This window comes from Beta vulgaris, chromosome 2 (assembly GCF_026745355.1).
Source record: "Beta vulgaris subsp. vulgaris cultivar EL10 chromosome 2, EL10.2, whole genome shotgun sequence".
NCBI lineage: Eukaryota > Viridiplantae > Streptophyta > Magnoliopsida > Caryophyllales > Amaranthaceae > Beta > Beta vulgaris.
In genome coordinates, this window is record NC_079203.1 from 10,636,150 (window position 1) to 10,708,238 (window position 72,089).

Consider the following 72,089-nt stretch of genomic DNA (forward strand, 5'->3'; position numbering starts at 1 on the left):
CTAATTAAAGATGCAAATTCCTCTCTATGTTTTTTTCTTCTGTAACAATACTTTCGCTTTGGTGAAAACTTCAAATATTTTAGCTAAAATTGTCAACAACTACCTAATATATATCACTTTTCATAAACAACTACCTAATATAAAACTTTTTTAATTCAACTACCTAATACAGCTATTCCGTCAACATAACACTACCAAAACCGTTAACTTTTGAATTTTCCGTTAAATTTTCGAAAATCCCCAATTACATGAACCCTAACTTTAACTATTTCAAACCCCGTTTTAATAAATCTTAATTTCATCAATTTTCCCCCAAATCCCAATTTATAAACCCATATTTCATTAATTTTCCAAAACCCCCAATTTCTAAACCCTTATTTGTTAAGTAATTGGGGATTTCATTAATTTTCCTTAAGTAGAAATTAATGAAATCTGGGTTTATAAATTGGGGTTTTGGGGAATTGATTTATAAATTGGAATTTGTGGAAAAATTGATGAAATTAAGGTTCATCAAAATGGGGTTTCTTGAAATGATCGAAATTAGTGTTCATATAATTGGGGATTTTCGAAAAATTGACGGAAAATTCAAAAGTTAACGGTTTTGGTAGTGTTATGTTGACGGAATAGCTATATTAGGTAGTTGAATTAAAAAAGTTTTATATTAGGTAGTTGTTTATGAAAAGTGATATTTATTAGGTAGTTGTTGACAATTTTAATATAACGACCATAATAATCAGATAAGAAGTCCTATCGTATAATGCTAAATAGTAGTAGTTTATATGCAGTAGAAAGAGGAACATTTAGGACGGTTGCTTGCCATAAAAAAACTATGTATTATTGATTTTCTAGATTTACTGAAAATCAACTCTATCTTTTCTTAATAATTCTCAAACCCCTATTCTTATTATACTTCATGTAGTAAATCTTGTTATATTAAATTAATACTCTTATTATACCTATATAGGTTCATAAGTTGTTACAATCATATTCTGAAAATATGAGATCAAATGACAGTGATTAAAATTTATGGCTTGCTTACAGTAATTAGTTTTTGAACACAAGTGCCAATTTTTCCATGATATAGCCTGATGCACCATTATGGCTCCGTTTGGTAGGGCGTAAAACATTTTCAGTGTGAAATGATTTTCATGGAAAACAATTTACAATGGAAAACACAATTCCAAAATTAGTTTTCCGTTGTTTGGTTCGATGTAAGAAAAATGATGAAATGAAAGGAAAATGAAAGGGAAAGTAAGGAGGTAGTGAGAGGAGTGTACAAGAGAGATAAGGAATATAGTTTTCCCTTCATTTTGAAAGGAAAATGGTTTTCCATTATTAGGAGAGTAATTTTATCCCAAGGGAAAATGATTTTACACTCTTTTGCCAACCAAACAATGTAAAACTGAAAATAAAGGAAAACAGTTTTCCAGAAAAACATTTTACACCCTACCAAACGAAACCTATATGTAATCAAATATGCGGAAACCTACTCTTAACTATCTCCCAGTCTTTCTCAATTCTTTGTAGCATTCTTTCAGCCTCATTTTTCCTCATCCGCCATGATTTCTCCTTGCTTTCCATCTCCTTAAACCCCTTGCTCTTCTTCTCTATTCTCGATATGAGCTCTTCAACAATAGCCATATTACCACTCCGAGCTTTCTCAACATCCTTGATGGCACTTTCAGTCTTTTCTAGTTGCTTCAACAACTCCTCTTTCTTGGCTTTTGCTTCTAGAATTGTGTTACTAAGATTGATTTCAACAGTCTCTAGCTCACGAGCTTGAGCAGCATCCTTTTTAAGCTTATCCCTGATCTCTGATCTTCTTGTAGAGAATTTAGAATACTCGACAGAATTCTTAGAGGCTGATTCATGATTTTTCTTCATTGACTTGAGTTTCTCTTGAACTTCAACAAGTTTACTAGGGACTTTACCTCGGCCTTTGGATTTTGCATCAATGATAAGCACGTTCACTGCCTTCTCTAGCTCATTATCTCTCCCCAAGGATAAGATGGTATGGAAGTCTTTGATTTTCAGTTGATCAAATGTTTGCTTATTAGCTCTCTGGACAGAGTATTCTGACACTCTATCTGTGTGTGTACCATTCACTTTGTTGATATTAAGTGTGTCATCAAGGTTAGACTTGAGTTTGATGGCGGAATCAGATTTCTGGGTTTAACAATAATCAAAATTGGATAGCAGTATCAGTATTTCTAATTTAAATATTTCATTATAGAAGGCTATCCTACTGACATCTGAATCAAAAAAAGGAAGAGGTTGATAGTGATATACTTAGTTCTGGCTATTTGCAAATCCATAAGGGGTGTCTCGAACAAGAATTTCACAAAATTACCAAAAATGCACTACTATATATGCAAAATTTGCATACATTAGATATTAGAGAAATACACATGCCTAAAAAATAAAAAAAGAATCATAACTAAAGGAAAATATTCCAACTCTTATATCAAAATTTCACAGTAGTATGAAAATGTATGTGTATGGGGGCTGACTAAGTTCCATACCGGTTCAATTGATACCGGTCTAATAGCTTTTGGGCTTACGAGTCTGGGCTAAGATCCATTTTATATCTACAGCGCCTACGGGCCTAAAAAGATATATTTTCAGTTAAAGATAAGAATATATCCTAAGGGAATATTTCTGGGAATCTCTCCCGTGATTACCGGGCCCAACAATGAGATGGGCTTAATCAAGTCCCTATAAATACTCCGTTGATCTGAGTCATAAGGTACGTACACGAATCCCAATACATTATACTTGAGAGCTACCGGCTTTAAACCTAATACTGACTTAGGCATCGGAGGGGCGTTCCTCGGATCAACCCCCGAGGCTAGTTCACTTATTCTATTTTGCAGGAATCCAACCCGGCTTGAATACAAGGACTTACCGGTTCAGAACCCTGTGATTTGTCCATACCGGAACAATTGGCGCTAGAAGGAGGGGAGACAATACCTTGTAGTCTAAGCCATCCCTTGCATCCAAACAACCCTTATGGATCCTAAGCAGCCATTAGGGATGCCGGAAACCGATGAGAACAATGTCCCCATTGACCAAGCACCCCGGGGTATTCAACTCCGCTGCCGGCCGCTAGGCACACTCGACCGCCTGTGAACACTAGGAAAACTCCTGAAACTCCCCAGGAAGATATCTTCCACACCTTGCAGAATATGTTCACCCCAGAGCAACTCAGAAGCGCAGCGGAAGTGTTTCAGGCAATGGCAAGCGGAACTCCACCGACCGGTCCCCGGCCAAAGCGACCCTTGAGCAGAGCCCACAGTCCGGTGAGAAAACTTCGTACTCCATGGACGGGCCGCCAAGGTGAGCGAGACCGGCATGACCAGGATCAGGTGGCGCATTCGAAGACCCCCACAGAGCAGGTGGGGAATGAGGAGGAAGAAGAGGAGGAGGCGCAGGATACTGAGGTTCAGCAGCATTCCTCCCAGCCGAGAAGCCGAAGTGAATACCGGGTAGAGCGCAGGTGTCATTACGGAATTCCCCCTTTTCCACTGCAATTCTACAGGAGCCCATGGAAAAACTGAAAATGCCGACATGTAAGTATGACGGTAAGACGGACCCAGAGGATCACCTCTCGGCTTATGAGGGCCATATGATGTTGTACACTGATACTGACTCAGTATGGTGTAAGGTGTTCCCATCCACCTTAACCGGGTTGGGCAGACCTGGTTTAAAAGCATTCCGCCGGCAACTGTGTTCGATTTCCGACAACTGACATCCATGTTCGTAACACACTTTGTCAGCAATAAGCGTCGCGAACGAACAACCGGCGAGTTAATGTCTATTAAACAAGGGGAGACTGAAAGCTTGAGGGATTATGTCGGGCGTTTCAATGCCGAAGCCGTCACCATCCCAACACTGCAGCAGGAAGTAGCAGTACTGGCCCTAATGACGGGTTGAAAGAAGGACCCCATTTCGCAGTTATCTCGGCAGAAAAAAGATGACATGCCTAACAGAAGTCCTGGGAAAGGCTAATGACTTCATTAGGGGGAAGAGTTTGACAAGGCAGCTAACGCAAAAAGGCCAGTGGCCATAGAAAAAGACAAAGAGAAAGACAAAGATAAGGATCGCCGGGATGACAAATACCGGAAGGATAAAAAATCGGAGTCAACTGGCAGAAAAGAGGAAAGCAACTCGTGAAAAAGGGGTTCGAAGGGAGGCCAGACAAATACAACAATTATACTCCTCTAACAATATCCCGGGCCCGGATTTTTGAACTTCATAGTAAGGACGATAAGTGGCAAAGGCCGCGAAAAATGTACTACAAGGGTAGGGATAAGTCCAAGTGGTGCGAATTTCATGATGATTACGGCCACAAAACAGACATTGTAAGGACCTTAAGGACGGGATCGAAGACCTCGTTATGCGAGGCTACTTTACCCAGTACCTATCAAGGAACGATCGCAAGACTCCTCCCAGGGAGGACGACAATGGCAATAGAAGGCCGGTTAAAGGACAGGATCACTGAGATCCACATCATCAGCGGAGGACCAACTAGAGGCGGTAGATTCACGGGTGAAAGCCAGCCTCAAAGAAGTCCGTCACCAGGTGAACTATAACAACGCCAGAAAATGGCCGGCACCCCCATCTATGCCGTCTGTAGCTTTTACCTCAGAGGACGCTAAGGGAATCGTCTATCCTCACGACGACCCTTTGGTAGTATCTCTGCAAATTTCCAATGCGATGGTTCACCGTGTCTAGTGACGGAGGAAGCTCCGCCAATATCCTCTACAAAGAGACATTTGAAAAGATGGGATTTGACGAAACATGTCTGAAACCAGTCTCTTACCCGGTTATCGGCTTCACAGGAGCATCTGTTGTCCCAGAAGGGACGGTAAAGTTGGCGGTCAAAATAGGAGAAGGGTCCCGATCGAAAGACCTCATGGTGGAATTTCTGGTTGTAGACGTCCCGGCGGCGTATAATGCCATCATTGGGAGGCCGCTAATTCATGACGCCCAGGCTGTGGTCTCAACATATCACCTTACCATGATCTACACCTCTAACGACGGTAACCCGGAGAAAATCAGAGGCAATCAAGAGTCGGCAAGGGCATGCTACCTTACCGCACTAAAACACTCTGATCATAAAAGACCGGCCGACACGCCGCCGTTGGAAAGAAAACGGAGAAGGCTGGAAAATAAGGTCAGGAAGGACCTGTCCATGGAGAATTTCGAGGGAAGGCCGGCAGATCAGCCGAGGCCTAGCCCTGCGGGAGAAACGGAAGAAATAAGTTTGGAAGAAGACAGACCTGACAGAACAGTGAAAATCGGATCTGATTTGGGTGAAGAAGTGAAGGTCAACTTAATTTCCCTGTTAAGAGGGCATGCCGACATTTTCGCCTTCTCGGCAGACGAAATGCCGGGCATTGATCCGGATTTCATGGTACATCGCCTGAACGTGAACGAGGGTAAGGCCGGTAAAGCAAAAGAAGCGAAACTTCTCAGCAGAAAAGAACGCGGCTATTAAGGTGGAAGTAGACAAGCTGCTGGCGGCAGACTTTATTGAACCCTGCGACTACCCGGAGTGGTTGGCAAATGTAGTAATGGTGAAAAAATCCAATGGGACATGGCGCATGTGTGTAGACTTTACCGACCTCAACAAAGCCTGCCCAAAGGACTGCTACCCCTTGCCGAGAATTCACCAGCTAGTAGACTCAACTAGCGGCCATGCATTGTTAAGTTTCATGGATGCTTTCTCAGGGTACCACCAGATAAGCTTGCTCAAGTCCGACAGGAATAAAGCGGCCTTCATCACAGACGCGGAGTTTACGCCATAAAAGCAATGCCGTTTGGACTCAAAAATGCCGGTGCTACCTATCAAAAGCTGGTAGACAAGATCTTCGAACACCAAAAAGGCAGAAATGTAGAAGTATATATGGAGACAGTATAGTTAAGAGCTTAACTGAAGAGGACCATATAGTTGACCTAGAAGAAACATTCGAAACACTCCGGCAACACCAAATGAAGTTAAACCCGAAGAAATGCGTGTTTGGAGTACGATCCGGCAAGTTCCTCGGCTTCATGGTGAGCGAAAGGGGGATAGATGCCAACCCGGACAAAATTAAAGCCATCAGTGACCTCCCGGAGCCAAAGAGCATCCGGGACATTCAAAAGCTGACAGGGAGGATGGCGGCCCTAACAAGGTTCGTTTCCAAATCAGCAGAGAAGGCCTTGCCATTCTTCAAAATACTCCGAGGAAATAAGAAGTTTGAATGGGGAGAAGAGCAGAAGCAAGCCTTCGAAAAGGTAAAGGAGCACTTCCAACGACTGCCCACCATAACCGGCCAGAGTTGGGGGAAAAACTACAGCTATATGTGTCGGTAACCGAGAAGACGGTCGCGGCGGTGTTACTGGTGAACGGGAGGGCAGCAAAGCCCCATATACTTTGTCAGTCACGTACTTGCCGGAGCAGAGCAGAGGTATGAACTGCTGGAAAAAATGGCCTATGCCGTCTTGATTGCAGCAAGAAAGCTGAGACCATACTTTGACTCCCACACTGTCCAAGTCCTCACAAATCAGCCTTTGGAAAAAGCCCTCCACAAACTAGACACCACAGGGAGACTATTGAAGTGGGCAATGAGCTGTCGGAGTTCGACATAGAATACCGGCCGCGTACCGCGATCAAAGCCCAAGCTTTAGCAGACTTCATAGTGGAGACAACTTACTCTGAACCCGCAGAATCCGCCGGCAGGTGGAAAATCGAGGTGGATGGATCAGCAGCCCAGAGTGGAGCCGGAGCCGGAGTGGTCATGACATCTCCGGAAGGGGAAATCTTTGAACATGCCATCCGCTTCGGGTTTAAGGCCTCCAACAATGAAGCTGAGTACGAAGCAGCCCTGGCCGGACTAAGTCTGAGCATTGCGGCTGGAGCAAGAAACGTCATTATGATAACGGACTCACAATTAATCTCAAGCCAAATTGAGGGAACGTATGAGGCCCGAGAACCGGTAATGCAGAAATACCTACATCTGGTAAAGAACATGGTAAAGGGACTACAAGCTTCGAAGTGCAATTGGTCCCGAGAGCAGAAAACATGGCGGCAGCGCCTTATCAAAACTGGCGAGTTCCAGTCTAACGACAAGAAAAGGAACGTCAGGGTGGAGACCTTGGTAGCAGAAGTATGAAGTTGTCCCAGCATCCGTTAATACAATCGCTACCGAACCAGAATGGTATGAGGGTATACTGGCATATAAGCTCAAAGGTGAGCTCCCGGAAGATAAGATGACGGCACAAAAACTGAGAAGGGATATCTGTCTGGTATTGCATCTTTCAAGGGCAGTTGTACAAAAAGGGTTCTCACTACCTTTACTAAGGTGCGTCACGGCCAACGAAGCGACAAAATAATAGAGGAAATTCATGAAGGAATATGCGGGAACCATATCGGGGGTAAAGCGTTAGCACTGAAAGCACTGCGAGCAGGGTTTTACTGGCCTACAATGCTGACGGATGCCCAAACCTACGTGAAAAAATGCGATAAGTGTCAAAGGTTCGCACCAGTGATCAACCAGCCGGCCAATGATCTCCAGCCGATATTAAATCCAATCCCTTTCGCACAGTGGGGGATGGACATTATAGGGCCCTTTACGCCGGCATCCGGGGGAAGAAAATTCTTAATAGTGGGTATTGACTACTTCACGAAATGGATAGAGGCAGAGCCAACGGCAAAAATAACGGCTAATCAGGTAAAGAAGTTTATCTGGCAGAACATCATCACTAGGTTCGGCATCCCGATGGGAATAGTGATGGATCATGGCGTCCAGTTCGATTGCGGTCCGATACGCGACTTTTTGCGTCCTTACAGCATCAAGTTCGCCTACTCTTCAGTCTGCCATCCGCAAAGCAACGGCCAAGCTGAAGCCGCTAACAAACAAATCCTCAATGCCCTTAAGAAAAGGTTAGATGAGCTGAAGGGAGCATGGGCCGACATGGTACCAGCAGTGCTGTGGTCCAACAGGACCACCGAAAAGGAGGCCACCGGAGAAACCCCGTTCAGGTTAGCTTTCGGGGCAGAGGCGGTACTCCCGGTGGAAGTAGGATTACCCAACTGGCGGATTCTGAACTATGAGCCCGTTTTGAATGAACAGGAGGACTTAGACCTCTTGCAAGAGGTCAGATTGGCTGCAGAGCTGAGGTCGGCAGCATACAAAGACCGGATAAGCAAAGCCTACAATAAAAGAGTGCAAAGCCGTCCAATCTCCAAAGGAGACCTCGTCCTCAGGTGGACGGCAGCGACGGGAAAAGCCCACGTGGACGGAAAGCTTACGGCCAATTGGGAAGGACCTTACTTGGTCAAAGAAGAGATAGTACCAGGGTCATATCGGCTCGAAGACATGGCAGGCAAGCTGTTGAAAAATAGTTGGAACGCCAGTGTCCTTAAGAAATACTATGTTTAGTTATCAGATTGGCAATGTTGCCAGTAGGAGTGAATAATCAGGCGCCTGTGCCAGAGATTTATTAGTTAAATTGTAGGCAATAATTCCGGCATAGCCGGGGAGAGCCGTTTTATCTTAATAAAATGAGCATCTTCCACACACATCAGTCAATGCTGCCCCACCCCATCAGTGTGAAACCCGTCAATGACCTTCGTGGATCTGCCGGTATAAAATAAATTAAACATTATTGATTAATCAGTCAATGACCTTAGTGGATCTGCTGAATTAATCAATAGTGTGAAACCGGTCAATGACCTTCGTGGATCTGCCGGTATAAAATAAATTAAACATTATTGATTAATCAGTCAATGACCTTAGTGGATCTGCTGAATTAATCAATAGTGTGAAACCGGTCAATGACCTTCGTGGATCTGCCGGTATAAAAAATTAAACATTATTGATTAATCAGTCGATGACCTTAGTGGATCTGCTGAATTAATCAATAGTGTAAACCGGTCAATGACCTTCGTGGATCTGCCGGTATAAAATAAATTAAACATTATTGATTAATCAGTCAATGACCTTAGTGGATCTGCTGAATTAATCAATAGTGTGAAACCGGTCAATGACCTTCGTGGATCTGCCGGTATAAAATAAATTAAGCATTATTGATTAATCAGTCAATGACCTTAGTGGATCTGCTGAAGTAATCAATAGTGTGAAACCGGTCAATGACCTTCGTGGATCTGCCGCTATAAAATAAATTAAGCATTAAACCGTCAATGACAACATGGAAATCGGTCAATAACCACAAACATAACAAACAATAAAAGACGATACAAAAGTCCATCAAAAAACTGTACTTCATTAATCAATGAAAAATTACAATCCTAGAGCTAAGCAGTCAACCACATACGGTATGACCGCCAAAAGAAAAGCAAAAAGCCGATCACAGGCGAACGGATTTACAGATTGGTAAAGATAGTTTGGCAGCCCAAGAAGAAAGACGGCATGGGGGCATAAAGCACACCACCCACAAAGTGACCCAATACAAGAAGGGCAAGGAGGAAGGCTGAGAGTCTACTTGGCTTGCTCTTCTCTCAGAGCCGTCAACAACAACCACTGGCTCCTCCAGAGTAGGATCGCATCAGGGTTGAAGTATCGCGGCGTCGTTGACAGCCTCTTGCTCCTCTCAAATTCAACTCTGGGGTCAGCATTGGCGATGTCAGCTTCAGTAACACCGGGATCCAGGTCCTCACCTTCAACAGGTAGCCCATGGACGAGGTTGGTATGCGCCTCTCGATCTTGGACCAGTCGAGCTCCGGGAAGGTGTGACGAACACATCTCATGGCCGCAGACCAGCCACCGTTGTACCGGTTGAGTAAACGGCTTACGAAGTCCATACCCTTTTGGTACTCCCTAACGGTGGCGCGCTCCAGCTCTTTGGCTTCAGAAATTTGTCCCCGGAGAAGCCTAATCTCCTCATCCTTATTGAACAGGACCACAGAGTGATCTTCCACCGCCTTTGTCAGGGTGGCATCAGCCTTGCTCTCCGCAGCCAGCGCGTCGTTCTTCTCGGTAATTGCCGCAAGCAGCTCTTGCTCCTTAACGGCCATTCTACCTTTCAGCTCCTTATTCTCCTTAACTTCGTTGAAGTAAGAAGTCTGAAAGTACCGGTAGAAGTCGCAGAGCTCTTTACCGGACTGGGCAGACTGCAAAAGGCAAAGAGAAACAGAAAGGTCAAGACAACGAATAGACCGATAGCAAACTTGCAAAAGAAAAGGTAAAGGTTGTTGATCTTACCAGGGCCAAATTATGCGCATGCGTGGCGGCAAGCGTATAAACCTCGTCCACCGGAATGTCGTATTTAAGCTGTGTAGCTTTTAAAATACGGTATCCCAGATTCCCGCCCTCAAGAGGACGGTCCAAGAGCAGCGATTCGTCGTCCAAAACAGTCATCTTTGGATCGAACTTCTCGCCATTCTTCACCGGAGAGCGAGCCCAGCGCCTCTTCAAAACATCCAGCATCTCCATCCGGTCTCGCTCCAGATAGCCCTGCTTTCTGGGCTTGGCGAAGGGCTCCAGGCCGGGAACCATATCCGGCAGAGTAAGTTGCTTATAGATCTAGGGCCGCAGGGAGGAGGTGCCTACCTCGGCAACCCGGCCGGAAAGCAAGGGGGGAGCAGTGGAAACATTAGTTTCCTTGTCCTTGCCAACCCTAGAGGCAATCTTTTTGGCCGCCGGCTCGGCCACCGTCTGCTCCGGTTTCCTTTTCCGGGCCTGAACCTCCGCCTGACGGCGTTGCAGGAGAATAGTATCCCTAACATCGTCGTCAGTACCGGATCTCCGGACGGACCCCCGACCACCTCGGCCTCCTCGGCCGCCACCAGCCGGCAGTTGGATAGGGACGTACTTGCTTGCAGGCTTAGGAGGCATGTTACTCAAAGGCCGGTAAGATCTGTCGACGTGAAGGGCTTCACGGATCAGAAATCCTTGCCTACAAAGAGGACGAGATCGCAGTCAGAAAACAGCAATTAAAGCAGAAATATAGCAAACAAAAGCAAAAACAAAACACACCGTATGGGTCAGACCGGCAGAAGCCTAAGGCCGACAAAGCCGGGTTAGTAAAAACATAGCTGGTGTGAGGAAGCCAGTACTTGGGAACTGGTATTCTCTTCTTGCCTCTCAGCGCCGGGATAGAGTCCGACGCAAAGTAATCAAAGGCCACACGTTCCCGGCGGGTTAAACCCCTATCCCTGATATGTTCCATGCGAGAACGGGGTTTAGTCCATTGACGTCTCAAAGGGAAATCATCAGGAACACGCACCCAGAAGAATCGGCCTCTCCAGAGCTTGAGGGAGCTAGGTTTGGGGTAAACCGTTAACTTACCCGCTTTCGTGTATATCGACATCCACCCGCCACGGCCCTCAAGCTCGTTATCCCGGGACTTACTTTTCTTCCCGGCCCCTTTACCCTTGGCAGAGCCGTCTTCCTTAATCCAGTGGAGTTTGCAGAAGAGGTTCAAGGTTTCCGGAAAACCCTTATAACGGACAACCCAAGCATAGGCCATCAAATTCCGCCATCCTAAGGGGGTCAGTTGAGCCAAACATATGTTCCAGGCTTTAAAGACCTTGACGAAAAATGGATCCAAGGGAAATCGCAGTCCAAAATCAAGCATGTGGGCATAAATAGCCACATGACCGGAAGGGCAATCTGTTACACGGCTTCCTTCAGCCGGAAGGACTAATTTGTAATCGTCCGGAAAAGCAAAATATTGGGGACCCTTAATCAGAAATTTGCTTTGCCGGCAGGTCCTCGCCCAGCCGCTATCTAATTGGACACTACCAGCACAGCCCTCATCACTGGGCGGCATGAACAGTTCCGCTAGGGTATCCTTATCAGAATCCTCAGGGATTATCTCGGGAGGGTCCTCTCGGTCAGAATCCGACTCAGCTTCTAAGGTGGTGGACTCCTCATCCGTCCCCGCTACATATTTTTCTACACTCTCTACAGCATCTGAGTGGACAGGAGAGGCCGGAATCTCCCTAGGTACCGGTCTATAGGATGTCTCACCCACCTCAAAGGTAGAGCACCTGACAGGAGACGAGCCGGAAGGAAACAATTCAGGGGAATGTTCAGCTAGACCTCTCATGGTTCCATACTGACCTAAAGCCCCGGCTTGTCCCAGTACCATCTTTAAAGGGGAGGCATGAATGGCCGGCTCCACATCTGGTCTACCGGAAGTACTACAATCATTCTGGCTATTTACCCTATGTTCTGAAGTAGGAGTAACCAGGGGATGTGGTAACCTCTACTGACCTAATGGAGGTGTTATCAGACTCGGCATCACTCTCACTCATAATAGAAGGAGACTTAGATATGTCTTGGGAATCAGAATTTTCAGAATTGGACGACATTATAAATAAGACGGTATGAAAGATCGGAAAAAGTTTTGATAAAATACCTGGAAGTAAAGACGCGAAGGGAAAATACACCGGAATCAACTGGTAGCGTGAGGCCGGAATGAGAGATCAAGCAAATGCCGCCAAGGAAACGAAAGGATTTTGGAGAGAGAAAGTCCGATATGAGCACGATCACAAGAGAGAGATTGCAAGAAGTGAGAAGTAGAGGTTGCACAAGAGGTATTTATAGAAAAAGTCGCGGTCGAGATTAAGTGACGCTTCGTCTTCCCGACATGATCATGCCACGTGTTTTAGTAGCACCCAGCTGTGAAGCAATCACTCTTCGAAGAGCTTTCAATGTAGGTACGCAGCTCGAGGTGACCGTTGGAATTCCCTGACAACGATTCACATTCTCTCGCTAAAAGTAACTCAGCATCTCCCATAACGGTTTGCAACCTATTAAATCGGATACGCCTATAATAGGCATACCGGCTTGGGGGCTAGTTGTATGGGGGCTGACTAAGTTCCATACCGGTTCAATTGATACCGGTCTAATAGCTTTTGGGCTTACGAGTCTGGGCTAAGATCCATTTTATATCTACAACGCCTACGGGCCTAAAAAGATATATTTTCAGTTAAAGATAAGAATATATCCTAACGGAATATTCCTGGGAATCTCTCCCGTGATTACCGGGCCCAACAATGAGATGGGCTTAATCAAGTCCCTATAAATACTCCGTTGATCTGAGTCATAAGGTACGTACACGAATCCCAATACATTATACTTGAGAGCTACCGGCTTTAAACCTAATACTGACTTAGGCATCGGAGGGGCGTTCCTCGGATCAACCCCCGAGGCTAGTTCACTTATTCTATTTTGCAGGAATCCAACCCGGCTTGAATACAAGGACTTACCGGTTCAGAACCCTGTGACTTGTCCCATACCGGAACAGTATGAAAAGCAATATTATGTGATTAAGTATGACCATTACATTTGCAATTAGTTACTTTTATAATAAAAGTTTTGGACATAATACAAAGTGTAAAAACAAGAATAAAGGAACTCACATCTTTAGCAGACATCTTAACCTCTTGATCGGCTACATTGCAAGACACGGAAACAACATTGATCCTCTTAATTTCCTCCGTTGATATAGAATCAGTATCACCCTTCTTTGATGATTGATAATCGATCTCAACTAAATCAACGATCCACAATGTCATATATTCAGTGCTTGTCCAATGACCTGGTTCATCATGGGTGACAGAATTTCTCCAAGGAGGAGGCCCCCGGTTGGCCTTTAATGTACTTCCTGTGTGACTCTTAAGTTTGATATAGAGGCCTTCTTTGATAGGCTCCCACTCTGTAGTTGGACCCTGGTTGATTGTCTGTATAACCTTCTTCCCTGTCATTCCTAACAGGAATGGATCTTCAGTGGTGGTTAAGTAACGCCAGCTGGAGCAGCTCCTGAGGCGGATGACATTGGGTTTCCCCTCGACAAGCTCGTAGCACCAACGAGCCTTGTCAGAGGAGTTGTCGCGGCTTTGCTTGATTGTTTCCTCGTCTTTGTGGGCTATTAGGTACTTGCTTTTGCTGCTGCGTTTTAGCCGGAAGACTTTTGCTCTCTTGAAGAACTCCATTTCATAGAGAGGGTGAGTTATTTTTTGGAGTTAGATGGGAAAGCAAGGTGTGGAAAAACATAGGATAAATTTGGTCAAGTTGACTTTATGGACTTTGTCAACTGCCAGACTAAGATGCTAGTTAGATACATGATGGGGAAGGGAAGAAAAAAAAGGAAGAATCATGGATAGTTTGTGTTTGCAACCTGCACCAGCAATAAAATATAGGTCATATTTTTTTGGTTTTTTCTTTTGGCTTATGTGGAGTTTTATACTAAAAAAAGATTTATACAGAAATTTGGTTTTCTATTTCAATATACTTCTATAACAATTCAGAATTTTTATCAACTGTATCAGTTGCAATAGGACGCTAAGGGTCCGTTTGGTTGGAAATATTTTAGGCTTGAAAATGGATTGAGGTAACACACTCCCTTATTTTATGTTTGGTTGGGTTATCCATTTTTTTCACTCCCTTACTAACCCAATTTTGATTCCCCCATCTTGAAACCCTCCTAACACCATAGGAAACAAAAAGTAAGGGAGTCATTAGGCCAATGATTCCATTCCTACATCAAAACAAACAAGTGTCTAAAGTAACACATTCCATTTCCATTCCATCCTTTCATCCCATTCCATTCCCTTTCCATTCCTTATTTTGAACCAAACGACCCCTAAATGTATGTCCTAAAATTTTCAGTACCAATTTTTCTTCAAGATTGAGACCTCAAGTTGCAAGTAGTGATTCATAGTTGGCGGCGTTAAGACATGTCATAGTTGCAAACTCTGCAATAATATTGATATTTGATTCATAGTAGTAACTTGCAATAATGTTGATATGACATTGTGTTAATTCATTTCAAGTTGGCAATATACTACAACTTCTTTGAGCTGTATGAGTGTATAAGTCTTCAAGGAAAACCGTAATATTTTATCATAACATGTTCAGACATTTCATCTTCCATGTCCATTTTTGGAAGAAAGTGATTCAGGAGGTTATATATAGAATTAGAACTATAGAAGTATATTTACTACTAATAATGAAAAAAATCTTTGGTGTATAGGTTATCATATGTTGAAAATAATTAGAAGATTATCTTCAATCTCTATTATATAAGCCAAGGGAGGAGGTGTGGTGTCCTTTTTTGAAGTGACTAAAAGTACCCTTAATGATCTAATTAATGGAATGAAAAAAATTACAAAAGCAAATCATTTAAAAATTCTCATTCCAACTTGCCATTTAAAACAAGTTTAAAATGGTATATGCATCAAATACTTCAATCAAAAATTAAATGGACAAATAGTTATACCTTATAAAAAAGATGGCATAGATAACGTGCGCATGAAAAGTCTGAACATTCACTACCTTTGATACTCTTTAATTCTGTTAAACCAACTCATTATTTTTGTTCTCTCTGTTCAATATTCATTTACAAAAAATTAATGTTAACAATCACTCACAACCTTTTTTTATTTTTTTACATTAGCGAATTAATATATCTAAATTCATCTAACTGTTGAATTTTTCACATTTAAGTTTAATCATAAATCAAGTACGAATGGAGTATCTAATAGAATAACAAGTTTTAAAATTAACGCACGCATCGCGTGCATATAAAGGCTAATTGTGAATAGTGTCAAGAATCTAAATAGGTAGAACAAAAGAAAACGGATGGAATAATTAAGAATTTGGTGTATTAACTTAGAAGAGTCACACGGTGAAATAAGTTTACCAAATGCATATTGTATTTATATTTTTTCATCAGTCACTTGAGCAAGGCAATGGGAAAAGTGAAGATTTTTTCAATCTAAGTATTTTTTTTCTAAAAGAAAAGATTGGTCACGTGTTCCAACATAATATTAACACCCTATTCTCTTTCAAAAAAAAAATATATTAACACCCTATTCTTTTGGACTTATTTTCAGTTCAAATCAAACACTCTCTCATGTTCAACTTTCTCCCTATTCAGTTCAGTTATGTTCAGTTTCTCACAGTTCAGTTCACTTAAGTTCAGTTTCTCTCAATCCAAAAGAATGGAGCCTGACTACATCGGTCATTGAACAAACGGTCTTAAGCCAGTTTGAAATATTCCTAAGACACGACATAATTATGAAAACTTTATACGAGCTAATATTTACACAATGATTTTAGAAGAAACATCCTAAAATCCTAACTTTAAAGAACAAAATATTCCCGTGCAAAAATAATTGGTCACGTTTTCCACCATAACATTAAATATATGACTATAATAACTTTAGATCACAAGTTAATATTCACACCATGATTTAGGAGAAACATCCTAGAATTTTAAATTTATAAATCATAAAAATTCGAATGCTATTTGTAAGGGTCTAAAAGCTACATTGTTTGTAAAGAAGTATTCCAAAATGTATAATTTTAAACACATATTGTAATTGATAGTATTTATGGCTTATTTTTTTCATACCATGTAAACATAACACGGACAGTTTAGTTACTTCTTATTTCTTTCGTTGTAGCCAGAGTCTTATTGAGCAAATCTCTTCCCGTGCATTTTTGCACGGGTCCAAAAACTAGTTTAGAATACTAAAAGAATTGCAATATCATAAATCACAAATGACATGCTTTATGTGCCGACTCCTCTCAAGTGTTTACTTGTCGATATGTCATGACATGTCTTTAGAAGTTGTTACTCACAAACATGTAGATAAAAAGTATTATAAGAGGTCTAAAACTCATGACTATTCATTTTAAAAGTCATTATCCAATCGGAAAGATACAACTTTTATTCATGACAATATATCAACGTCAAAGTGAGAAGTATGTCATTATCCAACCACAAATATTTCCAACTCTCCTTATTTATTCATATATACATAAAGACTTTTTTGAATAAAAAATTCTAACTTTAGGGCATTCAAGTATTACCTAATCAAAGTTTAGTGGCCTAAACTTTTCATATTTTTATTTAAGTGCACTGAAGTTACTAAAACAAATCCAACTTTAGTGGCTTGAGGGTTGACGTTTTTAGAATTTGGTTATGGACTTATGGTCATGATGTTCACTATTCAATATTTAATAGTTAAATCATGTTAGGATTGTTAAGTTATTGGAACCCAATACACAAAGTTACCGACAAGAGTTTGAACTTAAAATTATTCGTGTTTAATGATAATATACAATGAGTATCTATCTTTAACACATTATGTTAATTATATGGCCCTGACAAAAACTTAACACAGTTAGCCCTTGAACGTAAAATGTTGACAGTTTTATGACCTCGGGGTGTTGGAAGTAAAGATGGAAAATGAGAAAATTATGGAGCGCCCGATGGGATTAGGAAGTCGTTGTTTGTGCCCGATCGAGAAAATGCTTCAAAAAATCAGAGGGAAATTTGTCAAAAAAATCAGATGCGGTCGATTAAAAACCGCATCAGATTACAAAATCTGATGCGATTGATTTTCGTAATTTTGTGAAGCTCAAAATATTAGTGCGCAGCCCACTCGTGCGTGGCCCATGTTAACTTAACAAACCCGGCACCCCTAACCTCTCAAAAACCCTAAAACTCCTCAACTCCCTCCCATGTATCCTCTCCTCAAACCCTAATCCCTCTCTCTCTCTCCTCACTCAACCCTAACCTCTCCTCCCACGGTGCCATTTTTCTCTCTCCTCATGCAATACTCAACTCTAATCCTTCCTCTCTCTCCTCTTCAGATATGCTCTTCCCTCCTCCCTCTCAAACCCACGAAAATCGTCGTTTCTTCTCGTCGTTCATGATTAATTGCTGTCACATTCACCGGCGTTCTTTGTCGTGCATCGTCGTTCATCAATTTATCACGAAGCCATCAAATCGTTTTTATCGCTAGATACTTTCGTTCCTCTTTGTCGTTTGATTTTTTATCACGAAGCCTCTTACTTTATCGTTTTTTATTTTGTTCCTCTTTGTAATTCGTGTAATTCGTATATAGAATAATGAAATTCGTTTTTAATTTGTATAATCTAATTTAATTTTTGTTTGTATAAATTCGTTCCTCTTCGTCCTTTTCTTTTATTAATTTCGTAATTTTTTTTCGTCCTTTGTATAATATTCGTCCAATTATTTTTGGTTTTTGATATACAGCTCTTGTTGGGTTATTGCTTGGCTGTTGATATCTCAAATTTTCGCAGCTATTGTTTTTTTTTTTTTTGAAAACCTTCCCTTATTTTCTGATGTGGTCCTGTTTAAAACCGCATCAGATCTAACGAATCTGATGCGGTTGTGGACCGCATCAGATTCTTTCTCATACCTGCTGCGATCCCATCTGATGCGGCCCAAATCACATCCATAAGCTCGATTTTGACCGCGTCAGGTGGGCTTTTTTCCACTAGTGAAAAGTCTAATTTGCATCGCACTCCTTGACCCATCCGACGCATATCACTTTTACCCACTTACTTTTTCGCCCCAACGGCATGATCGAGTCTTAAATTAACACTGATGATGGGCAAATTGATTTCAGCCGGATGAAGTCGGTTCAAAAGAGAAATGGAATTCAGTATGTACCACGTCCTATATTGAGTGATGATACAATAAGTGGTGGAAGTAGCGGTACTGATGTACCAAAGAAGGTTGCGCCCAAGAGGAAGGTGAAGGGCAAGCTTCATATTCAGTTTTAGCTTCCACCAGGAAGTCTCGCTGATGAAGAAAATACTGCTCAAGCTAGAGATGTAAGTTCAAATTTTTGATATAGTAGAGTTTTGAGTGATATAGTCTGGTTATATGTGATATAGTGTGGTTTTAGGTGATTGTGTGGTTATGTGATACTGATATGTGATATTATGTTTTTATTTGATATAGTGGTGTTGTATTTGATATAGTGTATTTTCTACTGATATAGTGTTGGTCTATATGATATAGTGTATGTATGTGGTATAGTGTGTGGTTTTAATATTTGATAGTTGTAAAAATTGAATAATGTGTTGTTTCGATATAGTGTAGTTTTGAATGATATAGTGTATGTGATAATGTATGTGCTTCTGTTCTAATATAGTTGGTGTTATTTTCATATAGTGTAGTTTTGAATGATATAGTGTATGTGATAGTATATGTGTTTCTGTTATTTTCATATAGTTGGTGTTATTTTCATATAGTTGGTGTTATTTTCATATAGTTGGTGTTATTTTCATATAGTGTAGTTTTGAATGATATAGTGTATGTTATAGTGTATGTGTTTCTGTTCTAATATAGTTGGTGTTATTTTCATATAGTTGGTGTTATTTTCATATAGTGTAGTTTTGAATTATATATTGTAGTTTTGAATGATATAGTGTATGTGATAGCGTATGTGTTTCTGTTCTAATATAGTTGGTGTTATTTTCATAAAGTTGGTGTTATTTTCATATAGTTGGTGTTTACATATAGAGTATTACAAATTAGTAATTTGTTTTGATTTTTGTAGGAGCTTCATGCTATGTGGTTGCTGTGGAAGAGGGATTTGGAAGCTGTCTCTCATTGACACATAGATTCGTTAAAGAGTTTGAAGGACTCTTATGTGGCTGGCAATCCTCCGTCTGATAATCCTTCCCAAGATGATCTTGAAAAAATTTTATCAAGTTCAATTTATCAGAAGTACTTTGATGAAATGGTATCAATTGCATATGATGTGAAGGATTTGCCAGCTGGTTGGGAAGAAGTGTCTAATCCTTCTTACTACGTTGGGAAGAAGTGTCTAATCCTTTAACTACTGCATTCCCTAGCTTTATAGTGACTCAAATGAGTTAGAAGACCAATGATATCATCAACAATGTTGTCAATAACGTTTTTTATGATGCAAGTGACAACATGTCTGTAGAGGAAAATACATGGACTGTTTTCCAATATGCTTTGTCTAGGGGTCCAGCCAAGTCAACTCTAAGGCTGGATGAATATGCAGTTGAGGGTCCTTTCAGTCATCTTTCTAAGATGATGAAAGATTTTGAAGATGTGATGCAAGATCTCCCAATATTTTAAGGGAGGCCGTTGATTATGTTCTGAAAATCACATCCTTTAGATGGGAGGTAAATTTTTGACTGAAATTTGTTTAATGTATTGTTTTTATTGAAAATATTCTTACAATTTGTGTTGCTTGTTGCAGTGAAGAGATCTTTCAGCTGGATGAAGCCTTCTTCTCTATACCTCGGAGTGAGATTTGGACGATTGCTACTGAGACTGAGATGTTTGAATCAGTTTTAGATAATTGGGTAAGAATGTTGAATATCAACGAACTCAATCTCTCTTCTCCTCGAAAAAAGTTTTACTTTACTTCTTCTCAAGGTGTAAGAACTTTTTTTGTAATATATTTTTATGTTGTTGAATTCTTTATCTTTGCATGCATTATTCATCATAATATGAGTTCTTATGTTGCAGGCTGCATTATTCCATGTGCTTGAAGATAAAACTGATGCTAAACGCATTGATGGTTTGATCACATGTTGGAAGTTTCATAATGAAGACTTGAGTAACATTTCAAAACTGGATGCTGGTGTTGAATTGGTGAGACAAATTCTGTTTTTCAAATTATGATGAAAGCATTTCTTAGTACAAATTGACAAATATATAGTGTGTTTATATATGATATAGTGCTTTTAATATCATATAGTGGATTTGTTTATGATATAGTGTGTTTCTTTTTTATAGTGTATTTTTATGTGCTAGTGTAGATATAGTATTAGACAAACATATAGTGGATTTATATGTGATATGGTGTGTTTGTATATCATATAGTGTATTCTTTTATGATATAGTCTACAAACATATAGTGCATTTGTGTGTGATATAGTGTCTTTGTATATGATATATATAGTGTAGTTTATACTTCTTTTCATTTTGTAGGTTTTTTTCCCTATTTTGCTTAAAGGAGGTAATCATTTTGTCCTGTTTGTGCTGGAAACAAAGAAAAGGGTTGTTTTCTATATTGATAATAAGATTTGGGATGATGATGAGGAATATAAGAAAATGATGGAGACTCTCAGTTCAATCAATGCTGATGGAGTTTCAAGTCTTTTCCAACATTATGAAATCCCATAATCTCAAGGTGATGATGTGGGTTTATGAAGAATGACAGAAGTCAAAGGAAGCTGGAAAAAAGGTGCATATGATTTGGACTGTGGTGTGTACATACTTGTCCATATGCTACTTTTTGAATGCTCGAAAGAGTTTGAATGCCCATATTTGAATGATGTAAGTTTAATATAATTATTCTAACTGAGTTATCTATTTAATTTTTTTATATATATAGTTTCTTACTTATTTGATTTATTTTTAGGAGAAAATTAGGAATGCAGCAAGAATCTCCTTGTGTAGTTGCATGATTTTGTCTGATCTAAATAAGAATAGAAGTGAGCTTGTGAAGAAGGTGATATCATTCCGATCAAAGAGATCAGAGATTGTTGCTTTTATTGAAGAAAATAAAAGGAAGAAAGCTGAAGAGAGTAAGAGGATTGAAGAGGAGTTGAGACAGAAAATGCACCACGAGAAGAAGGAGAAACAAGTTGAGGATGGAAAGGAGAAGAAGACATGAAAGAAAAAGTTAATTGTCAAATTTGGAAAGTAAAACTACACTAATGTATTTAATTCATTTTACAAACAATGTTACTGATCTAGTACTAGGTTTGTGTTGATATAATAGGTTTACAAATAATGTTTCTTTATGTAATTATGTAGTCTTAAATGATTTTACAAACAGTGTTAGTATTCTAATAGTAGTTTTCAATGATATAGTGTAGTTTTCAATAATATAGTGTTATTCTATATGATATAATGTACTTTTACTTGTTGACATATAGAGTATAACAAATTAGTAATTTGTGTAAATATAATGGGGAACACAGCGGGTTTGTGTAAATATAATGGGTTTATAAACAGTTTTTCATAAGAATTTATTTATATAATGTACTTCATAACTATATCAAATGATTAAAAACATTGCACAGTTCTCTTGGTAAAGTATTTTAGAACAGATGTTCTTTTGGAGTTATACTTCCAAACTCCTTGTGTCTTTTTTTCCCTTTTTTTATGCCTTCTTGTATAAATCATAGTGTCCTTTTATTCGCTTGTTGTCTCTTCCTTTTGTGACTGCTCTACCTGGATCCAAGACTATTGGTCTTGGTGCTGATTCTTGTACATTGTTTTCTTGACTCTCATTAGCTTGTAATGTTGCAGCTGTTTCTTGTAATGCTTTCTTATGAGCTTTAGCTTTTTCTAGCTGATGCTTTTGCTTCTTCAATCTTTATTAATTCTTCAACTTTTGAATTTGTTTTCTTGAAACTTTTCTCTATCACTACTCTAGCTAGTTCTATTATGTGGCTCTATAATATGAGGTTGTAGTACCTTATGGCATTAATGTGTTAGTATATAGACAAACATATAGTGGATTTCTATGTGATATAGTGTTTTTATGGATCATATAGTGTATTTGTGTGTGATATACTATAGATATAGTATATAGAGTGGATTTCTATGTGATATAGTGTGTTTATAGATCATAGTGTATTTCTGTGTGATATAGTGTATATATAGTATTAGACAAACATGAGTGTATTTCTATGTCATATAGTGTGTTTATAGATCATATAGTGTATTTGTGTGTGATATAGTGTAGATATAGTATTAGACAAACATAGAGTGGATTTCTATGTGATATAGTGTGCTTACAAATCATATAGTGTATTTTTATGTGATATAGTGTGTTTATAGATCATATAGTGTATTTTTGTATGATATAGTGTAGATATAGTATTAGACAAACATATAGTGAACTTCTATGTGATATAGTGTGTTTATAGATCATATAGTGTATTTGTGTGTGATATAGCGCAGATATAGTATTAGACAAACATATAGTGGATTTCTATGTGATATAGTGTGTTTTAAGATCATATAGTGTATTTCCGTTTGATATAGTGTATTGTTGTTCTGGTGTATAGTGTATTTACATAACTCCTTATCATGTGAAGCCTCCATGGTGTGAAGTTGTTTATTTCTCCTTTTCTCTCTTTTCATTATCAAATTTCTCCCAAACTTCTTTTTTTGCAAATCTTGTCCACCTTGATGATATGTATTTCTCTGGAATTTTTTGGACAGAATGTAAGTGTAGAACTCTTATGGCATGAAAGCATAACCAATCTGATTCTTCAAAATTTTTGCATCCATACTCAATTGTCTTCTCTGGGTAATTGAAGGAGACTTGTTGAAAAGAACCATCAATGCCATTGAGGAAAACTTTGTATGTCATAATGTTCCCTTGTGTACCAACTAATTCAATTGCACTTGCCATTGCATGTTTGAATTCGTCCTTGAAATCTCGGAAAAGAGTATGTGTGTACTATGAAGCAGCATGTTTTAATGGTGGACTCATGCAGAAATCAAAATCATCCCTTTCTTCCTGTCTTATCCACCTTATTACTATTTGTTGGAATATTGAAAAGAAGTCAATTAAGCTAGTGGTTTTGGTTGCCTTAAACCTAACAACATGATTTGTGCTTTCACTTCTCTGTGAAGATAGTATTCCGTCAGAGAAGAAGTCTTTGCTAAATGTTGTACATCATTTTTCTTTCAAACTATACAATCTCTTGAACCAACGATCATCTTCTAGTTTGTATTTTTTGGTCATTGTGCTCCAAGTTTGTTCAAATTCTGTTGTAGTAATACAACCACTCAGACACTTGTGAAAAATATTTTTGAATTCCTTATCTGCTTTCATCAATCCAAATTATTGATTTGTATTTTGACTCAAATGCCATAAACATAGCCTGGGTCTTGAGGTTGAGAAAGCCTGTCAATGAGTTCATTTAATTAGTTTTTCAAGTAATATATATTGCTCTTTCAATAGTACATAACAGAAGTTGTGCAAATGTCACATAAACATGAGTACCTTTTTAATTGCTCCTGCAATTGCAGCATCTTGGTCGCTGAATATAGTTATTGGACATTTACCTTTCATTGACTTTTTGAATGTTTCAAAATAAAACACATTCAAATGATGGTATTGTCTCATCCGCAAGAAATGCACATGCAAACATTGTGTTTTTCCAATGGTTATTAATTCCTACAAATGGTGCACAAATAATATTATACTTGTTTATCATATATGTAGTATCAAAAACCATAACATCTCCAAAGATTGTATAGTCCTCAAGCATCATAGAGTCTTTCCTTCATCATTCAATCTTACTCTAAAGAAGAAGTTACTATCTGTTTGCATCTGCTCATAAAGGTTATCAACAACATTTTGTGAATCCTTTCCCTCATTTGGTTTTATTTTGAATTTATAACAGCAGTTGAAGTGGTCCTTCATGGAATGACCCAATATATCTTCACCACCTTCTTCTGTACTCATGTATTTGAATGAATATATCGGTCTCAGTCCACACTCTTGCATAGCTTGTATGGTTTATTTCTTTGGAACACTCATCTGACGCTCAGATCTATGAAGGTAATATAGTGGTTCTCTTGTAAGTGGATGATTGTGTTTTATAACATGTTGCACAATTTCATAGTGTCCTTCAGGGTTCATCCTTGCTCTAATCAGAGCAGGACATTCAGTTCTTGTGATCATAACTCTTCTTGTCCTTTGTTTCTTTAAATTGTTGTCTTGTATCATTATATCTGTATTATTCTCTCCCTGTTTTTCTTTGATTTTGGTATTTCTTTTCCCTTGAGCAGAGCAGACATAGTACTTTTGATGCACAACTGTGTTCCTTCTTTTTTTTTTTCTTTTTTTTAACACTGAACCCTACTATAGCAGCATGCTGATAATATAGCTCATTTATATCATCCAATGTTGATCTTACTTGACCAAGTAAAACTCCTCCAATTTCATGTTTATTCAGTGATTATTCAGTTGAACCTGTTATAAAAGAATGAAAACATTTTTGTCACTTTTATTATAGTGTATGTATATATTATATAGTGTATCAATTTATGATATAGTGTATGGGTTTGTGATATAGTGTATTTGTGAATTTTAGTCCATTTTTGAGTTCCATAGTACGCAATATTTTTTGTTATATTCTATAGTGTATTTGTGTGTGGTATAGTGTATATATTTATGATATAGTGTATTTATGTATGATATAGTGTATGTTTCTGTATTGCATTTACGTATATATTTTCTATATCTGCTAGTGTGTTCCTATTTATGATATAGTGTACCTATGTATTAATATAATGTATGAACCTCACAGTGTATATGATATAGCGTAATAATCTATAGTGTATTTCTATGTAATATAGTGTGTTTATAGATCATATAGTGTATTTATGTATGATATAGTGTATGTGAGTTAAGCATAAATAAAGAACTTAACATTTGGTATTTTTCACCTTTACGGACGTAACGTTTACTATGGCCATAATTAAATAAAACTAACCCAATTGTAGTTAAGCCATGGTTAAATGACATAAAGTAATAATTACGTGTAATGGGTAGCGCGCATAATCTTGTGATGATCTTCTGAACTGCAGTCACTTCACTTAAAAAAATGGCGCCCTTTAATGATGCGTTATTGGCTAAACAAGTTTGGCAGTTATTACATAATAAAGAGTCCCTTTTGAGTAGGGTAATGAGTGCCAAGTATTATCCTCATGGTGATGTTTGTCAAGCGCGGTTAGGATACTCGCATAGCTACTCGTGGCAGAGTATTTGGGGTGCGAAGAGTTTGGTATTGGAGGGTTTGATTTGGAGGGTTGGAGATGGTACGAAAATTGACATATGGAGTGCACCATGGGTGGGGGATGAAGAAGGTAGATTCATCAAGAGTGCTCGAGTGGAGGGACTAGAAGTGGTGAGAGATTTAATGGATGTTGAAAGGAAGGAGTGGAATGTGGAACTTATTGAGAGCCATTTCAATGAACGTGACCAACAATGTATACTGGCCATTCTTTTAAGCACTATATGTCTACAGGACGATTTAACTTGGGCGTACTCTAAGGACGGCACTTATTCGGTGAAAACTGCTTATATGTTGGGAAAAGAGGGGAACCTGGATGATTTTCATAGGGTGTTGAATATTTTATGGAGCTTAAATGTGTCGCCTAAGGTACATCATTTCCTGTGGCGTGCATCATTTCCTGTGGCGTGCCTGCACAAGTTCACTCCCAGTAAGGAAAGTACTTTAGAGACGCCACCTCATCGATGAAGCAGGGTGCCCCTGTTGTGCTAGAGAGGATGAAACGCAATTACATTTATTCTATCGCTGCCCTATGTCGCTGAAGTTGTGGGAAGAGCTGGGTAGTCATATATTATTGCCAGAGGTGGAAGATGAAGCCATGTGTGATACCCTCGTTAGATGGAGTGAGATGGATGCAAATGTGGTTCAAAAGGGTTGTTATATCCTATGGAACGTTTGGGTTGAAAGAAACAGGAGAGTCTTTGAGCATACAAGTCACCCTGCCACTGTTGTGGGCTAGAGAATTATGAGACAAGTTGATGATTTTAATAACTATGCTATGAGGATTTATGGAGGAGTGCACTCCCCCCCGACTCTGAGCCCAAGTCGATGCTATGCTCCCCCGGTTGGTGCTATTAAATTGAACACGGATGCAAGTTTGGCCGAGGAAGGATGGGTGGGACTTGGAGTGATAGCCCGCGACTCGGAAGGTAAGGTGTGCTTTGCTGCAACTAGACGTGTGCGTGCCTACTGGCCTCCCGAGGTAGCTGAATGCAAGGCCATTTACATGGCAACCCGCTTGGCCAAAGCTCATGGGTATGCTGATGTGATTTTTGAATCCGACTCTCTGGTAGCAACGAAAAGGTTATCGAAAGCAGCAATTTTCTTTTTAGATTTGGATGCAATACTTGGGGACATTCTTTCTATGTGTAATGCATTTTCTTCTGTTTCTTTTTCTCATGTTAAAATGGATGGGAATACTGTTGCCCATAACCTTGCTAGAGTTGTGCCTTTTGGTGTTGAGTAGTGTTGGGAGCATCACTGCCCTAGTACGGTAACACCTTATGTACTTATGGACACTATGTCCCTTTGATTAATGCACTTCTCTTTCCCCTCAAAAAAAAAAAAAAAAAAGAATGGCGCCCCTTCATTTCTTGTCACCTGTTCCAAAAAGAAACCCACCACATGAAGCAACGCGATTTTGAAGCGATTTTAAAAGCAATTTTGGAAGCGATTTTGTGAATTTAGCAAGGTACATTCATGATTCCTTTATTGTTTTTGTTTATGATAGATTTTATAGTGTGTTTTTCTAGGTAATCATAGAGTTTAGGTTTTTGTGATGATCATTTGAATTTTTTTGTCGAATTGTTATTAGTTGTTAGTAAACAAGTTGATAATAAGTGTAGTGTAGTGGTTGTTCAATTGAATAGGAAATTGTCGAAGAATCAATTTAGTTTGCAAAAATAATTTGAATGAAGAGTGACAATAATTTGCAGAAATTTTATAGCGATAGAATCTTTGGTTTTTGGAAATATTGAAGAGAGAGAAAATCGCGGATTTTGGAGATATTGAAGAGAGAGAAAATCGCACATTTTGGGTAATTGAAAGTGAGTACTTTTTGACCGAATCACGTGCCTGGGCCTGATCCACATTGATTTTAGTGTGAACCAGGTCCATGCAAGGTGGATTGTTGTTCGTGTTGATTCATTAGGGTTCTCCCACCAAAGAAGGGTGTTTAACTTTCCTTGTATACCAAAAAAAATCTCCACCAGCCATTCCAGTGTTGACGATTGACCTTGACTTAGTTTGGTGTTAGTTATCTTGTGAACACATCCATAATCCATCATCATCAAATACTCAGAAAGCTCGTAAACTTGAAAGGAGACGTAAAAATGGCGACGAATTCATCAACCTGGCCCGATCTTCCACGCGACATCTTATCATCAATCGCCGATCGTCTCGACAAGAAAATCGGCGTTTTACGACTTCGCTCGATTTGCAGATCATGGCGTTCTGCACTTTCTTCCTTTCATTCCGACATTAATTTCCCTCTCAAGCTCCCCTCCCCACTCTCCCCTTCCTCCAACTTTCTCTCTCTCTTCCAAAGAACCGTCTATCTTCTATCTTCTCCTCAAAACCCCTCTAATGGCGGCTTCTTCCTTATCAAACTCGAGGTGAGAGAAAATTGCCCCAACACCTTCACTCTTCTCGACCCTCTTTCGACTCTGATCACATTTCCTCAACCTAATTCTTCTATTAACCTTCTCGATTACAGAATTTCGGTTGTTTCTGAATCCTATTATGTTTACTCGGATTTGGATTCGGAGATTAAGAAGGTGGTGGTTGCGAGAAATTTCTTCAAAAATGGCGATTTTGTTGTTTTAGGTCTGGAATTTAGTGGGGGATTGTTAATCTGGAGGTTTGGAGATGATGTGTGGACTGAAATTGAGGCATTTGGGCGTTGTTTTGATGATATTATTAGTTATAATGGTAAATTTTATGCTACTGCTGATAAAAAAGGAAGGCTTGTTATGATTGATTCTAGGTTGCAACCCATTGATTTGGTTCCAAAATTGATGTATGGGGATGGTACTTGTACTCATTTGGTGGAATGTGATGGGGATTTGTGGTTAGTTGATGAAGTTTTTCACGATATACAGACGAGGTTTGGAGTGTTTAAGTTGGATGAAAAGGGTCGGTTCTGGGATTATGAGTTGAACTTGAAGGATTGTGTGTTCTTTATTGGTGACGATGCGAATTTTTCGTTGTTGAGAAGTGAGTACAATGGATGTATTAGGAATGTTATTTACTCCAAAAAAGTGTATTTTGGTGATGAAGGGATCATCGGTTTTACCAAAGTTTTTGACATGAAGACAGATATTAGCTCTGTTATGGAAGACTCTGAGAGTTATGTGGAGCTTTATAATCCACCTTCGAGTTGGTTCAATCCTCATTGATTTGGGGTAAGACATGTCTTATCTTCTTGATTGTTGCTTTAGGATATTGGCTTTGCTGATTCTGTTGTGTGTCAAATTGATGTTTGTTTGAGTATATAAGTGATGCTGCATTGAATAATTATGTTGATTGCTGTTGTATCTTGCTTCTATCCGTCTACATGCTACATAGGAAAGGCTGTTCTAAGTATGTTTGCAGTTGTAGTATGGCACTTGACGTTTGTGGTGTAAAACTTGGTACTTATTCTGCAAAATGAAGTTGATAATCTCATGGCTGTTTTACATAGAACAAAGCTGCACAACTGTTCGGAGTTGATTGGGGATTCATGGTAACAAATTGGGGATCACTATGGAACTAAGTTTGGATTAGAACCACATTTGGTGAAGTGAAGAGTTATGAACAAAATCACTTGCTTTCCTCAAAAAAAAAAAAAAAAAAAATCATTCGCTAGTTGACAAGAATAATACATAAGATACAAAGTAAATAATATTATCCTAACTCGTTGATATCGTGATTTGGAATTCGCTTATATAGGTATATTCAACAGAAAAATCTGTAGTTTTTTTGTAACACTATAATAGTAGCTAATAACTTATTATCAGACTTTGCATCTTAGTTTTCACAAGAAAACAGTTGCTGGTAATGCATCCAAAAATGATCAAGAGAATTTTGGAATTCTATTTGACATTATCGTCTGAGGATTTGTCCCACCCCTGGCCGGAAGTGTAGTAAACAATGTGATCTTTAGTGGTTTATACAGCTCTTGTGTATTGCTGATGGTTCTAAGTATTTCATACTTTTAAAGATCTATTAGAATTTGAATGATGACGATATGGTATATGTGCTGCAGAATCTGTTGATTGTTTTTGAGATGAAAAACTATGAACGATTAAGCTATTATCTAACTAACACCATGTACATTGCCAAATTATTTCTTGAAATAAGTAAAGATTCATTTGGGGTCAGATGAGAGACCGAAATCTCAACTTCTAGCTTTCTTATTAGGTGTTAGATAGCTAACATAAGCCTTACTCTTTTGAGATAGAAATTGACTCTAAGATGACCTTGTGATATCCTACACATTGATGGGCTAACTGTAGTTCATGTCTTTATCACACATCAAGTGCTTAGACCACCCTATTGCTTTTCATGGAGACTGTTTGTAACATTATTTTATTGGGTAAATGGAACCTTTAATTTACCTTATTAGCTTTTCTGCCACAAAGGGCTGATAACCTAATAATATGGCTCGCAACTTATATGCTTAAGACGGACTGTGGATAGTGACAGATATTGGGAGTTGGCTGAAAAAACCACCTCCAGCAAAGGCTTTAGGGGAATCTCATACTCTGGTGATGTTGATAAAGTGCTTGATACTTAATTTAGGTCTAAAAGTCTTGTCATAACCCTCAGCTAAGCAGGGCACATGAAAACCTGTAGCAAGTAGGCTTTAGTGCTGAAGCGGAGCTCAGGGAAAACCTGTCTTTGAGGCTCCAGGTTTTCTACAACTGGTACTTTCAGCACGACACCATATGCTGTGAGGGAGTAGGAAAAGATAACTCGTCCTGATGGAGAACTACATCCTTTTCCTCCCTCTTTTTGTAGGCGTCGAATCACATAAGGGTCAACTGAAGCATTTTGCTGCAACACTTCTCTACATGCAAGAATCTTCCAAGTAGCCCAAGCTATCTTTTCAGCCGAATATATATCTTGATATGGTGATTGTTTGTCAACTCATACACAATTGTCCTTATTACTGCCTGAAAATAATTTCTAATTGCTGCTTTTTCTATAATTTCACTGTCATCCTTTTCATTGACCTTTTTGATATTGTATAACCTGGCTAGTAAAGCTCTTTCACATTCTTTAGGTTATCTAGTCCATAAGGTTTCTGCACTTCACCTCAACCATCTATAACTTTGTTAGAAACAAAATATGTGTGCAATAGGTCTGTTATACAGAAAACATCCTAACGCAGATTGTATATGGCCACTGTCTAAGAATATTAACAAGAAGGCATGCCTTGTGAATTAAGCAACTTTTGACGAAAGCGACACTTGCAGATATTGGAATACTACTTGTCCTGTTTGAAGGCAAGAAAGCCCACAATGTATTTATAGTTTATCCTTACTGGCTTGTTTAGTATGACTCTCAGCATTTGGCTGAAATGTAGAGATGTATTGTCTGAGTTCTGTTCCCATATTAGGTATTCATTCATGGTTTTCAGCCAAATGCTGAGAGTAGTTTAACTAGCCAGCAGGGATACAAGGAACACATTATGGACTTTCTTGTATGCTAAGCATCAAGATAAGAGGGAAGCACACTTTTGGTAGTCGTAATATGATTTTTGTTACTAGTGGGCTGACGAACAAGTTAGCTAGTTAGTAAGGATAGAAGCTCCATAAATACAGGAAATTCGAGAGGGAAGAGGGTAGGAAAAAATAAGTGAGTTTATTGTTACTTTGTACACTTTGGGAGAGAGCAAGCCTCTTGAATGCTTTTAATTTCCCCGATATTGGTGTTTTTCCCGTCAGAGTATCAATCAATCAAATTTCATCTTCTTCTCTTAAGTACTTTCATCACAAAAGCTCTCCTACAAGCTAAGTTAATTCTTAGCAGATTAGAAAATTATTAGCAGAGATATAACTTAGCAGTTAGCATACTTAGGGCAGCGATCTATGCTGCACAAATATCAAAATTTGGGAAATGGAAACGGAAAACGGGAAGTTCTAATTTTGAACATTTGGGAACTAGGATTGCAAAAATGAAAACATTAAAATCATTTCTTTTGATAGAAATATTAAAGCCTTTTCATTAACATTTTTTTGTATATGCATATAATAGGTAATTGAGTTGAGTTTATCTGGAGAAAGTGTTAACAACAAAAGGCCATCTTACTCCATTATAGCATCACTTCTACCGGAGGAAGTGTTTAACAAGAAAAACAATATGAACAACTCTAAAGAGTGAAAAATAAGAGATAATGACAAACATAATTAACATGGAAAACACCCTTCACAAATTAGTATGGGTGAAAACCATCAAAATATCGCTAATCAATCAACGAATGTTAGTGAATCCACATTTACAAACCTTGTAAATCACAAATCTCTCGAGATCTCTAATATGGAATTCTAAAAGTGTGTAAACTCTCCATGTGTTTGAATGCCAATGTGTGCTCTAGATCCAATTCCTCTTTATATAGTTGAATAGTCCTACCCTTTATCAAAGACTCGAGTATCCCAAACTTATAGTAAGATCTAAATATAAGGTAAGATAATAGGAAACCAAATATAGATCTTCCTAATACAGTTATTCTGTAAAAGTGTCTAATTGGATTTGGGTGTCTAGTTGTCGGGCTCGACCATTTTGTAGAAGAATGTCAAGTATCCGATAATCTCTAAGAACCTATACAACTATACTAACTAGTACAGGGAAACTAAGGGCCTGTTCTCCCCAGCTTATTTTCAGTTCAATTCAGGTCAGATCAGTTCAATTCAGTTCAGCTCAGCTCTTGACAATACTTTTACTCTCACATATCACTATTCAGTTCAATTCAGTTTCAGCTCAGTTCAGTTGTTTTATGCCGAAGAGAACATGCCCTAAAATGCAAAACGCCAAACATTAATTCATTGCAGAACATAGCCTTACTCAGACGATATTTCTTTCCATATGTGCACTACTTGCGTACAAAGGAACCTTTACCATCCACGGACGTATAACTTTTTTTTTCCCCTTCTGTTGTTCCTCCTCGTCTTCACCTTCTAGATACTTCATAACCCAGGCCGAGAAGTATCATATGTCCTCAAACCAACTCCCGTGTTACACTTTCGGGTTTGCAATCCTAACTGGTCTTGTAACAAACTCACTAGAAAATGCAAGTAAATAGGAGAAGTGAGATAAAACAAAAGACAGTTAGGGAAGAGATTTGAAACAATCAAGCAAATTATGCTGTTAATATCAATAACATAGCTAGCCATGTTGGTTTCTCCACATAAGGCATTGCTCTCCCTGGTGCCTTCTTTTTATTTATCCCCCTCCTTATTGAATCTCTCTGCCCTAATTAACTTATGCATTTCGCAAAAAGCCCTTATTGACGTCGTCTATTACTAGCTTCAAAGTGTTGTTCCATTCTACCTGTCTTCTCACATCCTGCATGTCACTTTGGAAGGGGAATTATGCTATTCGTTACACGTCCTTGCAAGTTTGTTTTAGCTTCCTTGCTCTAGAAATGGGATATGTCACTTATATGTGATATTCTGTGCAGAAGCATTGATCAAATTCAAGAGTATTTTTAATTTCACCAGAACTGTTGAAAGACTTGAAACTCTTGTTCATTAGGAGAAATAAGTCAAACTTTAAGCATATTATGGATCTGGTTTTCTTTGTGAGTCTTCATGTTTCATTGGGGAGCGTGTCCGACTACCATTATTGGAGTCTAAGATCTGATATATTGGTGGTGATGAGTTTTGTTATAACGGACGTGAGAGAGAAACAAATTATGAATGCAAAAAGCGATAAAATCAGACAACAGATTTACGTGGTTCACCAATTTGGCTACATCCACGGCAGAGAGAGGGAGAATATTTTATTATGTGAGGAAAACCAGATTACAGAGAGAATAGAGTGTTTCTCGTAGTGTAAAACCTAGGTAAAAATAACCTATTTATACAAAACGGACAAAAACGCGTTTTTAAGTCGTCCGTCCCGCGCCCGCGGGTTATCGCCCGCTCCCGCAGCCTAATCTCCCCATTTTGACGGACTTCCTGTCCGCCCTCGGGATCCACCCTGCCCCTGCAGGATTTCGGGCTGCTCCTCATCAACGAATTCCTTCGCCCGCGGGTTTCCGAGCTTGGCTTGAATACAAGGCATCTTTTACAAATCTCCACCTTGACTTGAATTCTCTCACAATAACCAGAAAACCAGATGCATTGCTCACAACGCCCAGAATCTCCCAAACACTAAATTTGTCCCAAAAGACAACCAGACCAGATTAGTCCCTAAGGACTCCAGAATTGCCCCCATATGAGTCTCACCCAGTCTCGCCAAGATCGCTGACCACTTATCATGAACGACCCGGTCTCACAGCCTATGAGACCCATGTTGCGCATTCACCCAAAGCCCAACTTATTACCCGTCGGAAATCAAATCTTCTTCACTGAACCGCAAACACACTAGCTCCACCTTAATCAAGACGAGCCAGTACCCTGCCAGTTGCTCCAACTAGAGCCATTTGCACTTACGTCTAAGTACCCAAAACAAATCACCCTTGTCGTAGGGGAACTTCCGTCGAAGTTCTTCTATGCTTGCGCCGGAGCACTCCATCCCGTTCTCACTAGAATACAGGCAACTCCTCCTGGAGTTCCAAGCTAGCTACCTCTTGGTGACTTCTTGCAGAATCACCTCTCAACCCAACACTCTCTGGCAAAGACATGTCGCTCGAGACTCCATAGCTATAAGTTGGCACACAAGTATCGATAGAACCGAACCTTATCATACCAATCTGCTGCTGAGAGACCCTTGGTTGTTCTTCTTGATGACCCTTAGTTTCAACTAGTTGCGTAGAAGTTCCCACAAACTTACCTCATTGTTGACACTCTCATCCTCAACCCAAGTAGTACTCTCAAACCCGGTTGTTGAACTCATTCCCGTTGACTCTGACTTTCAACCTGTGAAGAAGCCCCCATAAGCTCCACCTCACACTCAAGACCATCACTTGTCAACTCAGAATGCAGCTTCAACTCAGAATCATCTCTAGCCAGTGACGTACCCTGCAAATCATACAAGTTACCCACACCTGACTTGGACAACCCAAAAATATTCACCTCTCCGACATACAGTGCAAAACCCACCATGTCTTTACAACCGTCCCTTTGGGGAGAGTTCCCAAAGATTTCATGCTGACCAGGATTCAAGTATGACTGACCCAATTTGATGACGAAGAACACGGAATTTCAGATTCAGATTGTGAGTGTTGACAGATTTCTCCCTGACGTGAACCACCACTCCAACCTAGAGTGCCTCTGTGCTCCACCTGTTTCTCAACACTATCACAAACAGCCAATGTAGCAACCCAGACTCAGATAACGTAGACCCTTGCAACACATACAATGTCTCCCGTTTAACCCCTTTCAAGATCATCTTCGAACCCCTGTAGACATACAACCCTCCACCCTCACCTTTGAAACTGAACCCTTTCTTGTCTAACAGACTAAGTGAAATCAGATTCTTTGTGACCTGTGGAACATGCCTAACATCATTCAAAGTACAACTTTGCCATGTCCTAATTCTGATGGACCCTATACCAACTGTCTTACAGACCTCACTGTTGGCCATAGTAACACTTCCATCAACCTGTTTATAGTTCATAAACCACTCCCTGCGGAACACATATGACAAGAAGCCCCAGAATCAAGAACCCACACATCCCTACAATGTGACTGACTATTAGCTATTAGGGCCAGATCTTCCTCAGAATCACCTCCAGTTTCTGCCAGCAGAACCTTCATTCTTGTCCTCCTGCTTCTTTTTCTTAGGACACTCCCTTTTCCAATGCCCCGTTTCCTTACAGTAATTACAGACATCACTAGATTTAGGACCCCTAGAAGACGGTTTCCTGGATTTTTTCCCCGAATTCTCCTGTCCATTACTACTGGCTACTAATCCAGCAGCCTGATCGACTATACCTGTACCAGACGCCTTATGACGAATCTCTTTAGTATGCAGAGCGGATCTTACTTCTTCTAACGATAGACTATCTTTCCCAACAATAAAAGAATCCCAAAATTCTCATATGATAGAGGCAAAGATACCAACAATATTAAAGCAGCATCCTCATCATCTACTTTAACATCAATATTTCTCAGATCTAGTAAGATAGTATTCAGTTTATCTAGATGATCCCTTAGAGACGTACCTTCCTGCATACGCAGGCTGAACAGACGTTGCTTCATCATCAACTTGTTGGTTAGAGATTTTGTCATATACAAACTCTCTAATTTCAACCACAGACCAGATGCGGTTTCCTCCTCCGCGACTTCAGTGATTATGTCATCTTCCAGACACAGCATAATCGTGAATGAGCCTTCTCCTCCAGAACGGCCATCTCAGCGGTGACTGAATCCGTTGCTTTCTTTGCCAACGGTGCCCACAACCCCCTTCAGTAACGCCCGCATCTTGATCTGCCACAGACTAAAACTATTCCTCCCGGTAAATTTATCGATTTTGACATTCACCCAGACATCTTTCTCACACAGATCGATCACCAAAACTCTTGATACCAGTTTGTTATAACGGACGTGAGAGAGGAACAAATTATGAATGCAAAAAGCGATAAAATCAGACAACAGATTTACGTGGTTCACCAATTTGGCTACATCCAGAGAGAGAGAATATTTTATTATGTGAGGAAAACCAGATTACAGAGAGAATAGAGTGTTTCTCGTAGTGTAAAACCTAGGTAAAAATAACCTATTTATACAAAACAGACAAAAACACGTAAAACGCGTTATGTTTAAGTCGTCCGTCCTGCGCCCGCGGGTTATCGCCCGCGCCCGCAGCCTAATTTCCCCATTCTGACGGACGCCCGCGGGATCCACCCTGCACCCGTAGGATTTCGGGCTGTTCCTCATCAACGAATTCCTTCGCCCGCGGGATCGAGCCTGCTCCCGCGGGTTTCCGAGCTTGGCTTGAATACAAGGCATCTTTTACAAGTTTGTATTATGCAAATAGATAAGTCAGTCTCTTCCTTTAGGGGATAGAACATTCTAACTTTGTCCTTGTATTTATCATGAGTAGATGAGTAGGACTGCAGGAACATGAAAAAGAGAAGTGTTTGAAGTGTATGAAGTTTTTATTATGATTCATGTGCAGGCTTATTGTATTTAGTGTAATTTTATTCTTTCTTTTATGGTTATGTGTGATACTTTATTGAGGTGTTATGACTGTATAGACTCTAGTGCATATCACTGTGTGGTGCACGAGCAACTTGGGCACAAGCACAAGACCCACGATCATGGGTCGTGAGCCATGGTTTTGGTGTGGCGGTTCACATTGCACGAAATAGAGAGTTGACGGAATATCTCATTCTCAGATCTGAAGTTTCATGTGGGCTTGATCGACGGAATGGTCTAGGAAACTAGGCTCAGTGTGGCCCTGTGCGCAGCACAGTCCATAGCCCATGTGTTGGTCATATCTCTAAACAATAGATTTTTGAGTTGGTCATAGTTACTTTCTCCTCTTACTTTGCTCCTTACTCATCTTTTGTAGTCTTTTTACATTACAAGGAAAAAGTTTTGACGTATTATCTGTAATTGTCCTAAAAAAGTTATATAATCTTTTAAATTTTTTCTCAAAATATCATATACTTCCTCCATTCTAAAGTCTAAAATAAATTAAATGTCACCTTATTTGACATTTACTTCTCTCTATCTCTCTCTTCATCACATGGGTCCCTTTTTGTATTTCTCTCTATCTCACTCCTCTCCTAAATCCCCGTGCCTCCTCCCTATGTTTCATTTATTTTAGAACGGAGGAAGTGCGTAAAAAAAAAGGTCATTGAAAGAATTACTTATATGTTGACGATCTGGATAAAATGCTGTGAATATAGTAACAAAATAAAGGAAATAAACATATAATTCAGGCACGTGCTTTATTGAGGCTGTCGTGCATATGAGCCGACTCAGCATGACCCATTACAGTTTCTAGCGATGACATATTTCTTAGGCTCACTGATTTTCTGTCTCTGCTAAAAGCCATTAAGATTTCATTTGTTTCCTGTGGCTTCTGCTGTATGCTTAGGTTTATCCCGTTTGGTTCAGACATAATTTTATTTAAGGTCTGGCTGTATAATATAGGTGATCAGATGGCAACCAAGCTGGGACATGATCACCAAATTGGTTGGTAAGTGCTTATAGCTACAGAATATAAGAGAAATTTCAAAAAGAAATTTTTTATATATAATATCGAATTAGAGAACCAAAAATGGACAAGTTAAAATGTGATATGAAATTTTAATGGCACACCTTCACTTAGCCTCTCTTGAATAAATGTGTTTAATGTAATTTTGTATGTTCTACCTGGAGCCAGGACCACAAAGTTTAGGCAACTGGTCTCTGTGTGAGCATATAATTATTGTGCTCAAGACATGCTTAGCTTAGTCCGTGCAACCTTATATGAGAAAGTGCAGCTGCGTCCTGAATCCTGATTTGTTAAATTTCTTTTGATTGTTTTCGTGTTAGCTGTCACTGAAACTCCCTTGCTTTTATATCTACCGACGTTGCTTCTTACTTATCCTCATAGCTGTTTTTTTGGCAACCTTCAATAGCAGACTCTTTATAATCGTTTGATTGTGTTTTCTTAAAGTTCAGTTCACATGTTATACTTTTCTTAGGATCACCAAATATCTTCATGCCTAATATGCCCACAAACTAGCTTTCTACTTCATGTGTCCTCGCGAAGCTAATGATAATTTCCAGCTTGGAGTTTGAAATTTTCTAATTTGAGTTTCCACTATAGAATTGAATTCATTGTGTAACCGTTCCTTGCAGGCACGCATTGTTATCATTTGGAGAATGTTGTTTGATGGCGAGGTTTGGCAATAATGTTTTTATGTATTGACGTTTTTTATCAACATTGCTGTGAAGAGATACTATCTCGTCTAGATATGTGATTTCCAAATCATATTGTTAATTTTCCAGACTATTTATATTGGATTCTTTGCAGACAGTATTACAGTAACCTCTGTTTTTGCTCTCAGCTTCTGCGCTTTAATAGTGTGTGTGGATAGAAGAATCTGTAGGGAAGTGTTCAGATATATTACGGAAGAACGAGAGGGAAGGTAGTCGAAGCATTCATTTCCACTTTGCTCCTTAAAAACCAAATCAATTCAAATGTCGAAAAGATTTGGAAGGAAAAGTACTGATTCCTCCCTCCATCTTCCCTACCTTCTCTCATAATTGGTACTTCCTTCGTTTCAAATTAAATGCAATTAATGCACTTTTTCACTATACACTTTTTACTTTGACTAATATTTGTGCTTTATACATAAAAAAAAAAAAAAAACATTGTCAAGTACTGTACAATCTTCTTAGATTTGTTTCGTGACGTATTTTCATAAAATCTATGTAATTTTTATAATTTTTACTACATATGATTATTGATATTTGTGGTCAATATAATATTTCAAAATGCGAAAAAATACATTTAAATTGCATTTAATTCGGAACAGAGAAAGTATATAAAAAAAGTACTTTATATGTTAATTCTTGTATTCTCCAAATTTCGGGAGGACATAAAGCGAACGGGCTAGATATCCACTTTAATTAGAGAGGAGTCATAAACTCACTGTTGAATGTTGATAACTGCCTTTTACCCTGATTCTCAATGGTAGGTAATGAAAATGATAGCGATAAGTTTGTTGGGGATTCAAAGGTTTGTACCATGATTTATTTTCATTGTTGTCATAATTCCTTCAACCGTTTCTTCGATAATTAGTTGCAATTGACTCGACAGTAGGATACTGTCTTAGCAGGCCATCCCTTATTACGCATTGCATAACTAACGAATGGTATGACGCGGTGGAATCAATATTTAGGGGATACATGGCGTGTTCGGCACAAGTTTTTAAAGTAGTTTTTAGTGTCTTAACTAGATCAAAATATTAATCAAGAAATTTGGTAGTGTTTGGCAAGGTAGTGGTGTAAGTAGCTTTTAGTGTTACAAGTAGTGTTTTCGTAGTGTGTGAAAAGCTACAATTTGTAGCTTTTGGGGATAGCTTTAGTGGTGCATAAATTATATATTAAAGTTTTGTTTGAGTTTTTAATTAATTATTTCTAAACAGCTACTTTGACAGCTTCTTTTATCGTACATCAATATCTTATACTGCTACTTGGATAGCTAATAGCTACACACCAATCACTAACAGCTACCAATACAGCTAACAGCTAAAAGTTACTACTAAAGCTATGGTTGCCGAACACACCCACATACCTTACACTTCTATCGTCTCAGGATTACTTATCTAATTACTTATCAATATTGGGGTGGGGGTGGGGGGGGGGGGTGATTTATCATTATCATATATAGTGGTTACTTGTCCAAGTATAATTTAGTACTCTGAGCAATGATCAAGGCTTACCTTCTTAAGGTGCTTGCCACTTAAGATGTCTGAGCCCCAGATTATCTTTAGGGATACTAGCCTCGTATACATTCGATGCGTTTGACAACATATAAGTATTAATACTAATATTTAAAATCATAGAAAACATTAATATTAATGTAGAAAAAAGCATGTACTTCGTACTTACATATTATTTTTTGTGTTAGGGTCTGTTTTTTTTTGGCATAAAATAGCTGAACTGAATTGAACTGAATTGAATTAAACTGAACTGAAATGAATAGTGATATGTGAGAGTAAAAGTATTGTTCACAGCTGAACTGAATTGAACTGAACTGAACTGAAAATAAGTTGGGGAGAACAGACCCTTAGTTTTATCTTTTTACATATTTCCTTATTATGCATAATTGTAAATCAACAAATGAATGGAAAATTTTGAATATGTTTTTTTATGTTCAAAATTAGGGGTATATAAGTCTTTTTATTGGGGGACACCATAACTCCTTCTTGGCTTATATAATGGAGATGTAATTTAGTTTATCAGCTTTTTTATAATGAATTTTCTCATCATTGTATGCTATCTAACAATAAATTGCTATGAGATATTGTTATCCCAAGGCACAAAATATACCTATTATCATTGTTTCTGCATTGATGTAAAATTTTGTTATGAACTTAACTGAAGCGAGAAATATTGTCTAAAATCTTCTTAGACCAACATTTTGACTATGGATTAATAAGTTATATATCGACTCTAAACAATTTTAGATAGAATTCAGACTATTCGATTCGACTTCACAACACTTGTTCTTGCCTTCTTGAAGTTTACACCGGTGCGAATGGTTGAAAATATATTTGGTTGTCTTTGTATCTTCACACTTTCATATACGTCAGTTTATTTTGAGCAACTTCACCAACCATATATTATAAGGGATTTTTATCTTATGTTTCGAAGTCACTTGTCTACAAAAACCTACAATAGGTAGTTCTTTTTATATCATTTCGTTCTTCACTCGCTAGGGAAAGAGAACTCCTAAAAGCAGCCTTTCTCTTATCGTAGATAGCTGCAAACTGAATGGCTGCAGGGTGGAGATGGTTCATTAATGTCCATTGATTTAGACTCCTTCCCTCTTCCCAACTACATAGTAAAAAGAACGTGCCGTAAAGGAGAATAAATAGTCAAGTACTAATATTTAAGTTATCTATTGCATTAACAATTTGTAAGAGGAGGACCTCATCTACTTTCTCTCTCTACAAAACACTCTCAAAACCCTAACCCTACCAAAACACCTTCCGCCGCTTTTATCCTAGGCTCGTCGGGGGCTGGCCGTTCAGCCTCGTCTCCAGCGAGCCTAGCCCCCTGGTTTTCTTCCCTTTCCTGTTTCCCTGTCGTCTCCCCGTTCCCCTCCTTTCACGCACCCAGTCTCGTCGCTCTCCACCACTCCCCTCCCGTAGTTTTGTGTCCTTCGTAGTTGCGGTTGCGTCGTCCGGTCCGTCGCCGTGGTCGCATCGTTCGTGTCGTCCCCCGTTCGTCGTTTTCCGCGTCGGTACTCCCCCTTCCCCTGTTTTCGTTCGTTAGTCGCCCCCCGTCCTTAGGCGTTTCATCGAGTCTGTGCGGTTCCTCCCCCTCCCCTGTCCGGTGAGTTCCCATCCCCCGTTTCCCCCTGTTTGTGGTCTGTTGCTTCTTCCCACCCACGGTTTTGGCTCGGCTCAGTGGTTCTTAAATCCAGCTTCCTTGGTCAAGGTTTTTAGGTTTTCCCCTCCCCGAAACCCCCCCTTTTTACGAAGGTTTAGTCTAAGTTCCCCTTCCCCGTCCCCCTGGTTAGGTTTAGATGTGGTCGAGTATCCCTTCCTCGTTCCCCGCTAGTGTTAGTTGGAGTCAGTGTCTTTAGTATGCCAAGGAAGTCGTTGGTGCAAGTTCTTGACGGTGTTGTTTGCCGGAGCTCTATGTGTCGGGTGGCAGTTTATGTTTTCTTTATGTTTCTGTTGGTATGTTTCAGATCTGTTGTTTGTCGGTCTTTTGGTTTCGGGATTGTCACTTTGGATCTTAGGATCCATCAGTGGGGCGTAGTTCATCAAAAGAACTCGGCCCAATTTCTCGTGATGACATCATGTGTCATCACACCTAAAAAACGCATCTTGTGGGAGGCCCCCCAACTTGTTTTGGGGCACGTCAAGACCTCCACCTCGTTTTTCGGGTTTCAGTCTAATGTGACTGATCTTCGAAGACCCTCGCAGCAGGGTCCGAAGTCACTCTCGACAGTGACTTCTTCGTTCAGCGAATCAGGAGAATCCTAGGAGGCTCATCAAGGACCTTGGGATTTCGTGCTTAGTGGACAGGTTCTACTAGCAGTTGTACGGCAATCTCTCTATGAAGATCGTCAGAGTTGCGTCTTTCAACAGATTTTCAATCATATCCATCTTCACTCCCCATCGCACAAGACAAAAGTTATTCGGCCTGGACTTTTTCTAGTTAATGTTTATATATGTTCCTTTGTTTTTACGCGTTATGATAGTTTTTCATACTGTCTGTTGTTTCTTCTTTCTGTTTAGTTTGGTTGTATTACCATTAGGTTGTACTCCCGATTTTCATTAATGCAAATTTCTTTGATGTCAAAAAAAAAAAATCTGTAAGAGAAACAAATAAAGCATTGACACAAATAATCTTTTATGATATGAATAAAGAATAGTTAGAGCTGCACATGGTGCCTCTATGATATAAATAGGATTGAGTTTAAAGTGGCTATTTAGTTCACTAGAATCAAACAACATCAAGATACGTTAAAACCATGAAATCATTAAAATCGATCAAAGGTTCTAATTTCTAGCAAACACACACATAACATAATTAGAACAACAAATTCCTGGTGATATTCTTGCACTTATATTCCCTTTCTTGTAGTCTTTCTTTATAATTTCTTGTCATGCCATTGTTTTGGAAAACAAATAAGTGCTTAAATATGAATTCATGGTGCTTTAGATATAGCATACATCAACAAAGTTTAAATCTATGATACACTACCTTCAAATAATGTGTGACGATCAAATTATTGAGAAATTAAAAATCTAACGGTTTTTCACCAAATGCCCCCGAGTTTTCACGAAATTCACCGGGTACCCTCGCACTTTTGAAAATACACGGGGTACCCCTCAGTTTTACTATAATACACCCAAATGCCCTTAATGACTAACGGTGTTAACCACCGTTAGTCATTAACCCTAATTATCTAATTTAAATCCTAATTAACCCTAATCTTAAAAACTAACCCTAACCTCTAAACCTAAACCCTAACCCTAACCCACCCACCACCCTCCACCACCCACCCCAGCAGCTCCCCCTCCCACCATCCCGCAGCTCCCCCCACCCCGTCGACCCTCCACGACGCCCCCACCCCTGTCGGCTCTCCACAACGCTCCCACCCCGTCGAATTCCCCACCCTTCCCTTCCCCGATCGAATCTCCCCACCCTCCCCTGCTCCGGTTGAATCTCCCCCTCCCCGCTACCTTTTCTGGGTTGTTCGCTTCCACGAAAAACACCCACCCCATCAGCTCTAGAGTGACGAAAAACAACGAAGATGAGAAGAGGGTGAAACACCGATGAGGGGAGGGGGGCTGCGCGGCTGCGTCGGCTGCGAGGGTGGCAGCTGCGTAGGTAGGAGGTTGCGACTGTAAGTGTAGGGGTGTGGGGAGGGGGGCGGCCGGTGGTTGGGGGAGGGGGGTTTGCTGGGGTGGTGGGTAGGGTGGGGTTGGGGAAAGGGGGTTTGCTGGGGTGGTAGGGAGGGTGGTTCGGGTTTAGGGTTAAGGTTTAGAGTTAGGATTAGGGTTAGGGTTTAGAGTTAGGATTAGGGTTAGGGTTAGGTTAGCGGTTAATTAGGGTTGAAAACAAAAAAAGGGTTAATGATTAACGGCAGTTAATGCCGTTAGTCATTAAGAGTATACTGGTGTATTTTGTTGAAACTAAGGGGTACTCCGTGTATTTTCAAAAGTGCGGGGGTACCCGGTGAATTTCATGAAAACTCGGGGCATTTGGTGAAAAAACCGAAAATCTAATATGTTCAAGAAGTACAATACTTCTAAAAGGGGTTTGTATGTGACACTTTTTGACTTTATGATGCATCGGAGAAAGAAAAATTTTCAATCAAATTCCTGACAAAAACCAAGCAATTCGGTAGCAAACAAAAAATTCGACAATTCATCTAACAATTGTATTGTAACTCCAAAAGTAATCAGCTAATGAAATAGTAGCAACATCAATTACAAATGATGGTATATAGACGATGGAAAGGAGGAGGTTTTAGTTACAGAAAATGAATGAATGCAAGGCGGCAAGGCCATAGTAGAATTAGTGGTTAAGATTGAATAGAGGGGGAAGATCAGCTACATAAGTTAGTAGAAAAGGAAATTAAAATGACAGTGTTAATGGAGGGAATTTAAAACATTTGTAAGTTATCATATTGTAGGATGTAAGTTATCATATTCTTACCCTCAAAAAAAAAAGTTATCATATTCTTAAATGTTTTTTCTAATATATATATATATATAATACTTTTTATCCCCATAAAAACCAACAAGATATTGTAGAGCAGTTGGTTAGTGTATTCATATTTAAACTGAGAGGTTGCTTGTTTGAGTCTTCACACGAGACTTTTGTTGATTACTTTGTATCATTTATGTCATTTGTGTGTGTGTGTCTCTATACACTTGGTATAAGCTTTTCTAGATTAACATTAAAGATAACAATAGTTAAATTTGAAGATTGACAATGGTGAAACCAGAGGCCTCAGCTAAGGCATGGGCGAATACACAGGGGTACAGTGGGTACAACTGTACCCCTATTAATTTAGAAAAGCAGATATATATATAGTTTACACATGCAGACTTTTATCAAAACTAGTGTTTGTTTCAGTGGTAAGGGAGAAGAAATTGATAAAAGAGTGTGAGGTTGCATGTTCAATTCCTGTAATATACCTTTTAATCTTTCTTTCTTTTTCTTACTCTTTCTTTTTTCTCAGATGTTCTTTAGCAACTTTTTTTCTTCCTCTTAATCTTTCAGGCCCTCTTAAATAAAAGGAATAACTTATGTAGAAGTTAAATATGCAATTCTTATTATACATACACCAATATGAATCATAGAAAGTTGCTAATTTATATTAAAATTGTCAGGTTATTTTGTATTTTTTTTTATCTCACTTCTATGTACTTATTAATTAAGTCATCATTTTATCTCTAATAACCATTCACCTTATTCCATTAACATGATTATGTGACTTATATCAACAACAAATTTAAAAAAAATCTTCTACAATTATTTATCTTTCAAATTTTCCTCGGAATTCAAATTCATTACATTTATCCACATCTTGTATCGGAGCATTTATATCATATGATATTTTTTTCTTATATATTAATGGTATTTTCAGGTTAAAGTTGGCGAAATTTCGCTCCAAAAAATAAAATATAGCCAAAGATTAGGGACGGAAAAATGATATAATTTATGAATCTAATTGCTCATTAATTGTTCCCTACCCCCATTTATGAATTTCTAGATCCGCCACTGAGCTAAGGCCATGTGCTGGATGAGCAACTGCAGAGGACGTTTGCCCGATTATGTAAGCGTCTAATTCTATTATTTGTCTGCTTAAAAAAAACAAAATCTAATTTCCAATCTTAAGAGAATAGTTATTTGGTGTTTTTCTTCTTCTCCTCCTATTCTCCAAAAAAAGCTCCACTAATAACTCTCTTGTCTCTTCCGATCCACCAAAAATTTAATCTTTATAATTTATTTAAACACAGGACACCTAATTTTATGAGACGGTCCCAGATAATGCATATAAAAATTGTTATCCAATCCCACTTTTGATAGAATCAATTAATTTACAAATGATTACAAGAGTAACGTAAGCATTAGTTAGTGGAAGGCAAGCACTTGTGAAGAAGGAAGGAACATCGAGCAGACAAACATTCCATCCAAGAGACCTTCTAATATAACCTTCTTTACAGGACTCCCTTAGTTGTGATGGGCAATCAAGTTGTAGTATATATTATAATTTTATATGAATCCATGATGATTTGATTAAGCCTAAACTTTAGACCAGTATATAAACTATTGAAATAGGTTTGCACTTTTCCCCTGATATTCGGCTACTGGAGTGGAAATGGCAGCACGTCAATTTGAAACTTGTTTCAACACACCGGTTATAGAAGCACCCACGTACTATAGGTCTATGTATATGGAATTATGAATGCAATGTAGTGAGGCGAAAAACCTGGTAGCCACCTAGCCACTGGCCCACTGCTGGGATTAAACAAAAAGTTAGTTAGCATGGTGGTTTTGTTTAGTGATTTCATACTTTCATTAATTTCGAGTTCCATTCCAATTGTTAAGAACCGGTTTCATTAAGAGTAGGTAATTCATTCCTAACTTTTTGAACTCGGAATTCGTGCTAAGAACCTCCGGATAACACCTTCGTTTTTATATAGAGGTAATATTTGACTGTTCACCGCAATACTTCTAATTTTATAAAAGTAAAAATTATAAGAAATACATATTTGAAAATTATATACTTCCTCCGTTTTTTTTTAGATGTTACACTTTCTATTTTAGGAAATTTTAAATTAGATGTTACACTTTTATTTTGGGTAATAACTTCTCTCTATCTCTCTCCTATCACATGTTCACATGAGACCATTTTGTTTTTCATTCTCTCTATCTATCTCCTCTCCAAAAATTACCTAGGAGTCCGTGAATTGAAAAGTGTAACATCTAAAAAAACGGAGGAAGTATAAAGATGAATCAAACAAGATCTCATGTAGATTGAGATTACTAATTGATGTGAAATATTATCTATATTTTTACACTTTGAGTCGCAATTAAACATAGAACTTGGTTTGTTAATGATAAATTTCATTGGACCTAACACAAGCAAACGCTGGAGGAGAGTTTGACCACGTACAAGGTTAGCAGGGCTTTAGCCTAAAAATCAAATGGTAATAGGTTGAGTAACCCACCAATCTATGACTATATATTAGTCATTCTCTCTCCAATTCTTCAATGTGGGACAACTGTTTCTAACTCACATGTGGGTTATACTCTTAACAATCACCTTCACATGTGAACCACCTTTAATTTGGCAATCTGGATAGGTCACAACATCCTCGTTAGCCCCTTTGTGGACTTCCAACATGAGGTCAGTTGGACCCCGTATTGGAGCCATCACAATTCTATTGGACTTACTTTGCCTCAAAGAGATCTTTAACACCTTCCATATTGTATTTCATAATGGTCCAGGATCATTTGCTATGATACCATGATAAACTTCATTGAGCCTAACACAAGCTCACGCTAGAGGAGAGTTTTACCACATACAAGGTTGGCATGGTTTCATCCTAAAACCAATTGGTGATAGGTAGAGTAACCCACAATATATATACTAGTCATTCTCTCTCTAATTCTTCAATGTGGACAGCTATTTCCTAACTCACATATGGATCATGCTCTTAACACTCCCCTTCACATATGAGCCACCTTTTATCTTGCAATCTGGATAGGTTGAAGGAGTTTTAAGGATTTGGGTTTAGATAATCCTAATTGGTTGATATATGTGATAAGTGGTTCGAAAAGAATGGTGTCTCTCGTATATTTAACAGGTTCGAAAGAATGACAGCGTTCCTGTTTGACTAACAGTTGATGGATTAAAAAAAGATTAATGTTTTCATCATCAAGGAAAAAAAAAACCTTTGTTGAAGTTGACATCGCCATCTTTTTGCGTCTCGACTCCAACAGAGATGAGGAAGTTCCAGTTTAACCGAATCTAGTGCTAAAATAGAAGATATTTCCAATCGTATCATTCGTAAAACTATCGTTACAATTGCATGAGGGTGTTAAGAATAACGTAGTTATCCTAGTGGATAGATTATCATATATGATATTATTGTGATAATAGAAGTCTAGTATGACGAGATATAATTAAAGTTAATATAATAGAATTAGGAGATATAGATCATTTATTATACAATTAACTAGGAGTCTATTTGGATATATTTTAGGAGTTAGTATTTAGTAAGGTTTCCTAACCTTATAGCACATATACGTGTGATTGATTAATGAGAAAAGAAGTGACCAATATTGAGATTGATATTGGTTGTCAGATAAATTTAACTGTTAAATTCAAGTTGGATATGGAAGCTTGGCACAATAGATCGTTTAGATAATCTTGATCGATTGATATATGTGACAAGAGATTCGAAAAGAATGACGTCCCTCGTAAATTTAACAGGTTCAAAAATAATGACATTCCTGTTTGACTGACAATTGATGGATTCAGAAAGAATTCATCAACAAGCAAAAGAAAAAAATTGTAAAAGTCAACAAAACCGAGTTTGTACATCTCGACTCCAACAATGACGAAGAAGTACTAGTATGTTCATCCTAATCTGGTGCTAAAATAGAAGATACTTCCAATCGTATCATTCGTAAAATTGGCGTTATGATTGCGGGAGGGTGTTGAGGATAATGTAGTTATCCGAGTTGATAGAATATCATATACAATACTATTGTGATATTAGAAGTCTAGTATCATGACATATAATTAAAGTGAATAAAATAGAATGAGGAGATATAGATCATCTATTATATATTACAGTCTAGTTGGATATATTTTAGAAGTTAGTGTTTAATAAGATTTCCTAACCTTGTAATATATATATATGTGATTGATTAATGAGAAAAGGGGTGACTAATATTGAGATTGATATTTGTTGCCACACAAATTTAACTATTAACAATTATTCCCTCCGTCTCCTAAAGAATTTCCAATTTTTCATCTTAACAATTACTCCCTCTGTTTTTTTTTTATTATTCTCACTTTTCGGTGCGCGTCTTCCAATGTACGTTTTAAAACTTAAATATCTTTCATTATATATTAGTAAAATTTATAACGATTGAATATTAATAAAATACTAATTGAGACGAATCAAACAAGACCCACATGACTATGTTTTTTCTTATAAATTGAGAACATTTGAGAAGATTCTCTCTATGCATGAATAGTGTCAAGATTCCAAATGAGAAAGATAAAAAAAAAAAAGAGGTGGTATTTATTGGTGGTGGTGGTGGTGATCGAGGGTGAACTATATACGATAAATGACATTTGTTCAAAGTATTAACTCTTCCTCTCATTTTTTAATTGCACTCAACCGTCAATACATTAATAATATATCAAGTCGAATTAACCACTACCGTCATATAAATATATTTTTCCTTACATATAAATATTACGGCTTTAAAATAACAATACAACTTCAAAATGGAGCTAGTAATTTACTCGTTCTATAACCATGGTCCTGTGCTCTGTGGTCCATAGTCCGTGGTCAAGTCCTACAAGAAGCACCAATCTACATTGTCTCCCGTCAAAACAGAGAAAAAAAAGTCGTTAAAATGTAATCTAATAATGTGTGTCTCAAGAGAACAAAAATAAAAAATCCAATGAGATTATGGGCGAGCCTTTCAAGCAATAATTGCCGCATTTGCCGTCTTACCAGTTTCCGTCTATCTCATCGTCAGACTAATTCTACTTTGTACTACTCTATTTTTCAACCAACCAACTTTATACTACTAAACTTTTGTTTTTCATATAGAAAAACTTTATACTAAATTTTTTTCACTGAAATTATATAATCAAATAACAGAATAAGTGAATAACCATATATATATATATATCCTCTTCAACCTCCCACATTCAAACTTTTTCAACCAAGATTTTTCCCATCTTCTAACCTCATTACCACCACCACCCATTTACTTCTTCTTCTTCTTCTTTCTCTGTTTCTTCTCAACAATTTCATAGAAATTCTTGCAGCTTTTAAATTACAAAATTACAAACTACCCACTATTTTCTCTTTATGTAATCTTCCTTATTTTCTCCTGAACTTTCTCCATTTAATTTTCCTTTCCATTTTCAAGTCAATTAAAACCGTGTACGTTGCATATATTTTTGAAAACTTAAAAAGCATTTAATTCTCTTTAATGGATCTGAATCTAAGTTCATCTTCTTTTTATTGATGATCAGACCGTTTGCTCGAATAAAATTTTTCTGAAAATACCCATTTGCTGAATTTTTTAGCTGTGATTTGTGTAAATCTTATCATCATTTACACTGCTTTTAATGGTTTCAATTGCAAGTTGTAACAATTATAATTTTCTGAAAATACCCATTTGCTCGGATTTTCACGAAAATTCACACTTTAATTGTTCAATTTCTCTAGAATATTTTTAATTTTTTTGAGTGGAGGGTTTTAAGCAATCCCTAAATCTGGGGAATGTTCTTCTAATCTGTTCATCAATCTCAATAAAAAAAATCCCTTCTTGCTAATTTTTATATCTCTCTCCTCTAAAACCTCTGTTTTCCCCTGTTTCATTCCTTCATTTATGCAGTTTTTATTGTGTGTTTTCATCCTAATTGTGTCACCATATAATTTTTCCTAAATTTGGAATAAATTGGTGAAATGGGTTGTGCTAGTTCAAAGCAATCAAGATGTTCTCATTGCAAAACACAATATTCTCCAATGAGTAGAAGAAGTTTTTCCATGAATGTTCATCATCCACCAGAGAAGAAAGGGGATAGCTACCATGTTGTAGCTCTTACTTCCTCCACTTTAGGGTCTATGAAGCTTGATCAATCATTCGATATCGAATACAACACAAATAAGTGGGATGAATTTGAGAGAGAGGAAAGTGATCTTGATGGTGTTAAGAAGAATGATGAAGTGGGTGTTGAGAAAACAATGGAATTTACAATGGGGATGATCGAGGCAAAAGCTTGGTCGAAGATGATTGATGAAAAGATTACAAAGGTGGCTCCAAAAACACCAATTAGAACTCCTCCTGGAGAGCCTGAAACCATTGATGTTAAAGAATTAATGGAGGGTCTTGAAGGTTATAGTCCTCTAAGGCTTGGAGAGCATCATGTGAGGAGCTTCTCTTTTCATGTTTCGGCTGATTCGATACCGCCCCTTGTCGATTCTCCGAGGACTGATGGATTCTTGCAAAATGGAGTGGAATCCCCCAAGAATAACACAAAGGCTTGGTTTGATGATGCCACTGCCCAAGAGAAGGATGATGGTTTGAGTAATGGGAATACGATTTCTAAGGCTATGGTTGCGGAATTTGATCCTGAAGTAATATCTGCGTTTAGGAAGGCGCTCGAAGAGTTGTCTCCTACAAACCCATTTCACTTAAAACCTCGTGATGGTGTTCGAGATCAGCAGCAACTGATCAAGGATCATGGGATGCTGCAAGTCGCCGACAAGTTGAATGGAGAAGAAAATGGTTTTGTACAAGATAATGGTTTTGCTCATGTTAATGGTTTTGTGGACAGGATAATAGCCGAGGATAAGGATGATAACTTGAGTCTGCCAGATAACGAATATGGTCCTCAAACTAATGAGATTGAAAGTGCTGATTTAACTAACACTCTTACAAAAGAGCGTGTGATTTTGTACTTCACAAGTCTAAGAGGAGTGAGGAGAACATATGAAAATTGTTGTTATGTTCGCCTTATCCTCAAGGGTTTGGGAGTTAGGGTGGATGAGAGGGATGTATCGATGCACTCCGGTTTCAAAGAAGAATTGAGAGATCTATTAGGAGATGACAGGTTCAAGGATGGTTTACCTAAGGTGTTCATAGGAGAAAGGTACATTGGTGGAATTGAGGAGATACGAAAAATGCACGAAGATGGAAAGCTCGAAAAACTTGTAGAAAATTGCGAAAGGATGGAGGATGATGGCGGTAGTCTACTTGATGTCTGTGAGGCTTGTGGAGATATAAGGTTTGTTCCATGTGAAACGTGCTCGGGGAGCTGTAAAATTTACTATGAATGTGAAGAAGAAGATGAAGAAGAATATGAAGAGGATGAGTATGGATTTCAAAGATGTCCAGATTGTAATGAGAATGGCCTCATTCGATGCCCGATTTGTTGCTACTAAGTTCGTTCTCAATACCATATTATATTGATATATTCCTTATATGGTAAAGATGGATTTACCAATTCTGTTTGTTTTTGAAATTGAGATCTTTGTTGTACAGTAGGGAGTTTGGTTTATTACAAACATGAATTATTAAGATAAATGCTGACTAGTGTTTTTAGCAGGGTACTAACAACCCCTAGTCATGTTGTGTGGAAAAGCTTCTGTTATGAAGCATACAATACAGAATATATCTGTGCTTTAATATGTAGATCATATTCTAATTTTTAAGGTTGTATACATTCTATTTCACTCAACTGTTCAAGAAAAGATAATGCTTCAATTCTAAGATTGGTTTTATTTCGTCTTTGTTCTTACTTGTAAAGTTCATATAGTTACTTGGCAGCTGAAAAGCTGACTGAACTCAAGTTTATTCAGTGCACTTAATTAGTGTTAAAATGATTGATTTTGGTAATTGGGTCTAAGCTCAATGATATGCTCTGAAGTGCACATTGAGGCCTGAGCCAGATGGTGGCATATTACATCACCTGGTTCAAAGTTATAAAAAGTTGGAGGAAAGACAATGAGGGAAAAATGATGGGGAATCATTACAATTGAACCACTTTTCTTAAAAAGGAGAAAAATCACTAGAAAACTATTTACATGATGGTCTCTAATTATGGAAATTTATATATGATGAAAAGGAAAAAAAAATTGGATTTTACAAAGTCACCATGTGCTATTGTTTTAAAAAAAAGTGACAATGACTTTTTTCATGTAATATTCTGTTAATTAATTTTTTTTTAAAAAGGAAAAATAATTTTTTAAAATTCCCTCTACCCCTGCAGTGCGACCACTAACCCTACAGGTTTCCTCTGCTGCTCTCACCTCACCCCTGCTGCGACCCAGCCCCCTACCCCCCTCCTTCTTCCTCCCACATCACCCCTACTACGTCACCCCAACCCCACGGCTTTCCTGTCCACCCCAACCCTCCTGCGGACCAGGCACTCCTTCCCCTCTCGTAATTTCTCATTGTGCGCACTAGTAGAATAGTATCACTGTGCAGAGGTTCTTAAAGGGCATATTGCTGCAGATTTAGCCGCGCTGCAAATAAGGGAGTATCGGTAACTAATTCTATTGATGCAATTTTTAACCGCAGCAAGCAACATATTGCCGCAATTTCTTCCCACAACCGCAGCAATAGACCCTTTTTTTTTATAAAAAAAAGTACAGGTTGCCGGCAGTAACAAGCAATACAAATCCAGCAGTATGCAACAAGCGCAACAGCTGCAATATTTTCTGTATAAATTTCGACTGAATTCTGTTTGTAAATGGGATAAACCTATAATAAGGAAATAACCTGCACAAAATTACATCTAACATCCAATTTCATCCAACATTCGCATCATCTAATTTCATTTATTGCTACGGCTAAAAACAATTTTGAAAAATTCTCGTTGACATCTATTGTTGCGATTTCTAACCAAAAGCACAACAATAGGTTGATTTTCAATTTTTTCTTTTTTCTTTTGACGTGGTTTATTGCTGTATATGGGTAAAACCGCAGCAATACAATTGTAGTAATAAACAATTATTCTACTAGTGGTGGCGGCGTCGCTTTGGGGCTAAGAGAGGAAAATCATGGTTATGGCGAAGTAAGAGAGAGGAAAAAGGGAGTGATATTCGAGAAGGAGGGACTGAGGCGTGGAAGTCGGTGGTGCAATGGATTGCTGGAGGGAAACGAAAGATGGTAGTAGTAAGTGGTTCGATAGGTCAGGTTGCAATTGGCAATTGGCAGTGGGGAGGAGGTGCAAGGAGGAGGAAGACGGGTGGTGTGGGGATCAATGGGTGGTTGGAAAGGGGAAGGGATGGATTAAGGAGGTAAAGGTTGAATTTTATATTTTTGATTTTTCAATTTTTTTTTAAAAAAAATTGATCAACAAAAACTTGGATGGAAAAAGTCATTAATTTCACTCTTTTTAAAAACACAATAGTGCAGGGTCACCTTGCATAATTCATTTTTTTCCTTTCCATCATATAGAGTTTCCCCTAACTAAGGACCACCATGTAGATGATTTCCCAAAAATAAAGGTCAACAATAGAAGATATTTTTGTTCAATCACTTCTATATCTATTTGTTAAACCTATTTTTTAGCCTATTTTATTCACTTGTTTATTCCACAATCGTTTTCTGTAACCATTTCTTAGCCCATTTTATAAACCTTTTCACAAAACCTCTAAAAAGCCCTTTGAAAAACCTTTTTTCAATCCCATAATCATTTAAGTTAATTAGTTTAGTTGATTATCTCCAAAATATTTATTTGAATTTTGCATGCTTACAAACTCTAATAACGTACGATGACATGTTCTCTTTACTCTCTCAAAACGAAAGTAGTACTCTTCCCAAATTCTCCATATTTAATACTTATATTTAAGTATATTCTTCACTATCTTCAAATGCTAGTGGCATTTCTATTATGGTCCATTTTTAATAGAAGTTTACACACTTTTGGTGATTATGTTATTGTCGTCTTTAAAAAATTACTTCTATATTTTTTTTCTTTTTTAACTGCAATATTTTTACATATTATTTTCGATTATGATTTATGAGCTCATACTCTTTATTTTTTTTTTTTTGAAAGAGAAATTTCATTAATTGAAGGCCAAACGACATCTACAATAGATATTAAAGAAAAACAAGATACAATTAAACAAGGTTAAATCAAATTCGTCTTCGAAGAAACTATAATGAACCAGATCGAGCAATACAGCGCAGCCCCCTTGTATTTGCTGAATCAAACAGCTATTGATGAGGAAGTCTATCATTCTGACATAGTTTGGGAAGAGTCTTCTTGATCGAGCCATGTTAACCGCATCCGAGATTCCAATACCTTCATGTTGAGTTTTGAACTTCAACCAACAAGAACAATTTCTCATACCTAAAAACAAAACAACCACACTCACAACTCCCATAGAGGAGAAGGAGATCTCCACAACAAAGACTAAAAACCCCATAACAGGGTTTGAAGAAATCTCATAAAGAGATACTGATTTATTCAACAAAACAAGAAAATAAACTAAAAACTGAAAATAAAAGGAAAAACTGAAATTTCATACTCTTTATTTTCATTAATTTGTGAGAAATACTTTCACATTAATAGAGAAGAAAGGAAGTATTTATAAAGAATTTGGAAATGTTACGAAATTCTCCGAGTAATTATCGATTAGCTTAAAAGTATCTTTCGGTGCACCCTTGACATTACGATTAGGCGCAATTATACTTATTACTTTATTTAGTCACATGAAGGTTTTGCACCCGAAAAAATTAGTCACATGATGAAGGTAGTCGTTTGATCTCTACCAAACGCAAGTTCTTCCACATAATTAAGTCATCTTTCATGAAAGTTAACTATAGAAGTGTAGACTGTCCAAAATTTCTAACACAATTGACTAGGCAATTAAACTTTCTTTTCATTATGAGAAGAAGTCCAAAATCTTTGTAGCCTTCTTACCTTCCATAAAAATATTTTTAAAAGAAATTCCACCTCATGTTGAATTCTTGGTATAGTTACGAAAGCACAATTTTAACTCTTGAGATAAATATACTGAGGCCATTCTCTAATTTATTGAGCTCCTTGCATCACTAAACAACATACCTTTTGAAACAAGTAATATATAATGTAGAGTAGTTTTGTAGGAGACCGCCTAGTTTTAAATTGAAATTAGGCAATGACAATCCCTATATTAAAAACAGATTTAGCCCAATAGCAACTAGTTTGATTTTATTTAGTAACTAGTTTAATCCATTTGATAATGTTGATGCAAAATCAGTTGGATGACTTTGCAAACAAGTCAATGTACACCCAATAGTTAGATACTGAATATCACAGGAGTCTTAGTCCCTGGTAGTTAGCGGTTTTAATTAGATAAAACCTTGCTAACGTACTTTGTTATAGCCTAATGTAATTAAACTATAAAGCCTAATAAATTCAGGCGATTGGTATTAAAGAAATCAGTTAATACAATAATTAATCTATTAATTAAAGCTAAATATTCCCACACATATCACAAACTTCTAGAAAGATTCTTTTATAACACACATGAAGATAAACCAGGCTGGACAATTAAAGGATAAACATAAAGATATATACCTCCATGAATTTAGACTAAAACTGGAGATTGAACAAACTTGTAACTCAATACATGCCCTAATTCTAGGCTAAGGACTAATTTATAACCCCTGAAGGGGGTTGGCTAATCTAGGTTAAGCTACGCTAGAGAAGAAAGTAAATTGCACGTTTGTTGTGTGTTGTGTTTGTTGTCTTTGTTCTGATGTTCCTTCTTGTATTTATACTATGGAGATATGTCTAACTTCCTTGCTTTTTGGAGCGAGGGAAGTGATTTGAATCATTTATGATTCAAATCACAACTGCCATCTTCTAGCGCCATATAGTGATTGGATCCTTTTACCCACGTTCTTGCATAATCAAGTTAACTTCCAGCCACGTCCTCGTCTATATTTTAGCGTCGCTTGACTTTCATCCCTTGACCATTCTTGAATGTTGGACTTTCCGGCTACTAGTTGTTTGACTTTTGTTGACTATTTACACAAACATTAAACATTAAACCCTTTAGGGGCTTGATACAATGTATCGCAATAAAACTAAACATAAAATGGTAGTAACAGATGATTAGGTCTACTTTTATATTAAAATTAGACCGTCTCTTTTGATAATTTATAATCTTTTTTGTTACTACAAGATCAATAAAATACCCTATTATTATTTATTTATCAGTTGGAGTTAAACAATATTTTTCCCATCACATCCAACGTATTATAAAATCATACGATTAGGTAGGTAGTGGATATAATCTAACTTAGTTGATAAATTCTTATAAGGGTGGTAATTGGTACCCAAGACCTCCGATCGAATAAATCTACAACTTTACATCGCTGCACTTAGACGCTCATCTACAGTCCAAAAAGAGATCTCCTTTATTTTTTTATTTATCATATTTTTGTTATTTCTGACTTGAAATTTTGTAAAAAGGGCATAACGCTGACTTTGAATGCACATATTTCTCAATTTATAAATGGTTTTGATGTTATTCAAATTGAAAGTGATAGCTTGTTTCAGAGCTTTCCAACGACAAGTCATATGCCCAATCCGAGAGAGTTATGGTCATTTTCTGAAGAAATGTGGAAATTGGAATTTTCCGTCTCGTGCTCGACCCGAGGGTTTTGGCCCGGCCGGGCACTGGCCTGGGTGATGCGCTTTTTCACGGGTTATTAACCCTAAGTTTATTAAGCCATCATTAGAGCAAAATTAGAGTTAATTAACTAGGAGACTATTTTAAGATTTATTAGGGTTTCCTTATGTTATAAAAGGACCCTTTTAGTTATCAGTTGTTAGAACTCCTTGTATATTCTCGTTGTTTTTCTTCATTATAGTGAAGAAGCTCTCGAATCCACCATCTGTGGACGTAGGTCTAATTTGTCGAACTACATAAATCTTTGTGTTCTTCTTGTTTATTTTTTTTTTTATCGTTTTTCTCATTCTTATTATTTTGTTGACTTGTTTCACATTAATCAAACGCTACATCAACCGTGTCTTAAAAAATTATGTCAATGAAATTTGACATTGAGGAATTCGATAGACAAGTAAATTTTGTCCTATGGAAATTGAAGATGAAAATTATCTTTGTTCAAAGTGGCTATCACAAGGCTCTTAAAGGTGCATCAAAAAAGACTTCAGGTATGACATATGATGAGTAGGAGAAGATCAATTTGAAGGCTCAATCGGCAATTCAATTATGTCTATCTAATGAAGTTTTGAGAGAGGTTTCCAAGGAGAAGACTGATGCGGGTTTGTATTTGAAGTTGGAGTCACATTATATGACAAAGAGCATGACCAACCGTCTACTACTCAAATATATACTTCATGATCTTAGTCTAGAAGAAGGTAAACCGCTTGAGTCTCATCTAGATGAATTTTTCTCTATTATTATAGATTTGCAAAACATCAATGTTAAGATCGATGATGAGGATATGGCTACTAGGTTGTTTGTTCTTTTACCGCCTTTTTATAAGCACTTTCGAGATATTTTATTGTATGGTAGAGATGATTTGAGTTTAGAGAATGTTAAGGATGCCTTAACTTAAATAGATGTCATTAACAATAAGTTGGTTAATAAATCTAATAATCCTTCTCAAACTAATGCTTTGGTTGTTCATGGTGGTAAGAACTTTAGCAAAAGCAAAACCTGTAACTATTGTCAACGTGAAGGGTCATGTAAAAGCCGAGTGTTGAAAATTAAAGAAGAAGAATGGGGAAAAGTCCAATGAGGACCAATCCACAAATATCGCCAATGATGTCTTTGATAATGATATTGCCCTTTAGGATTACAAGTTTTGGGGATGCGGTTTCTACGATCTCTTCATGATTGGTGCCCCTTTGAGATTTCTTGGTAAAACAAGAAACCGTGTATAGATTGCTTTTGAGTTTGTAATAAAGTAGCAATTTTGGTTATGCATTAGATTTTGTTCTAGTTATGCTATTTCTTATCTCAATTTGGTACTTTTGTGTTTTGTTAAGTACAATTGCAATTAAGCAATTATTGATATAATTGAATTTTCTAGAATAGCTTAAGTTTGTTGTTGAAATGAAGAAGTGTTTGAAGAAAGTATAGTCAATTTGAATAAGCATACTTAGAGTTGGTGACATTATACTCTCAATCTAGGTCATGGGACGGTTTCGTATACAGAGTTTTGTGTTCATTAGAAGATGCACCGGTAACAATTTATAGAAGATGTCTGTTCTTCATTGCCTAAAGTGAGTAGGCTTATGGAATTTTGTTTAAGGTGGAGGTTCTATGTGTTATGGTGAGCATCACTGCTTGGTTTTTTTTCAGTTCAAGGTGGAATTATCTTATTTGATCAGTTTCAAGTCAAGTTGGAGATTTGTTATTTGTGACTTGAAACTTTATAAATATGGCATAAGGCTAACTTTGAATGCACATAAATGTAAATATATAAATACTTTTTATGTGATTAAAGTTGGAAATGATAGCTTGTTCCAACAGCATTCCAACAACAGGTCATATGCCTAATTCCGTCAAGAAACAAGAAAGTTATGGTCGTTTTACGAATAACTAGCGAAATTGGAATTTGGTTTTCCATGAATGGTCATTTTACGAATAATTGTCGAAATCAGAGTTTTCCGTCTCGCGCCCGACCGAGCGGGTCTTGGCCCGGTCGGGCGCTGGCTTGGGCGATGTGTATTTTCACAGGTTATTTTATATTTTAACCCTAAGTTTATTAATCATCCATTAGAGTGAAATTACGATTAACTAGGAGACTATTATAGGGTTTATTAGGGTTTCTTTATGTTATAAAATGACCCTTTTGTTGATCATTTGTTTGACCCACATCTTTAAGCTATTAAGAATTTTAGGACTCCTTTTATATTCTCTTTGTTTTTGTCCATTATAGTGAAGAACCTCCGAATCCCTCACATTTGAATGTAGGTCTAATTTGGCCAAACCACGTAAATCCTTGTTTTTGTTGTTTATTTTCTGTATTATTTTTCTCATTCTAATTATTTTGTTAACTTGTTCCGCATTAATTAAACACTACATTATCCGTTTCCTAACACGTTTTTTCATTATTCCAAAACAACCTTCCTTACATCTAGGCACTAATACCCTAATACTCCCTCCGTTTCATTTTAATCTACACACTTACACTTTTCACGCATGCCAACGTAAAACTTTGAGGACATATATCTTTAGTTTTGTATTTGTAAAAATTATAAAAACTACATATTAATAAAATACATACTAATACGAATCTAACAAGATCCCACATGACTATGTTTTTACGTATAAATCACAAACGAGGGTCAAAGTGCAATTTGTGAATAGTGTAAAATGTCAAAGTGTATAGATTAATATGAAACGGAGGGAGTAGTATTTTTCACTCCGTTTATGATCACAGTCAAGAGTGGGGCTTAATCCTAATTAGTATATGTACAAACCCTTAAGGCTTAAAGTAGTGCATTAGGAAATAGCCGACATCTTAAAGTCTCACATGGCTAACTCATTCCCCCTAATTTTCTTGCTTTACCTACCCACTAATTAAAATAAAAATATGCAATTATGCCTCTCGACAAGCAAACTGCTGCCCATTCATTAACACTGATTTTGTGATTCTCGTCTGAACGTACGTGTGGGTTTCCTATCTATTGATGAATGGATTGAGACTTGGGAGACAACGTATCTGGGCCTTGGCTTCCTTTAGATAATTTTATTTTATTAAAAGAAATTTTTAAAGTTGTTTATTTTTCTAAGAATCCACAAAAAGACTGAAGACATTAAAAGAGGTGGTCACCGTCATATTGTAACAAATTTACATGTTATCTTTAAAGAGTCAACCTGTAAATATGTATTGTCCTTCTTAAGGTACCATTTATTACATTATTGTACTTAGTTGGCAAAGCTTTTTTTCCTAAAAAACAATTACTACCTTTTCTTTACAAATTCTTAGATGTTTTCACGAGCAATTAAAGTTATATGTGCTTCCAAGTCCAACCATTTTTTTTTCACATTTGTCACATATTGCTCAAATGAGCATTACCAAAGGTGCAAATATAAAAAATAAAAACGTTTTTTTTTTTTACCAAATACCCCTGACAAATTTATAAATTCACAATATACCCTCAATGTATCAAAAATTCACCATATACCTCTGACTTTTCCAGATCGTTCACCACTTACCCTTTTCGTTGACAGTCGTTAAGTCGGTCGAAACTTAATGCACCATATACACTTTCCTGTAAACTTATTTCTCCAAATACCCTTTGATGCTCAACAACTATTTTTCCAAATTTAAAAAATTAGCAGTTAGGTTTTAGCTTATAAATACAACATATCTTAACCTGTTTAGCATCCCCTTTTTTTAACAGCAATTGCTTCACTTTAATGAAATGAGTTCACATACTAAAAGCTCCTCCTCTTCTCATGAATTTCCATATGTTAAGGTCCCTAAATGTTACTGTAGCTGTAGAAGAAGATTTAGCATTCGAAGTTCAGAGACAACAACAAATCCAAGCAGGCTATACTATAAGTGCGATGATTTCAACAACTTCAAATGGTGCAAAGGGACATTTGATCGAGTAGAACTACAACACCCAACAAGAATATATGAGCAGGGGAAGCAGACTTATGTCAGGACATAGTGGAAGCAGATATGAAGAGGAAGAGGACAATGCAGCAAGTAGCCAGTTGAGAGAAGAAGTGAAACAACTTAGGAAGAAAGTTAATGATAAATGCATGATTTCATATATTTATTTTCCCTTATTTTATTATTACAAGTATGTTTATATTATTATTTTAATGCATTTCATATATTTTTAATATTATTAGATATAATATGCTAGGTTTTTATTTATTACTAATATTACTTTTTTTTTTTTTTTTTTTTTTTTTTGAGGGGAAAAGCAAGCTAGATTAATTTAAGGACAACTTGTCCATCAATACATAGGGCGCCACCTCCGCAGGGGAGTGGTTTTCCCAAATCTGTTCAACTCCAAAAGGAACTAGTCTTGCTAGATGATGGGCAACAAAATTCCCATCTCGTTTAACATGAGACCAAGCAATAGACTGAAAAGAAATACTAGAAGTTAAAATCTCATGAAGGATAACATCAAGGTCCGAGAGAAAGAGAGTACTCTTCGAGAGGCGATTAATCACGACCTGGCAATCAGACTCTAGAATAATATTATCATAACCAAATGACTTGCCCAAACGGATAGCCATAGCTATACTCTTAGCCTCCGCAATTTCAGGGCTCCAAAAGGCTTTCATTCGCCGCACAGCAGAAAATAGCACAACTCCACTTGAGTCACGTCCCACAACCCCCAAACCTATCCAACCAACATCAGCACATGAAGCATCAACATTTATCTTAACAACTCCAGGTGGCGGGGGCTGCCAAGTCTTCACACTCGAACCGGCCACAGCAGCAATATGGCTATAAATGCGTGAATTGTAGGAACCGTATTCCTCGACAAGTCTAGTAACTCGTTCCACCAGAATTTGAGTGGGCGTACATTGTTGTTGGAAGATCCAGCGGTTTCTCTCGCACCACAAGCACCAAGCGAGGAACACTCCTTTAATAACTTTCTTCCTATCCATGTTACGCCAGCTCTCCACTAAATCACACATTGACAAACTCGAGGCACCCGTACACAGCTCAGCACACCCACACTCGGCCCAAACAGCAGCCACCCGAGGGCACTCAAACACAGCATGGGAGGGGGATTCAACAGCACCACAACCCCAAGGGCACGCATCATCATCAATGAGATGTCGAAACTTAAGTAAAGAACGAGTAGGTAGAGAGCTAGTGCATAAGCGCCAGAGAAAAAGCCTTACCTTAGGACTAGCTTCCATACTCCAAATGTCAACCCATGCTTGATGAAAAGAATCAAGATTACCCCCCTTACCAAGCATATAAGCCGTTTTTACAGAGTAATGCCCATTTTTAGTGAGAGCCCATGTTACTTCATCATCAAGGTTCAGCTTACTCAAAGGGATAGCTAGAATACTTGCAACATCCTTTTCTTGAAAATTTTCTTCTATCAAATTCACTTTCCACTCATGCGTACAAGGGTCAATAAGATCACTCACTTTCTCCACTCCCACAATCGGATCAGTCAAAATAAATCGCCCCTCTTCGCTAGCCACCCAGGGGTCGGTCCACACGTTAATTTTCTCACCACTTCCCACTCTCCAGATACATCCATCTTTCAGAAGAGCTTTCGAACTCCAGATACTCTTCCACGAATAACTACATGAATAACCCAATGATGCGTCAAGAAAATCACAGTTCGGAAAATACTTAGCCTTCATAACTCTCCCAAACAGGGAATGAGGAGCACGAAGAAGTCGCCAAGCCTGACGCCCAAGTAGAGCATCATTGAAGACACTCAGATCCTTGAACCCCATTCCACCCAAGCATTTCAAAGTACACATAGATTCCCAATTTTTCCAGTGAATCTTCCTTTTAGTATCTGAGCTACCCCACCAAAACCGGGCCATTAATGAATGAATTCGTTGGATAACCACACTCGGAATTTTATACACACCCATGAGATATGTCGGAATGGCTTGGATGACAGATTTTAGTAAAATTTCCTTCCCAGCTCGAGATAGCAACTTCTCTTTCCACCCTTGGAGTTTCTTCCAAATCCTATCCAGAAGCGAATCAAAAATGGCTTTTTTCGATCGACCACTAATAGAAGGGATACCAAGGTACTTCTCATGTCTCTCAACTTGCCGCATTTGCAAAATCCCCACCAAAGCATCTCTTTGTTGAATACTGACTCCTCTGCTAAAAGAAACTTCTGACTTGTCATAATTAATTTTCTGCCCGGAAGCCAACTCATACTGGTTGAGAATATCAACAATCAGAGTGCATTCCTGTCTAGTAGCTCTTGTGAAGAGAAGACTATCATCTGCAAAGAGGAGGTGAGAAATTTCAGGGCCACTGCGGCTAGCTTTTGCACCATGAAGCTGTTTGCACCGAACCTTATTCTGCAACATTTTTGAAAAAGCATCAGCAACCAAAATGAACAAATATGGGGATAGAGGATCACCCTGACGAAGCCCTCGAGTAGGGGTAACAGCTCCACAGACTCCACCATTAACAATGAAGGAGTAAGAAACAGTAGAGACACAGCTCATGATTAGATTCACCCAACGCCCATCGAAACCCATTGTCAACAGCAATTTTCTCAAGAAACCCCACTCCACCCTATCATAGGCTTTGCTCATGTCCAGCTTCATAGCAATAGTCCCTCGACGACTCCGAATTCTATTTTTCATAGAATGAAAGATTTCAAGTGCAACAAGAGCATTATCAGTAATAAGCCGACCTGGAACAAAAGCACTTTGATTTTCTGTTACAATGTCAGGGAGAAACTCCTTCAATCTAATGACCAGAGCTTTGGAAACCAGCTTATATAAAACATTACAGAGAGCTATAGGGCGGAATTCAGCAGCCACAGTAGGATGCTTGACCTTTGGAATCAAAGCAATATTTGTTCTATTAACACAACTTGGAGAAATAGAACCATGTAGAATATTGCAAACAAAACTAGTAACATCATCACCAAGAATATGCCAGAAACGCTGATAAAATATAGCATGCATACCGTCGGGCCCGGGGGCCTTGCAGGGATGCATCTGAAGAAGTGCAGCATGGATTTCTTCTTTTGAAAACGGTCGCAGAAGACTTTGATTACAAGCATCCGAGATAATAGGGCTAATATGTTGCAAAACATCCTGCATGTCCTCTTCTGAGGGACTAGAAGAAGAAAAAATGCCATGAAAATAGCCCTCAAAAATACCCTCCAACTCGTCGGCTTTATCATGCCAAACACCAACATTATCAAACAAGCCCGCCACAAAATTTCGTTTCCTTCTCTGAGATGCTTTGTGGTGAAAATATTTGGTGTTTCTGTCGCCATCTCTCACTTCCGACACCCGAGAACGAATGTACCAATAAGCTTCCTGTTTGTTATGCAAATCGTCAAGCAACTTTTCAATTTCAGCACACTCCATACAACTTCCTTCGGATATCGGACGGTTTTGGGCTGTTTTGAGCTTCAGTTCAGTCTGCTCAATTTGCTTGCCCAACTTCTTAAATTTGTTTGCACTCCAACCTGAAAGATCACGGGCCATCATAATTAACCGAGTGGTGATCACCTCCCCCGTCGACCCAGCCCAAGCTTCGCGCACTATCCCCTCGCAACCATCGTCCAACAGCCATGCCGACTCAAACCGAAACCCTCTCCCCTTCTTCTTTCTACGTGGGCGAGTCATCTCACGCAAGATAATTGCAACATGGTCAGATTTATAACGCAAAGAGTGCTCAACTTCCATTCCGGGAAACTTATCAAGCCATGACTCAGTGCATAAATAACGGTCCAGACGTTCTCTCACACAAGTATCAACTGAATTTCCACGTTCCCAAGTAAAGCATGACCCCTTGTAACCCAAATCACGCAGCTTGAGGTCATCTACCAGTTCCCTAAAAGTGATCATCTCTTTTCTAAATCTATTAACACCACCTTCTTTCTCACTATAACTGAGAATTTCATTGAAATCCCCGCCAAACAAAACCGGGAGTTCGGAGGCTTCATGAAGATGACGAATTAAAACCCACGTTTTGTACTTTTCCTCCTCATTCGGCCACCCGTAAATCCCAACAAATCTCCAGGCTAAATCCCCTTCTCCAACATCACCACAAATATGGTGTCGAGAGAAAGAAACAAGAGAAAATTTAACTTCTTCCTTCCAATACATACACAAACCTCCAGCTCTCCCTCTACTAGCCACAGCAAAAGCATTCGAATAACCAAAACGTTCTTTAAGATTTTCAGCAACATTCTTCTTAATCATGGTTTCCGACAAAAAAAAGAATGTCAGGGGCGTAAGATGTAATCCAGCGACACAGCTGGCGAACTGACCGGGGGTTGCCCATCCCTCGGCAGTTCCAACATAAGGTATTCATAATGCTAGGCGGGGTTGGTCAGTGCCAACCTCCGCCAAAATCATGGAATCAATTTGAATCGGAGAGCTCTGCTTCATGCGCTTCATAACTCCTCCTTCCTCACTCACCTCCATACCATCAGTAAACTCCAGTGCCCGTTTTTGATGAGCCTCATCAACCAGATCTGTATCCATCAAAAGAACCCCACCTTTTTCCTCCATAGAACCGCGAGCCAAACGTTTCCAAGCCTTAGTCTTAGGCACTGATTTCACGTGTCCTTTTTTGCGACTAGAAAAAACAAAAGGGACATTACAAAGTTGGGGTTGTTGTATCTCCTCAGAAACAGGAGCCAAATTATGGACCCCATTGTCAACATGTGGCACAACATCATAATTAGATGTTCCCTCTATCCCAGACACATGTATTACCACACCTGCAGAATGGTCTTTATGAGCCACCTCTACATTAAAAGACTCCACTACCTCCTTATTAAATTGTGTTGTGTGCGTGCCAACCAAGGGATTCATCACCAGATCACCTTGTGCAGAGACTTCAGTCCTTGGAACATTCGTGAAAAGTATTTTCCTACTGGCTCTATATTTTTCATCTTCTTCAATCTCCTTCAATCTCCCTTTCCTTGGAGTAGCCTTCAGTTCAGCACTCCAACCCAGCTTCTCCTGCTTTTCCTCTTCCGGTACTACATGACAGTATCGTTCCGAATGACCCATGATGCCACACGCAAAACAGAAAAAAGGAAGCCTTTCATAGGCGAAATCAACATGAAGTTCTCGGCCACGTTTATCCTTTAGTTTGCGATATCGGCGCAAGGGTTTTGTTACATCCATCATAACTCTCACTCTTCTATACCGCCCAATACCTAACACATCCTCTTCAATCTCCAAAATTTCCCCCATATTCCCAACTAGGGCTTTAACAATTTCATCTGATCTATAATTAAAAGGTAAGTTTTTTATCCGAACCCAAAAAGGCGAGTGTATGATTTTTACCTGGTCCGGTTGTTCTTCGCCATCTGCTTCTTTCAACAAGATGAGCATGTTGTCAAAACACCATGGCCGCCCATCAATCACCTTTGCCATGTCTCTCCAGTGAAAGAATTGAAAAGCAAAAAAATTTTGGCTGAGAACCCGAATTACCAGCCCTTGTGATGGAGCCCAGACCGACGTGATCGTTCGTTTGAAGGCCTCCACATTGTACGATCGTTCTGTTAAGAGGCGCCCAAACAAAACTAAAGAAAGCTTATTCTCCACGCTAGGGTTTAGGGCACCTAAATCCAGAACTTCATCTTCTTCGTCATCAATAGTTAACTGTGAAACAATTCGTGAGATCTCCTCAGCCATGGCTAAGGAGGTGCGCCGCCGCGGCGAAGGGCAACCAGGGAGGTAGGGCAATCTACCAGGGTAGAGAGAGAGTCCTTTCTTTCAAGGTAGAGTCAATACTTTTTTTCTACTAATATTACTTAATTATAATATTTTTGTTCAATGAAAAACCTTGGTCCAAGAACTACAAGTCAAGCCCAGATATTTAGTCAAATCTTAGCTCAAGACAAAAAGTTCAAGCCCAATTCTCCTTGTAAAATGCATCCCAAGAGTTCAAAAGCAATGAAGAAGAAAAAAAGAAAAGAAAAAAAAAGAGAAGAAGCATGTGAAAGAAACAAGAGGAAAAGGAAATAAAACAAAAGAAAAGCAAACGAAGGAAACCATTAAACAGAATAGGGGAACATCGTTCCTCTTCTTCTTCGTTCCTCCCTTCACTCCTCTTCGACATTCTTCATCCTCTCTCTTCAAGACACCTCGCCTCCTCCACCTTAGTATCTCTACCAATAACAAAGGCTGCAACTTGCGACCAATCAGACAAAAGTGAGCCGCAATTGGCGCCACAAAAACGAGGAGAAGGTCGGTTTTTAGGGCCGAATTCTTGGAGGCCAATTCTCCTCTCCAATTGGTTCGAATTTTCACAAATTGGGCGGCGAAATTGGGTATAAATACCCCACTAAGGTTCGAAAATTAGTATGCAAGAAATTCCAAAGAATTTTGATTGAGAAAAATTAGAGAAATAATGTGAGATTTCGAAGCTAATTGGGGGTGCTTGAGTTTGACGAAGAAGAAGGCCTTTGTGTTGTATTTAATCTTCTAAGATCAAATAACAAAGTGCGGAAGCTAAGTATCTCAATCAATATTCGAACCAAGTAACCAGGATAGTATTTAGTTTATTCAATGATAAAGGCAAAGCCACCACAAGGAATAAAACTAAGGGTTTTGAATGCATAAAGGCAAAGCCACCAACACTCAAGAGGATTTGTATAAACACTCAATGTTTAAACTAAACTCACGAAATTCTTATTAAAAGCTGTAAATATTTCGAACTACATAGACCCTTATTTATACTAGTTTAATTAAGCTAAACCTAGTAGGAAACAAACAAACTACTCCTACGAGTAGACACAAACCAAACCCTAATAGGCTTAGGACAAGTCCCTAAGTCCTATACTTCCTAGACTCCTTGAATCATGTAAAATCCATCGTTTTAAGAACGTAGGCAAAAGCATGATTCATAAGACAAGTAGAACTAGAAAAACAATAAAGATATGAGTCCTAATAGAACTAGAACTCTCATGACTGTGCAATGCTCTGTGCCATGTCACACGCCACCTAGGTTGGTTAGCAAGCATGCTACCACCTTTGTTGTCATCCCCATGAAGAGTCCTCCATGTACATCAATTGAGCCAAGGTCAATTGACACATTCTTGTTTACAAGAGCTAGTAAACTTGCATCCACTACTCCTGTATCATCCTCCTCTTCTTTAGGATCAATTGACCTCAATTGAGCCATATCATCATCATGGACATATGGAGCCAAATCCCCCACATTCACTGTGGCACTTACATTGTAGTCTCCAGGTAAGTCAAGCTTGAAGGCATTGTCATTAACCTTCTCCACAATCTTGAAAGGACCATCTGAGCGTGGCATAAGCTTATTCTTTCTAAGGCCTGGGAACCTTTACTTCCTTAAGTGCAACCTGTAATACTCCGTATTTTTAGTAAGTTATTATTTATATTCTTATAAAATTTTTAGTTTTTAAAAAGGTTTTATTTACTAAAAAGGCTTATGTTTTATTAAAAAGGCTTTTATAAAAGATTTTGAGTATTTATAAATAAATTGTAGCCCAAATAAATATTGGGTCTAAGTTTACTAGTTTTAAAACCCAAGTACTTTGTTGACAAAATTTTAAAAATGTTTTAAAGAAATCTAAAAAGGTTTAGAAAAGAAAAGATTTACAAAAAAGGATCTAAAGAAGGTTAGAAAAAAAAAGATTTTATAAAAAGAAAATAAAAAGTTCCGCCGCATCATAACACATATGTGGTTATATGGACTAATTTTGGTTACTTTTATTCCTTTTCTATTATCTTTTAGTTATTGATGTATTATGGGATAATTTATATTTTTTCCTAATCTTAGTTGGATAAGCGTAAATACTAGTTATATCTTAACTAGATTAGTTTATCTTTCCCATTAAATCTATCTTTTAGTTTCCTAATCATATTCCGATTCTACCTATCCAACTAGTATAAATAGGGGTCTCCATCCATCATATTTTTCACACCAAATTTGAGAAATAAATCTCTTTTCTCAAGTTTAAACTTTCTAATTTTCAAGGTGTGTGTATTTGTAGATTTTTATTAATTGTTTTGCAAGTGTAGTATCATATTTTTTGGAAAACATTTTGGATTGAAATACATGTTTTTATGAGTTTTATTATGAACTGCATCTGTTTTATATGAACATGTTTGAATGTTTACAAATTTTATTTATGAACTTTGAACTATGTCTTTCATTTAATATATTTAAAAAGTTTGATCTTTGAATTTATATTCAAATATTTTAGAAGGAGTTTGATCTTTTGATTCATATTTAATTATTTAAAAAGGAGTGTTTTTGAACTATTATTATTTTTCAAAGGTTAACCCTTGAGCAAGTTATTTTATTTATGCCTTTATATGAGGATTCACTAGTAGAAAAAAGGCTACTTGCTGCGGTGAAAAAGTGCCCTATTGCTGCGGAATAGGGCGCGCAGCAATTAAGGGCGCAGCAATAGGTATTAATAATATTGCTGCGGTTTTAAACCGCAGCAATATTACGTAATATTGCTGCGGTTTTAATGACCAAACCGCAGCAATATAAGGAATTGTGGTGAAATAAGGTGGCCCAAAAAGGTAATATTGCTGCGGTTTCTGGCCCAGAACCGCAGCAATATTACTTTTTTTATTATAAAAAAGTAATATTGCTGCGGTTTTCTGGCCCAGAACCGCAGCAATAGGTACTGGTACAGGCAAAAAAATTTTTTTTTTTTTTTGAAATTTTGCAATTAAATTTGAAAGATTAAAACCCTACCACTAACCCATCCACAATCCATCCAATTCACATACAAAATGAAGATGAAATAACATGAATTTCATTAATATATAAAACTAAAAAAAACTAATTACATACATAATACAAAAATCAAAAAGTAAAAACAAAAATAAGAAACTATTACAACTTAGACTAATTAAAAAAACTATAATGAAAAAAAAAAAAAGAAACTGATCTCTAAAATAACGAAAAAATCTAAAACCATATCTAAAAACGACAAAAATAAAAATAAAATCCTAAAAATAAAAAAATCACAGATCTGGAAACGAAAAAAAAGAAGAAAAAAAATCCAAAAAAAAGGTTCAGGCTCGTTGAAGACCGACGAACGAACGAACGACAAAGAAGAGGAGAAGCACGACGAACGAACGGTTGAAGAAGCACGACGAACGAACGAACGAACGAACGGTTGAAGAAGCACGACGAACGAACGGTTGAAGAAGCACGACGAACGAAAAGAACAAACCAGATATGACGATGAAGAACGACGAACGACAAAGAAGAGGAGAGAAGTCAGATTGTTAAAGCACGACGAACGACAAAGAAGAGGAGAGATGTCAGATATGACGGAGGAAATGAGAGAGAGTGAGGAGAGAGACGGCTGGGAGAAGTTGTGAAGGAAGACAAATGAGAGAGAGTGAGGAGAAGACGGCTGGGAGGAGTTGTGAAGGAAGACAAATAAACCCTAGGGCGCGTCTCTTTTTTTTTAAGCAAATAAACAATATTGCTGCGGTTTTGGGCGGGAAACCGCAGCAATATATTTTTAAAATATTTTTTATTATATTGCTGCGGTTTCCCGCCCAAAACCGCAGCAATATTAGTCTCTCCAAGCCCCACCATTTTTTTCAAAATGCATCCGTTGAACAATATTGCTGCGGTTTTGGGCGGAAACCGCAGCAATATTGTTATTTTCTATTTTTTCTTTTCTTTTTGCGTGTAATATTGCTGCGTATAGGTAAAACCGCAGCAATATCACCGCAGCAAATAGCATTTATTCTACTAGTGATTATTTCAGAAGGATTTTTATTAGTTATATGATCTTATATGATCACAATTTATAAAGAGGCCACGGCTTGTTATTTATTAGTAAGAACGGTAGCTATTATATTATTTACCCATGTACTTTTTGTATAAATCATGTGGACAAGGTAGTAACCCCTCGTAATAGACTCAGTAAGGAATACTAAACTTGGGGGGTGTGTGCACACTTTAGGCAAGGTACCTAGGCAAGGAAAAAGGATTTTTATATCAAGGTTATATACTTTATATTATATAAGTATTATCAAGTATTCATGAAAGGTTTTTTTTAAAATTAAATATTTCAAAAGTTTAATTAAATGAAGTGTTTAATATTCCGCATATACATGTACTCAGTATTTTTACTGACACGCTTTTGTTTTATTTTGTTTTATAGCAATGTCCCTGTGATGACCCTTTTGGTGAGCAGATTTTACAGGTTGATTGATGCATAATTCATATTGGGGAGCTAGTGAGGAATCATAATTAGTCAAGGAGTTGTTATTTTATTTATTTGTATTGTTATATAGTTGTACAATAAAGTTATATTAATAAAGAGGAGTTATTTAAGTTATTTCCGCTGTATTAGTTTCAAGTTCAGTTAGTATTAAAGCCTTTAACGTTATCACGTGGCGGTAATACTCTCAAGTTTCTCAAGGAGTTTTATATTAAAATAAGTTTTCCAAAAGAGAGAAATTTAGGGTGGTACAAAGTGGTATCAGTTTTCCAGGTTCTTTTTGAAAATAAAATACACAGTCAATGAGAGTATGGGTAGATCTATGAAGGGTATATAAGCTAGAGTTTCGCATTATATTTGTATTTTTTTTTTACATTTTATATTATATGGAAACAATATATACTTCTTTCTTTTTAAGCAAATACTTATATTTTCAAGTATAAATATTTTCTGATTTATATTTTGAAGAACGGAATAAGTATGTGGATTTATTTTTCTGAGGAAAGCTCTGGCTAAGGAAAGACTTGGTACTTAAGTTGGCCGTTTGTGCCACACCTCTCTTTCCTGGGAACTCACTCGACTAATTATTCATACACTAAGCCTAATACTCAAATAAACAACTCTTTTGGTCATATACATATATATGTATTTTTCAAAAATATCAAACATTTTTTATAGGAATTTCAAATATTTTTTTGATTCGTTTCAAATTATAGTTCAAATGATATTTTTATTTTGACTATTATTTCAACATGCAATCCGTATTTATCTTATAAATTTATATATATTTAT

General features: G+C 37.9%; 3 protein-coding genes across 5 annotated transcripts; 2 read left to right on the plus strand and 1 right to left on the minus strand.

Moving 5' to 3' along the window:
- Positions 1 to 990: 990 nt before the first annotated feature.
- On the minus strand, positions 991 to 14,104 carry LOC104884564 (uncharacterized). The gene is made up of 2 exons (XM_010669239.4): positions 13,376 to 14,104; positions 991 to 2,166 (listed from the first exon to the last, which is right to left on the minus strand). The coding sequence occupies exons 1-2, from the start codon at positions 13,946 to 13,948 to the stop codon at positions 1,471 to 1,473; spliced, it is 1,269 nt and encodes a 422-aa protein (XP_010667541.1). The 5' UTR covers positions 13,949 to 14,104; the 3' UTR covers positions 991 to 1,470.
- Positions 14,105 to 27,549: 13,445 nt separating this feature from the next.
- On the plus strand, positions 27,550 to 38,923 carry LOC104884560 (F-box protein SKIP23). Of its 3 annotated transcripts, XR_788742.4 has the most exons (3): positions 27,550 to 28,771; positions 37,619 to 37,664; positions 38,312 to 38,519. XR_788742.4 is itself a non-coding variant. In XM_019247628.3 (2 exons), the coding sequence occupies exon 1, from the start codon at positions 27,701 to 27,703 to the stop codon at positions 28,763 to 28,765; it is 1,065 nt and encodes a 354-aa protein (XP_019103173.1). In that variant the 5' UTR covers positions 27,550 to 27,700; the 3' UTR covers positions 28,766 to 28,771; positions 38,521 to 38,923. The 3 variants fall into 3 exon arrangements, 2 of the variants coding, with proteins under 2 accessions (XP_019103173.1, XP_010667538.1); XM_019247628.3 differs by lacking the exons at positions 37,619 to 37,664; positions 38,312 to 38,519 and adding an exon at positions 38,521 to 38,923; XM_010669236.4 differs by lacking the exon at positions 37,619 to 37,664 and having other exon boundaries at positions 27,551 to 28,771.
- A 10,661-nt stretch (positions 38,924 to 49,584) lies between these two features.
- Positions 49,585 to 52,200, plus strand: LOC104884559 (uncharacterized protein At5g39865). Its single transcript, XM_010669235.4, has one exon. The coding sequence runs from the start codon at positions 50,383 to 50,385 to the stop codon at positions 51,859 to 51,861; it is 1,479 nt and encodes a 492-aa protein (XP_010667537.1). The 5' UTR covers positions 49,585 to 50,382; the 3' UTR covers positions 51,862 to 52,200.
- The last annotated feature ends 19,889 nt before the right edge of the window (positions 52,201 to 72,089 follow it).

Coding starts and splice junctions, on each gene's coding strand:
- LOC104884560 (XM_019247628.3), top strand. CDS start 27,701: ATGGCGACGAATTCATCAACCTGGCCCGATCTTCCACGCGACATCTTA.
- LOC104884559 (XM_010669235.4), top strand. CDS start 50,383: ATGGGTTGTGCTAGTTCAAAGCAATCAAGATGTTCTCATTGCAAAACA.
- LOC104884564 (XM_010669239.4), bottom strand. CDS start 13,948: ATGGAGTTCTTCAAGAGAGCAAAAGTCTTCCGGCTAAAACGCAGCAGC. Junction 2,167..13,375: donor TTAAGATGTCTGCTAAAGAT/GTGAGTTCCTTT, acceptor TGTTAAACCCAG/AAATCTGATTCCGCCATCAA.